We start from the raw sequence: 72089 nt of genomic DNA, 5'->3' as shown, positions 1-72089 counted from the left end.
GCAGGTGAGCTGATTATAGAGTTAGCATGAGGATGGCACATGGCATGGATTGAACGGCTGGCATCTGAAGAAAGAAGTAAAGATGTTTTAAATATAAAGTTTTGGTGTTATGGTATCAAGGAAAAGATTTAATGTTTTGTAACAAATGATTGACGTTTTATATTCCGCGAAAAGTTTTAATAAACTCTGATTTGAAGAACTGTGTTTATGAGTAAATCCGACACGACAGTAGGGTTACCGGTAACGGGGCCTTACAAGTTGGTATCAGAGCAAAGTTCAAGAGATTTAAGCATCCTACATGCTTAGACTTGAACAGAGAATGGGATTTAAGTAAGAAAAGAAAGAAGATGCCAGTTCAAGAATGCCATGTGTCGCTCAAGCAAGATCAGTAAAGGTGAAAGGTATGATTAAATGATATATGTTAATGAGAAAGAAAAGATATGAGAATGGTACGGATAGGAATAATTGATTGTTTGAATTGACTAACTACTTAAGTAGAACCAGCACAAATAGACTCATAAAAGGAAGTGTATAGGACACGGAAAGTAACGTGATCAGCTAATCACAACTGGCCACTGTTATTACCTGTTAGCCTTACCATCCTTGTACTAAACGGTTCCTTGAGTGATGATGTTTGTGTTTTCCCCTTTAGAATACTAATGGCTGGAGCTGGAGAATTTGTTGAAACTGGGGGTCGCACTGGGCGTCGTGGCAGGCCTCGTCTTGTCCGGCAACCCTCGGTGGAAGAAGCTTCCCACACCGAAGATGAAGGAAGCGCAGCTGGAGGAGACCAGAACAACAACGAGGAAGTTCAACTTAGCCCTGCAGTTCAAGCAGCCATCGTTCAGGCTGTAGTTGCTGCTGTGAAGAACCTGAATCCCGAAGGATCTGCTGGAAGCCGTGAGCGAACTGCTGAAGGGGCGGGTGGTGATGGTAGAAAGGATGGGGAAGGTGAAAGAGGGGCCTCGAGTGGGGATAAGTCTGTGAAAGTCGATGATAGGAGAGGAGGACAAGGTGGGTGCAGCTATAAGTCCTTCAAAGGTTGTGACCCGCCTAAGCTGACTGGTTTAGGAGACGCAATCGCTACTCTCCAGTGGATAACCGCTATGGACAAGGTTATCCGCATTAGCGACTGCCGTCCCGACCAAGCTGTAGGTTATGCTACTCAGTCATTCGTAGATGAGGCTATGTATTGGTGGGAAAGTGTGGAGCAGAGAAAGACTAAGGATGAGATTAGAGCGATGAAGTGGGAAGATTTGAAAGAGTTGGTAATGAAGAAGTTTTGTGCAGATGCCGAGGTTGAAAGAACGGAGATGAAGTTCCAGAATTTAAAAGCCGGTATGATGACGCATCGTGAGTATACCACGGAGTTCAACCGACTATCTAGGTTGGTGCCTGACATGGTTGACACTGAGGTCAAGAGAATCAAATGTTATGTGAGGGGGTTGCCACAAAAGGTCCGCATGTTAGTCAGGGCGATTCAACCTGCTACTTTTGATTCGGCTGTTGGACTCGCGGAAATGGTCTATGCTGACGTGGCCGCGGATGATAGGGTGGAAAGGGACGAAGAGAAAGAGAAGAAAGGGGTCACTCCTGCTAAACGACCCGGTACTCAGTTATGGAACTCCAAGGATAAGAAACAGAAAGTGTGGGAGAAGAGATCGTGTAAGACCTGCGGAAAGAGGCATGGTGGTGAGTGCAAGTGGGGTAAAAGTTCTAATGTTTGTCTCAAATGTGGAAAGGCTCATGGTGGAGAATGCAGAATGGGGTCGAATGCCTGTTATAAGTGCGGGAAGGTAGGGCATTATGCCAATGAGTGCAGTGCGAAGCCAGCATGCTACAAATGTGGCAAGACAGGCCATATGTCAAGGGAGTGCACTGAAGGTGTAGCTGGAGGTAGTGGAAAGAAGGATGCCGATCAAGCTAGGCCCAGAACTAGAGCCTACATGCTGACCCAGGAACAAGCCAGGCAGATTCCGGATGTCGTCACAGGTACGTTTCTAGTGAACGATGTTTCCGCTTCTGTATTATTTGATTCTGGTGCGAATAGAAGTTTTTTAGCTACGACGTTTAGTAAACTAGCTAAAATGAAAGGCTGCCGAGTGTCTGAAACTTTTGTAGTAGAAACCGCAAGTGACACTTCGGTGAATATAACAAAAATGGTTAAGAATTGTAAGATAGAGTTAGAGGGACATGAGTTCCCTGTTACTTTGTATGTTATGGCCTTAGGAGGGTTCGATGTAGTCTTGGGTATGGATTGGTTGTCTGAGTTTGAGGCTCAGATAGTATGTAAAAGTAAGATGATAAGGTTAAAGTCATTGGATGGTAGTGCGGTGATGGTTTATGGTGATAAGGAAAGTTATGGGCTTAATGTCATTTCGATGATAAAAGCCGAGGGTTTGTTAAGGCGAGGGCGCGGTGCCTACCTGGCGTATGTTGTCAACGCTACGGCCGAGACGAAAGAAATGAAGAATGTTCCTATTGTGCGCGACTACCCAGAAGTATTCCCTGAGGATCTTCCGGGGTTGCCACCTGAGCGAGAGATAGAATTTCAGATAGATCTAGTACCAGGAGCCCAGCCCGTCGCGAAGGCGCCTTACCGTCTAGCACCGTCCGAGATGAAGGAATTGATGTCCCAACTGCAAGAACTCCTCGACAAGGGTTTTATCAGACCGAGTGTATCTCCGTGGGGCGCACCGGTTTTGTTTGTGAAGAAAAAGGATGGAAGTATGAGAATGTGCATAGACTATCGTGAGTTGAATAAGCTTACGGTAAAGAATAGATACCCCTTGCCTAGGATTGACGATCTGTTTGACCAACTGCAAGGTTCGAGTTGGTTCTCACGAATAGATCTCAGATCAGGCTACCATCAACTGAAGGTAAAGGAGGCAGACGTCCCTAAGACAGCGTTCCGAACGCGATATGGACACTACGAGTTCCTCGTAATGTCATTCGGTCTAACAAATGCTCCTGCAGCATTTATGGACATGATGAACAGGGTGTGTCGACCAATGTTGGATAAGTCAGTTATCGTTTTCATTGACGACATATTAATATATTCAAGGAGCGAGTCTGACCATGCGGAGCATTTGAGAGAAGTATTGGAAGTTCTGAAGAAAGAGAAGTTGTATGCCAAGTTTTCGAAGTGCGCGTTCTGGTTAAGAGAAGTGCAATTTTTAGGTCATGTGGTTAATCCGGAGGGGATTACCGTGGACCCAGCTAAGATTGAAGCGATAACGAATTGGAAGACTCCGCAGAATCCGACTGATATACGAAGCTTCCTAGGGTTAGCTGGCTACTATAGGAGATTCATCGAAGGTTTCTCCAAGATAGCCGCACCGCTGACCGGTATGACCCGAAAGTCGATAGTATTCAGTTGGGGGAAGTTTCAGGAGGAAGCCTTTGAAGAATTGAAGAAGAGACTCACGCAAGCTCCAATCCTTACTTTACCCGATGGTGATGAGGATTTTGTTGTTTGTGCTGATGCCTCGCATCAAGGGTTAGGTTGCGTGTTGATGCAACGAGGGAAGGTGATAGCCTACGCGTCTAGACAGTTGAAAGTCCATGAGAGTACTTATCCGACGCATGATTTGGAGTTAGCAGCTGTAGTGCATGCTCTTAAGATATGGAGGCATTACCTGTACGGTACTAAGTGCACTATCTATACAGATCATAAGAGTTTAAAGTACTTATTCGAGCAGAAAGAATTGAACATGAGGCAGAGAAGATGGTTAGAATTGATAAAGGATTACGACTGTGAGATTAAGTATTACCACGGTAAAGCTAACGTGGTCGCTGATGCGCTAAGTCGTAAGAATGAGGAAGTCCTTGCAACCGTGAAGTCATATAAGTTGATCATGAACTCAAGTCTTTTTGAAGAAATCATCAAAGTGCAGTCCGAGGTGTTAGTAAACGAAGGGTTAGTAAAGAAAGAAAGGATTTATGGCCAGCAAGATGAGTTGATGGAAAACACTCATGGAGTTAAAACTAGATTTGACCGTATGTGGATTCCAAGCCATGGTGATCTTAGAAGTCGAATCTTAGATGAAGCTCATAAGTCAAGGTACTCAATCCATCCTGGAGCTACAAAGATGTACCAAGACTTGAAAAGAGATTACTGGTGGCCAGGAATGAAGAATGATGTAGTGGATTATGTTGGTAAGTGCTTAACTTGCTTACAAGTCAAGGCCGAGCACCAAAAGCCTTATGGGAAGATGCAACCGCTAGAGATACCTGAGTGGAAATGGGAACACATCACCATGGATTTCATAACTAAGCTACCTCGTACAGCTAAGCAACATGATACCATCTGGGTGATTGTGGACCGTCTGACCAAGAGTGCTCACTTTCTGCCCATACGAGAGGCCATCTAGTCAGAAACGTTAGCAAGCTTGTTCATCAAGGAAGTGGTAACCAAGCATGGAGTACCGTTATCGATCGTGTCTGATAGGGATACACGGTTTACTTCGAGGTTTTGGAAGAAATTTCATGAAGCTATGGGGACGAGGTTGAACATCAGTACGGCGTATCATCCTCAAACCGATGGACAGTCTGAAAGGACGATCCAAACCCTTGAGGATATGCTACGTGCTTGCGTTTTAGATTTTGGTGGAAGTTGGGATGATCATCTGCATCTGGCAGAGTTCTCCTATAACAACAGTTACCATTCGAGTATTGGTATGCCACCGTTTGAGATGCTGTACGGTAGGCGATGTAGAACCCCGGTGTGTTGGGGTGAGATTGGTCAGAAGGAAATGGGAAGTATAGAAGTGGTTCTAGAAACGTCTTCAAAGTTCGATCAGATCAAAGCAAGAATGAAAGCCGCTCAAGACAGGCAAAAGTCTTATGCGGATAAGCGGCGACGACCAATTGAGTTTAACATTGGCGACTATGTGATGCTTAAGGTCTCGCCTTGGAAAGGAATTATCCGTTTTAGAAAGAGAGGGAAGCTAAGTCCGAGGTACATTGGACCATTTAAAATTTTGTATCGTGTGGGGGAAGTAGCTTATAAGCTGGATTTACCCGATGAGTTAGAAGGAATTCATTCAACCTTCCATGTTTCTCATCTGAGGAAGTGTCTAGCTGATGACACGTCTCACGTGCCATTAATGGACATCGAGGTTGATGAACAATTGAACTACATCGAGCAACCGATAAAGATCGTTGATCGCAAGGAGAAGCAGCTTCGTCACAAGATTATACCCTTGGTAAAAGTGATATGGAAACACCGCAAGGGATCAGATGCTACTTGGGAAGTCGAGGATGAGATGCGCAAGTTTTACCCTAGTTTGTTTATGTAATAGTTAGGTTTCGGGGACGAAACCTCTTTAAGGGGGGAAGACCTGTAACATCCTAAAATTTTTTTTATAATGTTAAATAAAAGAAAGTTATGTTTAGTGATTTCACATTTTAGTTATGTAATGTCGAGTAAGGAACGGGTCATGGGCTTAGATTACGTAAGATGGGTTAAATGAGAATGGGCCTTGGGTCCGTGGGCTTGAGAGATATAAATACCCATCCCAAGCCCAAGATATCATTTTATTTCCATCTTTCTCTTTTACACACTCAAAAACACACACATAACCGACCGAGATCCGAAGTCGAGACCCGAGATTTTGCTGGTAGATCTGAGTTGGAAAGGTAAGAACTAATCCCGCAAAGCTAATATTACTGAAAATGGTTAGGATTTGACGGGTTAATCGGACCCGAAACACAACTGCCCAAATCGGACCCCTAAAACGTCGATTTTAGGCCGATTTGATGGTTGGGATTTGTAGGCGCCGATCATACGATTCCGTGGGTACCAAAATCGAGTTATTTGGCTAAGAAACGAAGGAGTTATGGGCAAACAGATCTGCAGCGCGACAACTTCGCCTTCATCTGGGCAACTTCGCCTTCAAGCGATGAACTTCGCCTGCAAGCTAAGTTCGCCTGATGAACTTCGCCTGCAAGCCAAGTTCGCCTGATGATAAGTTCGCCTGAAGCCAAGTTCGCCTGATGGCAACTTCGCTGAAATGGTAACTTCGCCTAAGGTTTAACTTCGCCTAAAAGCCAAGTTCGCCTGAGGTTTAACTTCGCCTAAAAGCCAAGTTCGCCTGAGGTTTAACTTCGCCTAAAAGCCAAGTTCGCCTGAGGTTTAACTTCGCCTAAAAGCCAAGTTCGCCTAAGGTTTAACTTCGCCTGAAGCCAAGTTCGCCTAAGGTTTAACTTCGCCTGAAGCCAAGTTCGCCTAAGGTTTAACTTCGCCTAAAGTGAAGTTCGCTTAGAAAATAAATTAAAAACCTAATGGAAAATGTGTTAAGGCAGTCATCGAAAATAAAATTTTTCCAAGCTGACCTGGCAGCTTAACCCCAGCCAGGGGCTCTGCCCCTTGGACCCCGCTAGGGGCTGCCGCCTCTAGAACCCCGCTGCCAGGGGCGCTGCCCCCGGACCCCCGTTCGTTGTGGGTCATATATAGATAGAAATACAAAACGAGTAGTAGTAGTTAACTGATATGTGTAAATATTATACAGTTAGCCGAGCCCAGTTAAAGAAAGGAATTACGATCAACGGCGAACGTAACAGGATCCAGGTGAGTTTCTAGCCCCATTTATGTGTTATGTTTTCGGGGCTGTGTGCATACTCGATATGTTTGTTAATACGCTTATCCTAAGAGATAAGTGTATGCCTTATGTGAATGATATGATATATAGGAATGATTGCTTGATGGTACGTGAACGATCTTCGGATATTGCACGTACTGTCAGGTTGTAACACTATGTGTAAGGTAAGTATGACATGTATGTTTATGTGTATGAACATGATAGAGATAATAGAAGAAAGAAATGATAATGTATGGTTACGAAAAGGGTACCGAGCCCTACTAATACTCGAGGTATGATGTATGGTTGTATGGTGACGAAGAGGGAATCGAACCCTTCTAATATTCGAAAACAATGGACCAGACCCTTATAATATCTGTGATGTTAGGGACCAGACCCTTATAATATCTGTGATGTTAGGGACCAGACCCTTATAATATCTGTGATGTTAGGGACCAGACCCTTATAATATCTGTGACGTTAGGGACCAGACCCTTCTAATATCTGTGATGTTAGGGACCAGACCCTTATAATATCTGTGATGTTAGGGACCAGACCCTTATAATATCTGTGATGTTAGGGACCAGACCCTTATAATATCTGTGATGTTAGGGACCAGACCCTTATAATATCTGTGAGGTTATAGGGCGAAAGGCTCTTTAAAACGTATGAATATATGAATGTATAGAAGTATGAAAGAATAAAAGCATGAATACATGAATGTATAGAAGTATGAATGAATAAAAGTATGAATATATGAATGTATAAAAGTATGAAGGTAAGAAAGTATGAAATGCAAGAATGTATTGTATGATTATGTGATTAACTAGAACTCACTCAGCGTAGCTGACTTTTAGTATGCACGCAGGTGAGCTGATTATAGAGTTAGCATGAGGATGGCACATGGCATGGATTGAACGGCTGGCATCTGAAGAAAGAAGTAAAGATGTTTTAAATATAAAGTTTTGGTGTTATGGTATCAAGGAAAAGATTTAATGTTTTGTAACAAATGATTGACGTTTTATATTCCGCGAAAAGTTTTAATAAACTCTGATTTGAAGAACTGTGTTTATGAGTAAATCCGACACGACAGTAGGGTTACCGGTAACGGGGCCTTACAGTAAATCATCAACAGTCGGTACCCAGATTCTGTTTCCAAGTCTGAGTATGTCATCGTCTCCTTTGATTAAAGATTCAATCGTACCATTACGCTTTTCTGCGGAGATTTGGTTCTCTTCAATTGCTTTCTTCTGAGCTTTCTTGATCTGTTCGATTAAATCTATTTGTAGTTCCATTCTTAAAGCTCTAACCCTCTTGGGTTATTCATGTTCTTTCCGACTAAATGCATCGGCTACTACATTTGCTTTTCCTTCATGATAGATGATTTCACAATCATAATCATTTAGGGTTTCCATCCATCTTCTCTGATGCATGTTAAGTTCCTTTTGATCAAAGATGTGTTTTAAACTCTTATGATCAATGTACACGATAAACTTAACTCCATATAAATAGTGTCTCCATAATTTCAAAGCAAAAATTATGGCACCCAAATCTAAATCAAGAGTTGTATAATTCTTTTCGTGTACTTTCAATTGACGAGAAGCATAAGCTATCACCTTATTTCTTTGCATTAGTACACAACCCATACCTGAATGAGAAGCGTCACTAAATACAACAAAATCTTCCGTACCTTCTGGCAAGGCCAGTATAGGTGCATTTGTAAGCTTTTGTTTGAGTAAGTCAAATGCTTCTTGTTGTTTGGTTCCCCTTCATACTTAACATTCTTTCGAGTTAAAGAAGTTAAGGGAACTGCTATACGGGAGAAATTCTCGATGAATCTTCTATAGTATCCAGCCAAACCTAGGAAACTTCGAACTTCGGTTGGCGATCTAGGAATTTCCCATTTAGCTATTGCTTCAATCTTGGCGGGATCTACTTGAATTCCGTTTGCGTTTATAACATGACCAAGAAATTGTACTTCATGCAGCCAGAATTCACACTTGGAAAACTTTGCATATAATTTCTCGTTTCGAAGTAATTCAAGTAAGATTCTAAGATGAACGTTATGTTCTTCTTCCGATTTAGAATAAATAAGTATATCGTCGATGAATATGATTACAAATTTATCTAAATAAGGCATACAAATTCTGTTCATTATATCCATGAATGCTGCGGGAGAATTTGTAAGTCCAAACGGCATAACCGTAAATTCAAAATGTTTGTATCTTGTTCTAAATGCAGTCTTTTGAATATCTTCTTTCTTGGACTTTTTTTTTATGATAACCTGAACATAAATCGATCTTCGAAAAACAACTTGATCCTTGTAGTTGATCAAATAAATCGTCGATTCTTGGGAGCGGGTATTTGTTCTTGAGTGTGACTTTATTCAACTCGCGATAATCGATGCATATTCTCATTGAACCGTCTTTCTTTTTCACAAATAAGATCGGAGCTCCCCAAGGTGAAGAACTTGGTCTACTAAATCCTTTCTCTAACAGTTCGTTTAACTATTTCTTTAATTCTTTCATCTCCGTTGGAGCTAGTCTATACGGGGACTTGGCTATTGGAGGGTTTCATGTACTAAATCTATTATAAATTCAACATCATGATCCGGTGGTATTCCTGGTAACTCTTCTGGGAAAACGTCAGGAAATTCTGAGACAATTGGTACGTCTTCTAATTTCTTTTCTTTGGGTTCTTCTGTCACATACACCATAAATGCTAAACAACCTTTACGGAGACATTTATTAGCTTTAATCATTGAGATTAAGCTAACATGACCTCCATCTTTGTCTCTGGCTATTTGGATAGTCTTCCCGTTTGCATGAATTTCGATTGCTTTCTTATCGTATAAGATACGGGCTTGATTATCGGATAACCAGTCCATACCTAAGATAATATCAAAGCCTGCCAATGTCATGGGTAACAACTGGACAGGTATGATATGTCCTGCTAATAGAATTTTGCCCTTATTCAAGACTTCGGTTATTCTAACCTGATTATCGTCGGCCGTTTCAACTACAAGGGATTTGTCTAACTTAACTAAGGGTTCATTTAATATGTTACAAAATTTCTTATCTATAAAACTTTGGTTTGCACCTGAGTCGAACAAAACTCTAGCATAGACATTATCAATGAGAAACGTACCGGTTATGACGCCCGGCATCTCAGCTGCCTTTTCAGTGTTGAGCACAAAAACACGTGCATTTCCCTTTCTACCTTCATTCTTGGTGCCACTACGACTTGCACCTTCTCCTCCAGTTTTCTTCTTCGGACATTCATTTTGAAAATGTCCCATCTCTCCACAGCCATAACAAGCAATCTTATTCTTCCAGCAATCAGTTGTTGCATGACCCACTTGTTTACAATTAGTACATGTAACTGACTGATTGAACCTGCACCTTCCAAAGTGTCTTCGGTTGCATATCTTACACAAGGGAATTGGTGATTGAAAATTCTTCTTCTCCGCATAATACTGTTTCTTGTTTTCCTTTTCATTTTTCTTAAACACAACCTCTTTCTTGAATATATTCTCCTTATTTTCTTCTTCACGTGTTCTGATCAGCCCATTCATCATATACCCAGCCAATTCCATGACTGAATCGATGGTTTGAGGCAGAGATGATCTGACCATATCCCTAATCTCTTTTGGCAAACCCCAGATATAACGAGTGACCTTGTTATTTTCCGGCGTTACCAAGTGTGGTACTATCCTACAATACTCCAAGAATTTAGTATTGTAGTCCTTGATATTTGTCCCAACTACTTTATGATTTAAAAACTTGATATGAATTTCATCTTTCTCGTTCATCGGACAAAACTTCTTAATTACAAGATCTTTGAATTCTTCCCAACTTTGTACATGTTTAATCTACCCTTGGCTTGTATGAGGGTATTCCACCATTGCAGAGCTTCGCCTTTGAATGATTGGGATGAGTACTGAATTGCTTCCTCCTCAGAACACTTACTAATGACATTAATGGCTTCTATTTCTTCAAGCCATCCCAGCGCAGCAATAATACCAGCACTTCCATGGAAATCTTTAGGCTTAAACACCTGGTATGTCTTATAGCTACAACTTTTCTTAGTTTTCTGTTTCTTTGGTTTCTTTTCATCATAATCACTATCAGCATTAGAGCTGACATGTTCTTCTTCTTCTTCTTCTTCTTCTTCTTCTTCTTCTTCTTCTTCTTCTTCTTCTTCTTCTCTCTTGGATTTTTTAGATTTCTCATTGCTTGATGTTTCTTTCTTCCTCATAGTTTTGAGCATAGCTAGAAGAACCTTAGCAATCCCTTTTGCGATTAGTTCTTGCATATCCTCCTTTCACACAAATTGATCACTGGCAGGAGGGGTAGTATTCACTTCTTGATTTTCAACATTTTTCTTCAATCTTCCCCTTGTATTCCTTGAGGGTCCACTATTAACTTCAACATTCAAGTTTCCTCTTTTCGACATGCTATAAACGAGAAAATAGGAGGTAACTATTAGTTACTATCTCTACGAATTTACCAGGGCATATATCTTATACGTACTTTCATGCATTTAAATTGGTTAAAGCCTAAGTACTCTTATCAAATACTTAATTTGCTAAAACAGATGGCTCTGATACCAAACTGTCACACCCCACCTTCGGGGCTAGGCGTGTGACTCACAGTTGGTACCACTTTTGTCAATTTATCAAAGTTTGCAGCGGAAAATATTAATTTAAAATATTTACTTTCATAACACACGGAATTAAATACCCTTGTTTGTTTTACAAAATTACTTGTTTAAAACAAGTTTAATATATATGCCTCATTACAAAATTAGCTGAGCCACTAGCTGTATTCTATGCCTAGTGATCTTCTATCTCCACTGGCATATCCATCTCTACATCTTACTCTTGATTACCTGAAAACAGTTTGAAAATACGTCAGCTATATGCTGGCGAACACGCAGACTCGATAAAATGTTTTCACAATTCGTTAAGACTGAACACCAATAGTATTCAACGACTCAGTGGGTCTCAATCCCATCTCATCGGAACTAAACATACGCACAAACCACATAATTGGACTTCACTCGCCCTAGAGACAGTCACTTGCCTCATGGTCAGTATGTCTGTAGTGTGCCTACTACAGTACATATATGTAAGGATCCAGACACATGTATATTTTAGCTGAGTGTTTAGTACTACCTTGTATCAAAACGATTTAGAGGATTTGAACCAACCCTCATGCAAATACTTTCATAACTCTTTTACATATGGATACCAGTCTATAGTTTACAAGAGTAAATATCTTTCAAATATCACATAGACGTATTCACGTCAAAATCATATTCATACTAAAAAGGTTGTGTGTATTCACCTTTTGTTGAATTCAATATTTCTCACTGAAAAATGTCTGATCTTTACCTCGGACCTATAGTACGAGAATAACATTCTATAAATAACTAGATCCATGATCTAGATTTAGAACTTTCGTCTATTTGCATAATCCTTACCTTGATATTTCATTTCATTTTACAAAATATATGTTTCATTTATAAGCTACGTTTCTTCTTTGTGAAGAAACGTGTATATCAAGTTTCTTCTTTCATAAGTAATATAAAAACAACATTTCATCTATAATGTTACCTCATGAAAGCTTATATTTTACTTATCTGATCAAGGTATAGACTATACCCTCGACTAGGGTCAAAGCCATATAAAATAATGATAAAATAATAGCTCAAGCAGAACCCCTACCTTAAGTGGTATTATTTGCCTAAGCTTTGCACGGCAGCACTCCTACCTTCTTATCACTTATAGAAACTTAAACCGTCAGGACCTCGCTTCCATCGTGCTTAACACATCTATGGATTATTAAAACTCCAGTTCTTGCACGAATTACGAGAAATCAGGGCCTCGGAACCTCACAATGGTCAGGCACGCCTCCCAAGGTTGTGTGTGTGTAAAGAAAGGTGTTTTTGGGATGAGAATGCTTCAAACCCGTAGCCTCCTTTTATAGGCATAGTTTTGGCCACCATCGCCTAGCGCGATGGGGCTTTCTCCTCGGCCTTCGCGTAGCGCGACGCCACAATAGCTGAGGTCCTACCACGTGTTGACACGTGGTTGGACTCGTGTATCCGGTTACTTAACCGGGTCATCGCGTAGCGCGATACCCCCTTCCTTCTGGACCATTGCGTATCGCGACACACCTTTTTCTAAATTCCTGGGAAACATCATCGTGTAGCGCGATGATCAACATGTCCTACCCTTCGCGTAGCGCGATGGGTCTAGAAAACCAAAATGTTTATTTTCAGCCCCTGGACTTTGTTAACTTGTCACTTCTTGGTCTATCTTCCATAGTTCAAAAATACTAAAGCGGCCGTTATGCGGCGATGCGAGCGTGCGAAGTGGAAAGTGCGCCATCAAAACGCCATATTACGCCCATCGCCCGAGTTCGTGTCCAAGTCCGTGTCCGTGCACGTGTGCGTCGGGTGCTTCGTACCCTCCGCTAGAACTAGTGATAGTGGTTAGTCACCTAAGAACATTACCATGGAAAAATTCCCTCCTTATAAAGTGCTCTTATTTCTTTTCCACTTTTCATGTGGGATGGAGTTTTCCATATTTTCTTAACTTAATATATTCTTGTTTCCTTTTGTCTTCTTTGTTTTCATTACTTATTATAAGAAATTTTTTTTTCCTTTATCTTTATAAATTTATCAATTTTGGACCAAAACTTTGTGGGTGTTACACGTATTGTTTTAGGGTCTCAACCTGTATACAGGAAGATATAACGTCTTGTTACCTGTTGAGCAATATGGCTTAGAAGCTCAACCTTGTACATGAGTAGAACTACGTTGGACCTCATGGAGCCTAGTTTGGAAGGGCTCACCCTTAGATAGGATAATAAAAAAGTTTGTTACTCAGAATATAATATCATTCATTGATATTCCACTTAGACTAGGACCTAGACTAGGAACTTCTTGAGGTGCTTGTCACTCTAATGACAGGGCCCCTTCTTTCCTTTTAGGTCGTTGAGATTGTAAGATTCGCCCTTGTGGGCTTCTCTATAATGTAGGACCTTCCCACTTGGGTCCCAGATTCCACGTGTCGGACTGTTTGTTGGCCTCGTTGTTCCTGATGACCAAGTATTCGAGTTTGAATACCTCCGTTCTTACTCTCGTGTTGTAGAAGGCTTCCAGCTTCTTGTATCCGGCTTCTTCGATAGCAGCCTGATCGCGAGCTTCTTCCAGGAGATTGAGGTTGAGCAAAACCTTAGAGTCATTGGCTTCTTGATCAATGCTTCTTACCCTTCTTTTATTTACCCCTATTTCAGCAGGGATAACAGCTTCTGAACCAAAGACTATGCTATAGGGTGTTTTGCCGTGACTTGTTTTCTCCATTGTTCGGATAGCCGAAGAACACTTGGAAGTTCTTCTACCTAATTCCTATCGTGCCTTCCTAATCTTGCCTTGATGCCTTCTATAATTCTACGGTTCATTCGTTCCACTTGGCCGATATATTGGGGGTATGCAACCGAGCTAAAAACTTGCTTGATTTGTAGCTCCTTGCACCAATGGCTGAATGGTTTCTCAGAAAATTGCTTCTCATTATCGATCACTATTTCACTCGGCAGCCCATGTATACAAATTATGCTCTCCTATACGAAGTTTATCGCCTGCTTCCCTGTGATGGAAGCTAGGGGCTTAACTTCTGGCCACTTGGTGAAATAATCCACAGCTACCAGTAAGAACTTCACCTTCTTGGCTGCCTCGGGGAAGGGACCAATAACGTCCATTCCCTATTTGTAGAAGGGTCAAGCGGAATGATGGGCACCGTGTTATGTTTCGGATTAGTTTTAACGGGAGCATGGAGCTGACAAGCTTCACACTTGTGTATCATCTCAGCAAAGTACTTGTGCATCGTCGACTAGTAGTATACTAGGTTCATTAGTCTAGTTACTACTGAGATTATACCGGAGTGTGTTCCACAAATGCCTTCATATACTTCTCTTACAAGGTAATTGCTTTGATCCGGTCCTACACATCATAGGGCTCAAGTACTCTTTCTTGTACAGGGCACCTTCTTCCACAACATAATGCTTAGCTTTGAGCCTTAGTTTTATGGCTTCTCCTTCTTCGGTGGGAAGCTTGCCATCTTTAGAAACTCTAGAATAGGGGTCATTCACGTGATTCCCTTCTCTTCAATAATATCTTGTATTTCTAGTTCCTCAATTGAAGGGCTTTTCAATACCTCAGCTAGTACCTACTTTGTCAAGTGAGCGAAGATCATGGAAACTAGCTTGCTAAGGGCATCATCAGCTTGCTTTTTATGAGTTCTAGAAACTTGGGTTAAGGTGCAGCTTTTGAATTCCTTCATAAACTCCTTAACCTTTTGCTTATACTTCAGCATCGAAGGCTCCCTTGCTATAAACTCGTTGTTTACTAGGTTTGCCACCAATATTGAATCAACAAAGACACTTAGTTACCGGATCTTCGTCATTTTTGCTAAGCAAAACCCTGCAATCAAAGCCTCATATTCAACCTTATAGTTAGTACATGGAAACTCTAATCGAAGTGCTTAAGTATATTCGGTTCCTTGAGGGTCTGTAATTATTAAACTAGCTCCAGAACCTTCTATACTTGAAGCTCTGTCAGTGTAGAGCGTCCACTTTCCCAAAGGGATAGCCGGTTCACCTTCTTCCAGTTTGTTCACCTCCATAGGTTACTCTTGTGTTTCGACTAAAAAGTCTGCCAAGATATGACCCTTGATTGCCTTTCTAGGTTCATACACTATTGTTTTCACCTAAATTGATAGCCCATTTGGCTAGCCTTCTTACGATTTCCAGGCTTTCCAAAATGGATCTAATGGGTTTGTTGGTGACCACCTTCATTTGATGAGTTTAGAAGTATCTTCTTAGCCTTTTGGCTGTGTGAAAAAATGCTAGAATTAGCTTCTCCATGGGTGTGTAATTGAGCTCAGCTTCTCGTAGTGCCCTGCTAATGAAGTATACTAGAACTTAGACTTTGTCACAGTCGACGATAAGCGCTGAGCTAATAGCTTCCCTTCCTGTAGAGAGATAAACTGTTATTGCTTCTGCTAGGCAGACAAGGAAGCTAGATGCCCCTTTAGAGCTAGGAAGGCAGCTTCTGCCTCACTTGTCAATTGGAAGTGTTTCTTGTCATTGTAATTTTTCAAAGTTTTTAAGAAGGGTAAAATATTTTCTGTATATTTTGAAAGAATTCGTTTAAAGGAAGCAATTTTACCACTGAGACTTTGAACCTCCTTCTTTGTTTTTGGAGATTGCAAATTAAGAACAACATGTACCTTACTTGGGTTAGCTTTTATGCTTTGTTTGTCAATTAAGTGACCCAAGAATTTACCTTCTTTGAAACTAAATGAGCATTTAACTGGATTAAGCTTCATGTTGATGCTTCTAAGATTACGGAACGTTTCTTCAATATCATTGATCATTCCTTCCTCATTTTACTCTTTTTGACCAAGTCATCAACATAAGCTTCAATGTTATTTCCAATCTGCTTGGGGAAGGTATTTTTGATCAAACGTTGATACGTGGCTCTGGAATTCCTCAAACCAAAGGGCATCTTCTTGTAATAGAAGATTCCCATGTCGGCGTGGAATGTTGTCTACAACCTTCATTAAGATCTGGTGGTAGCCCTTGTAGGCATCCAAGAAGCACTTGTATTGGAAACCTGTAAGGGAATCCACCTTCCAATCTATCTCAGGCATGTGATAACTATCCTTGGGACAAGCTTTGTTAACACCCTTGAAATCCACACACATTCACCAAGATCCACTATACTTTTTGACCATAACCGGGTTCGCAATCCACGAATGGTACCTTACTTCTCGAAGTATATCCGCTTTAACAAGCTTATCCACCTCGTTACAGGTAGCTAAGCTTCTTTCAACAGCCATGCTGTTTTTCTTTTGAGCGAATGGTTTATGTGTGGGCGAAATGTTCAAGGAATGTTCAGCATATTCCCGAGGAACCCCTGTCATATCATTTGGACACCATACAAAAACAACTTTACTTTTTTATAATAAAGTTATGAGCTTACTCATAGTCTGAGAAGAAATCTTACTATTGACTTTGATAGTTTGTTCAGGGTAAGCTGAGTTGATGCTTATCTCCTGTACATGACTATCATCCATGTCTTCATTAAGCTCCTATGACTCTTTCGTAGAAGCTATGAGTAAAGCTTCTTGCTTTGGTACTGTCATAGCTATTCCTCCCGTGGTTGGGAACTTCATCATGCCATGAGCTGTAGAGACTACTGCATCGAAAGTAGCAATTCAAGTTCTTCCGATGAGTATATTATAGTCAGAAGGGTAGCTGACCACTGTGAAGGTATGCTTCTCAACTGAGAGAGATCTTCATCTCTAAACCGAACATCCAAAGTGAGCTTCCAAGTGGAATTACCTTCTCTCCAGTGCAGCTTTTAAGAGAGTTGTTGGTTTGTTGGAGTTGTTTCTTGATTTCTTGAGGGAGTTCGAGGAAACATCTTACATACATCACCTCCGTTGCTGCCCTGTAGTCCATGTAGGCTCCATCTACGAGGAAGCCATTAAGTTCAGCTTATACAGTGAGTAGAGTTGTAACTTTGTTGTGAGGATCAGTTGGAGGGAAGCATATGCTTTGTTGGTTCCAGGAGAGTGTTCGTTGCCTCTTGTTACAAATATGAACCATGTTTACTCCAAACACCTTTTTTCCACCTCTTTTACCTTCTTTAGGTCTTTGAGTAGGTGAGCTAGCTCACCACTTTGAATGGTATCTTTGATATGTTTCTTCAGCTAGAAGCAATCATTAGTATGATGGCCAATGCCATTGTGAAAGGCACAAAACTTTCCTGCATCACGCTTGCTTGCTGACTTAGATAATGGACTAGGAGGACGGAAGCCGTGCTTAACCTTTACTTTGAACGGCATCATCTATACGTTTCTTCAACTGTATGCAATCATTGGTATGATGGCCAATACTATTGTGAAAGGCACAAAACTTGCTTGCATCACTCTTGCTTGCTGGCTTAGATAATAGACGAGCAGGACGGAAGTTGCGCTTAACCTCTTCGGCTACCAGTATCTCTTTCGGAGTTTGGGTTAACACAGAGAAGATCAGCTTATCCTTCTCTTGAGGTTTTTGTTGTTGAGAAGGGTGACTTCTGTCGTCTGACCTTCTATGTTCGTAGTGCTTCTGTGGGTGCTTCTCAACAAAGGATTGGAATCGAGGCTTCTTTCCTTCTGAGGAGTGATTTCTCCAATTTCCATGGTCGTGTTTCCTTGTTTCTTGGTTATCCAAAGCTTCTTCCCCTCGAAGGTAAGCATATGTTCTTTCAAAAGATTCCTTCATGGTTTGGGGATGTTTTCATGGGACCATCTCACAAGCTTCTTTACTTTGATGGCATTTATATAACCGGAAACACACATCTTTTTCGAAGCACCAGTATAGTTTAAGCAATATTTCTTGTATCTTTTTGTGAAGATTCAATGATCTTCATGCTCCTTTTTCTAGATTTGGTGTAGGACCACAGCGTCCTTGGTGCACTTTCTTTGCTGTGTGAAGTTGGTTAAGAAGCTCTGGTAGAGATCATCAAAGGAAGCTATGCTTCTTGATGGAAGAGTGTTGAACCAAAGTCTGGCAGGTCCTATCAAGGTTTGCATGAACATATGGTAACACTCGACATTATTCCATCTCTCTACAGTAGTTGCTCCCGTGAAGATCTAAAGGTGATCTTCGGGATCTTCTGTTCCATAATAAGTCTTTATATTAGTTGGCATCTTAACCTTTATTTGGAACTCAAAGTTTGCTATCTATTCAGAGAAGCATGAAAGGTCAAAGGCTTGTAAGGTTGATAAGATTCCAAGTGTGTTAAGTCACCTGTGCTGGTGGTAATGATACTTGGAGCCTAAGTTACCATAGGTTAACTCTCAGCGACGAAGCCTTGACAAGCTTGCCACTGTAGGCTTCCCGGCCATGGCTGGCCATAATGAGACATCATGAGTCTAGCCATATGAGGATACGTCATGCCTAGCATGACACCTGGTTGTAGGTAAGCTTGAGGCATGGAGCATGTAGCTCCTACCAATGATGGTGAGACCATGATTCTTGCCAAAGGCAGTGACATCAAAGCTTCTGCCAAGGAAGTGCTTGTCGGGGGAGGTATTACAACAGGTGAACTTTGGAATAGTTGTTCCATGATGTACTCTCCTACTCCACTAGGAGTTATGGGTGAAGCTGTTAGGCTTACATTTTCCAGAGGAGAGTTTACGTTCTCATATTCCCCCATCAGCGAGCCACCTGGTTCTTGAGCGTTTCTTCCCGACGGAGAAGGTGTGCTCATACTTGGTGGACTAGGCATGGGGGAGAGTGTGACTTCGATTTTGTTAGTGTAATCCAACCTTCTACTAACCATTTAAGCTTGTTTTTCCTAAGCATAATTGATGTGCCCAAATTTATTCATATTTGTTGCACATCTTTTACCTTATTTTACACACTTTGGTGGGAATTTAATGGAAAAATATACTTATATATCGAATTGTGAATTTCCAGGGTTTGTTGAGGGGTTGTTGTTGAATTATGGAATTTATGGAGGGGCTACTAAAAGAATTGAACATTCATGAGAAGACATGATCATGTCTTTCAAATGACATGATCATGTTATTACGTTCTTAGCAAACCAGCCACTGCCCTTTCTCCAAAAGAAGTCGTGGTTCTCATATTCAGCATTAAGCCAGCTGCATACACTATTGACTACTCTTTTAACCATTAGGCACATGTGTACACTCCTTGAAGATGTGATATTGCAGTATCGAGAAGACAAAATAACCAATTGGAGGCTTAGATCGAGATTTTGCTTGAGCATGACCATATCTCTCTACAAACATGATCATGTCTCCGTTTTTACAAAATAAAGAGAGGCCGTTCACGTAGGAGAAAGAGGGGGAGTTCCAGAGTGTTTTAGCCCACTTTTTCTAACTCTCAAAAACAATTGGTGACTTCAACTCATTAACAAGCATCTTAGAAACCTTTCATCATCCTTAGATCATCCATAATTTCAATCTTTGTTCATCTAGTCTACAATTATTTGTTCTTAAACATGATTTGTAAGCTTGTTGTTATTTTGATTGTTGTTGTATTAACCCTTATGGGCTAAATACCTTAACTATCTAGACAATGTTGAAGCTTTTACTAATGTGATTTATTATCTATGCATGATTATGGTAAATTGGTTTTCTTTCAAGAATATGTTGAAGTTATGAGTTGATATTGATGGTGTTCATGCTTGTTAGAATTGCATATCTTGTTAGTTTTACAAATGTTTAGGCATTCATGTTGGAAAACTATGTTCTAGATGTTTGTTTGTAAACTTTGAATGCTCATTTTCTTTGTTTACATTACTAAGTTAGGAATGACTAGTAAAGATTAGCTTGGTTATAATATTTGATGAGCATGAAACCCTACACTTGATGTTGGAAAATTGATGAGTGTTGTTATGATTCTTAACTTGGTGATGACTTGCTAGTTAAAGTTTCATAAGTTGATGTTTAATTCATGAGTTTAGCTAGTTTTGTATAATCTTAGGTGGTTAGAATGTTGTTCATGCTAGCTTTCCTTGATTATGAGACTTTGTTGTTTTGACAAACAAGTTAGTCTATGTTTATTTCTTGATTGAAAACCCATCATTATGATTATTTGTTAGTATTAGGTTGCTTATTGTAATCTAGTATTTATGTTTAGATTCATGATGTTTTACCGTATCATTGCTATTTTATCATATTGGTGGAGTGGATTCATGTCTAGGTAGTTTTATTGTATTGATTATTCTTGTCTTTTTATTTGTCTTGTTTGATTGTATGTTAGTTTATCTGGCTTAAAAATTCACTTTGATCTATTTGTTTGATTTTTCAATTACAAAGATTTAGTATCAAAAATTAGCCGTGTCCATGGATTGACACTCGGTTCTTGCCGGCGCTTTATTACAAGCGATAGGTACACTTGCCTTTCGTGTGTGGTTTGGTTGTAGATGAAAACCTATTTTTAAAACCCGATTTGTGTGGAGCTTTTATCCAAATTTATATATATTATTCAAACACGTCAAGTTTTTGGCGTCGTTGCCGAGGACACGGTGTTTTACTTTTGAAAACAATACGAGTAATTGATTTGCCTTGTTGATATTTTTGCTCTGTGTTATTTTAGTCTAATTCGTTTTTATTCATATTGTTTTATTTTATTTTAGTTATATTTTTAGACAGTTTTCCGTGTCTTGTTTGTTTCCATTCCGCGTTACTTTCGGGTGATGCATGTCCACCACACTCGGTCCTGATCTTGTTTCCCCCCTTTCCGAACCCGAGCGACATCTTCGAGAAGGTTTGAGGAGGAGAGCACGCAAGATTGCCGAGGTCTTTGAAAACGAAGTTGTGGAGGACGACGCGAATCCCGAGGTTAAAGAAATGGCGGACCTGAATAATCAAGGTCGCATGGATGACTTCGCCACACCATCCCTTGATGGCTATGGCAGCGGGGTCACGGAGCCCGAGATTACTGTGAGTTTCAAGATCAAGTCGAGTATTATTCATATGGTCGAAAATTCCGTTTCTTTCCATGGCCTCTTGAACGAGGACCCTCATTCTCATGTTACGCATTTCCTTCGATTATGTGCGACATTCAAAATTCAAGGGTGTACGGATGATGCCGTGAGACTCCGACTTTTTCCGTTCTCACTTCGCGGGGCTGCCTTGGAGTGGTTAGAGGCACTCCCTTTCGGTTCCATCACCACTTGGAACCAATTGGTTGAGCAGTTTCTTCTTCAGTACTTCCCACCTGATAAAACTGCAAGATACCGGGCAAAAATCACTGGTTTTCGTGTTGATGATGACGAGTCACTTCATGCTGCATGGGAGAGGTTCAAGGGCTTGTTGAGAAAATGCCCTCATCATGGTTTGAGTCGTGGTCTTCAATGTCGTACGTTCTTTGATGCTTTATCCGGAGCATAGAAGCAGGCCTTGATCAGGCTGCGGGAGGAGATTTCGGTAGATGTACTCCTAATGAGGCGTTGGATGTCTTGGAGCGAGCTGCTAAGAAGAGTTTTGCATATAATCCGCCTCGTAGTATTCCTTCCACTAAGGGCGTTCTTCATGTCGATTCTAATATCCTTGTTTCCGCTCAGTTAGAAGCCTTGACCAAAAGATTTGACCAGATGCAATCCGATCTGGCTAAGTCTAGCTCTCATTGTGGGGTGTGTGACGGGAAACACCAGACCAGTCAGTGCCAGCAGACCATGGTGGTGGAGGATGTTGACTTTGTGGGCCACCAAAACAATGCCTACAACAACTCCTATAACCCGGGATGGAGAAACCACCCAAATTTCAACTAGAAAGATAATGGTGGCTCTCAAAAACAGAGTCAAAATCAAAAGCCACCGGGGTTTGACCGAAATCCAAATTACCATAATCAACCCCAGAACCAGTCTTACCAGCAAAAGCCTCAGTTTCAGGGTCTCAGCAGTAGCGGTCAGTCTAGTGGTGGGTCTAGTGTTGAAAATCTTTTGACTCAGCTTTTGGCTAAAATCGAGACCTCAAACAAACTGGCTGAACAGAGGAACCTGAAGATTGATGAGACTCTCCAAAGACACAATCTCGAGTTGAGGAATCAGAAAGCGTTCATTCAGACCATTGAGAATCAGGTTGGACAGATTGCTCAGCTCCTCTCTGCGAGACCACAGGGTAGCCTTCCGAGTAACACTGAGATTAATCCGAATGCCGAGGCTAAGGTGATTACCCTGAGGAGTGGTAGATCCACCATTCCTGTTGATGCATCGGTTTCCACACCAAAACCGATTGCCGATGAGATCGAGACTGAGACTCCTGGTGAGGTGCAACCGAGGTTAATCCCAAAAAGTACCGCACAAACCAGTGAGCCAGTCAGGACTTATGTTCCTTCCATTCCATACCCAGGCCGTTTGAAGAAGCAGAAGATGGAAGAGCAGTACTGGAAATTCTTAGAACTTTTTAAGCAGCTTCACATTAATCTTTCGTTTCTCGATGCATTGAAAGAAATGCCTAAGTATGCTAAGTTTCTAAAAGAGGTCCTCTCGAATAAGAAGAAATTAGAGGAGATTTCTTGTGTGACTTTGAATGAGGAGTGTTCAGCAGTCCTTCAGAATAAACTGCCCAAAAAAATGACCGATCCGGGCAGTTTTACCATTCCATGTTTAATCGGTAGTTTGTCGGTTAGTAACACTTTAGCCGACCTAGGTGCTAGCATTAACTTGATGCCTTATTCTGTTTTTGCAAAGCTAGACCTGGGTGAGCCTAAGCCTACTCGCATGAGCATTCAGCTTGCCGACCGCTCGGTGAAATACCCGAGAGGTATAGTTGAGAATATGCTTGTGAAAATCGACAAATTTGTGTTTCCTGTTGACTTTGTGATCTTAGACATGGATGAGGATGAAAATGTACCACTCATCCTAGGTCGACCTTTCCTAGCCATTGCTTGAGCTCTCATTGATGTCTGCACCGGCAGACTCACTCTTAGGGTTGGAGATGAGGAGGTGACCTTTGATATTGGGAGATCCATGCGCCACCCACATGATCCAAAGCGATGCTGGATTGATTTATCCGATCTCTGATTCCCCATGGGTGAGCCCGGTGCAGGTCGTCCCGAAAAAGGGCGGTATGACGGTTGTTGTGAATGAGAAGAACGAGTTGATTCCTACGCGTACCGTCATGGGATGGAGAGTTTGCATTGACTACTGCAAACTCAACGATGCCACGAGGAAAGACCATTTTCCACTCCCCTTCATTGACCAGATGTTGGAGCGACTGTCGGGAAAGATGTACTATTGCTTTCTTGACGGTTTCTCGGGATACTTTCAGATCCCCATCTCTCCTGAGGATCAGGAGAAGACGACATTCACATGTCCCTATGGCACATTTGCCTACCGGCGGATGCCCTTTGGACTGTGTAATGCCCCAGCCACGTTTTAGAGATGCATGATGGCGATTTTTCATGATATGATCGAGGACTCCATGGAGGTTTTCCTGGATGATTTTTCTGTTTTCGGGAGTTCTTTTGATCATTGCTTGAGAAATTTGGAGAGAATGTTGGCCCGATGTGAGGAGGCCAACCTTGTTCTTAATTGGGAGAAATGCCACTTCATGGTTAAGGAGGGCATTGTGTTAGGGCATAAGATTTCACAGGCGGGGCTTGAGGTTGATCGAGCCAAAATTGATACCATTTCGAAGCTTCCGCCACCAAACTCACTGAAGTCTATTAGAAGTTTTCTCGGTCACACGGGATTTTATCGGTGATTCATAAAGGACTTTTCCCAAATCGCCCGCCCGATGACGAAACTCCATGAGAAAGATGCCCCGTTTGTTTTCTCCTCCGAATGTCTTCTGGCGTTCGAGTTGTTGAAGGAGAAATTGGTGAATGCCCCTATCATGGTTGCCCCCGACTGGTCTTTACCTTTTGAGTTGATGTGTGATGCTAGTGATTTTCCAGTCGGGGCGATTTTAGGTCAAAGGCGAGATAAGCACTTTCACTCGATTTATTATGCGAGTAGGACACTGAACGATGCCCAGGAGCATTATACAACCACTGAAAAATAGCTCCTTGCTGTTGTCTTCGCATTCGATAAATTTTGGTCTTATCTTGTCCTTTATAAGACCATTGTGTTCACGGATCATGCAGCCCTTCGTTATCTTTTCAGTAAACAAGATGCGAAGCCAAGACTTATTCGTTGGATTTTGTTCTGCAGGAATTTGACATTGAGATTCGTGATAAAAAGGGTGCTGAAAATGTCGCGGCCAATCACCTCTCTCATCTTGAGTGCTCAGCTTCATCGGAACAAGTGGGTGTCCACATAAATGAAAATTTCCCCCATGAGTTCCTCATGCATATCGAGACGCGTGATGAGGATCATCCTTGGTTCGAGGACATCGCGAATTTTCTTGCGAGTGGGATCGTTTTGAAGGGCCTTACTCACCAGCAAAAGAAGAAATTCTTTTCTGATGTTAAGCATTATTTTTGGGAGGATCCCTATTTGTTTCGTGTCAGGGCCGGTCAGCTCGTGCGTAGGTGCGTGTATGGTGATGAAGTACGCAAAATCTTGAAACACTGCCACGAGGGCCCGACTGGAGGACACCATGGAGCCACATCCACGGCGAAGAAGGTCTTTGACACCGGTTTCTTTTGACCAACGATCTTCCGTGACGCTCATGACATGGTGCAGTCTTGTGATGCTTGCCAGAGGGCGAGCAACATCTCATCACGAGATGAGATGCCCTAGCGACTGATTCAGGTTTGTGAGGTTTTTGATGTTTGGGGCATCGATTTTATGGGACCTTTCCCGACTTCTTTCAGCCACCGTTACATCCTAGTAGCCGTTGACTATGTTTCAAAGTGGGTCGAGGCACAAGCCTTGCCCACAAATGATGCTAGGTCGGTGGTGAAATTTTTGAAGAAGTTGTTTTCTCACTTTGGTGCCCCCAAAGCATTGATTAGTGACCGTGGGACACATTTTTGTAATGCCCAATTGGAGAAGGCATTGTCCCGATATGGTGTCCATCATCACTTCTCTACACCATATCACCCGCAGACGAGCGGGCAGGTCGAGGTCACAAATCGGGGCATCAAGAGAATCCTTGAGAAGACGGTTAATCAGAACCGTAAGGATTGGTCCGAGAAACTAGATGACGCATTGTGGGCTTTCCGTACCGCCTACAAAACACCGATTGGTACGACACCATTCAAATTGGTGTACGGGAAAGCGTGTTATCTCCCTGTTGAACTCGAGCATAAGGCATATTGGGCATTGAAAAGTTCAAATCTTGATATTGCGAGCGCGGGTAGAAACAGGTTTGGCCAGTTGCATGAGCTTGAGGAGTTGAGAGGCTAAGCTTATGAAAATTCGAGAATTTACAATGAGAGAACCAAAAGGCTCCACGATGCCTGTTTGAAGGATCACAAACAATTCCAAGTGGGTGATCGTGTGTTGTTGTACAATTCTCGCCTTCATTTATTCCCTGGGAAGTTTAAGTCCCGATGGTCCGGCCCCTATAGTGTTAGGTAAGTGTTCAATTATGGTACTGTTGAGCTTGGCCATGAGGATGAACGCATCTTCAAGGTAAACAGTCACCGTTTGAAACACTATTTGGGAGAGCCGGTTGCGGTCGCATTGGAGATTCTTTCTTTCTACCCCAAGGACAACTAAATGCGGGGTCGAGTCAAGCTAAGGACTCGTTAATAAACAAGCACTTCCAGGAGGCAACTCGAGGGATTGAAATTTTGATGTTTTAGTTTATGTTTAATTGTTTCGTTTCGTATATATTTGTTGTTTTAGGGAGTTGGTCCTAGATTGAGTGTGGTGAATCAAGGGAATTTATCAAGCGAAGACGAGGTTAGTTCCATATTCTCAGTTATGCAAGACACGGGAAGAACGGTGGTGTTTAGTTTTTTTTTTTTGTTAATATATATATAAAAAAACCCTTTTCACAATTATCAAATTCAAAACCAAACAAACCACCGATCCTACTGTTGTCTCCGGCGAGACTCCGACCCGATTTTCATCCGTTCCAGGTATATATTCAATTTCCCATGCATCTTCATTCTCTTTTAGCACCAATTTCAGTTTTATTTTATTTTGTTTCATGAGGTTTTACTTTCTAGATAGAACTCTAAGGTTTGGTTCTTGTTCGAGTCTTCCTGCCGAGAGAATGTGTTTGAGTTTGTCGATTCTATTGTGGTACAGATCATAGTTGTGTTTTGGACTCTCAATTTGCTGAAATTTTGATTTTAACCAAACAGAAGTTTGATGTGCTAAAATAGGGTTAATAAATATTTTTGGTCATTGAACTAAACCTGTTGAAAGATGAATTTGAGTCCTTGCATCCATTCGTGTTATTTTGCTTAATGGAATTAAATTTTTGCTTATGAAGTATTGATGCCTAGATGAATGCAACTTTGGTTTTAACAATCTGGTTACTGGCTATGCTCTGGCTAAAGTAGATTCATTTATTTTATTTTATTTTATTTTCTTATTATTTATTAAAAAAGATATTTTTACAAACTTTTTTATTATTATGCCCTCTTCGGCAGTGCCAATGGCATATTCTTGTTTCTTGTTTCTTTACTAGTGAGCTTTATTTTCATGTGTAGTTTTTCAATTTTTTTTATTTGTTTATTTTACTTCATAATTGACACATGAGTTGGAATTTTCGCACAACCAGTCATGATATGACTCGTATGGTACTCAATCTCCATTCTATACGAGTAATATTAAAGTTTCGCATATAATTCATTGGTTCGTTGTGGAAGATTCTTGTTGAGATGTTAATCTGATTGAGATCAGGGGGGCAATATGTTGAAGTTAAATATGAACATGGTCATGCTTCTGTTTTGGCATAATCATGTCCTGACTTCCATGTGCACAGTCCCACAAGAGGCATGATCATGCCTAGTTTATGGCATGACCATGCTTAACCCATTTTGAAAAGTATGATTTTATTTGAGTTTGTTTCTCTACAAATTATGGCTAGCGAAGCTCCAGGAGATCTCGGCCACCCATTCCTTCAGTTCGATGGAACCGAGACAGTGTATCAGAAACGTTTAGATGTGCTTTGGCCTCGCCATCATCAGATTTTAGCCGGGCGGCGCCTTGATTTCGTCGTTTTGAATAGTCTTGATCATAGAAAGAGATGGGATGAAATTGTTTGTGGCCCATGGCTCAAATTGCTCCGTATCCATCAGGTTCAGTATGTTGAATTGGTAATGGAATTTTTCTCGACCTACGAGTTCGCATACCCGTCCGAAGATTTAAACGATGATCATGCCATCCGATTTAGATTGGGAGGTCGTTGGAGGAAGATATCAGTTGCCAGGCTTGGCGAGATTCTAGGATTATATACGCCGGATGAGATTGACTCTGAGTTATTCATTTCTGGGATCACTGAATTTCCATCTGAGGAGGTAAAAAAGCTGTTCTGGTCTGACCATGGTGTTGGTACATATAATCCAAGCGCAACAAGAGCTTCTAAATTGAGGGACCCATTGTTGAGGATCTTGCGTCGATGTTTGGTTTAATCAATTTCTGGCTGGGGTAATAGTGAGCAGGTGGTGAATCTCCGGGATCTGTTTTACCTTTATTGTTTAGTGCAGCCACATACTTGCAACTTGGCACTCGTGATTGCAGATTTCTTAACTAATAGCACAAGAACAACGGCTGCTAGTGCTATCTTTGGTGGTCATTTTGTGACCAAGATCGCAAAGGCTTACAAGTTCCTTACTGTTAAGGCAATTGCGGGTCTTACACCGATTGCAGAAACTGAACTTATGACCTTGAGGACTCTACAGAGTATGCATATGATAAGAGATACCCCCGTTGGGAAGAGGTTGGTTGACCAATGGAATCGGATTTGGAATCCAATTAGGCCAGGGCCAGACCTGGATAGAGCTCAAACAGCAAACCACGAGCGCCCAGTTCAGGTAACAGTTACGCGTGTGGGGGTCGATCCAGTCCCACCCCCACCACCACCACCACAGCCACCGGAGGTCGTTATTCCCCTCTCCGAGCGCCGAATGTGGGCTTGGATGTACGAGACCCATCGTGCCTGGGCTGCTGTAGCTGCAGTTGCTGGCATTCATGTGCAAATTCCAGTGCCATTCTTCATGCAGCCACCAATTGATCATGTGCAGCAAACGCCGGATGGTGACCTTGGTGGCATGGATTTGGATGATCCTTAGTGATGTCGTGAAGCAGAAGATGATCCCGGTTGTGGGATATTTTTGGTAGAGTTATACTAGACTTTTGTACAAACTCGATTATTGCGTTTAGACGCTTTCTTTTGTACTATTGCTTGGATGGTTGTCACCACGTTATGGATGTCATGTTTAGCATGCATGGGCTACGTTTTGGTTAAGATCGCTGATAGGGAAGTTTCAGTTCTCTTTCACACTTCATTGCTTTGATTTTCCGTCGTATTGCATGTTTTTGTTGTACAACGAGGGCGTTGTACAATCAAGTGTGGGGAGGGGATTTAGACTTTGTTTGTCTAAAATTAAAAGTTTTAGCAAAACTCCTAAATAATTTTTGTAGCAATCAACAATAACCATTAAGCAATTTTTAATTCAAACTTTAATTGCGTTGTCCTGAAGCACAAATCTTTAAGACACTCAAGCCGAAAATCTTTAAAAAGACATACCTTTAAGCATGATAAACAAAAAGATTCACATTCTTGCCTTGCAAAAGTTACCCATTCCGCCCGTTTCCGTGAGTTGGCCTCGTCAGCTGTTTTTGCTCATGTTTTTGCTGGCAATTGAGTGAGCCGGGTGATTATTGCAAGTTAGAACTTGTTTTCGGGAATGCATTTCAAGACCAAATACGTATGCATGGTATAAACCATTGAGGAATTTAGGATAAACCCACATGTCTAGCCATTTTTCACTTATATTTCCCTTACCCACATTATTCCCATAGTAGCCCATGTTTAGCCTTTTCCCGTGTTTTTCTTTTTCGCCCTATTTTTATCGCCCACTTAGCCATAAAGCCTTTTATTTTTCACCCATTTTTGGTTAGAAATCCGGTTTGGCTAAGTTAGTTCATTTATTTTCCATTTTTTTTTTGTATGTATTCTAGCACTTGGGAATTTTAGAAGCACAATGCTATCTCTCAAAGTGAAATTTTAGTGTACCTATTTGTATACTATCTATGCAAAAAAAAAAAAAACAAAACAAAAAAAAGCAGCTTTGGAAGAAAAGAAGAGAAGTTATGAAGATAGTTCATCATATATTAGGTGAAACTTGATTTCAAAGAGAAATTTTTGGTTCGTTAGCTCTCGGCCCGTTTAAACCATTTGGTTTAGTTAGTTAGATTTCGTTTTGTAGCTAACTTAGTTCCAGATTTTCTAGCCGTTTAGTCACTTTTTCCAAAAAAAATTCCTCACCCTAACCCTAAGCCAAGTTACAACCCTCGAGTACTCGTGTTTTATGCCATGTATGTGTCGGTTTGATTTGACCCTTAAACAAGCCTATGCCTTGCTTAGTCATCGTCTTGGCATCGAGTGTTCTCAACATGCACTATTACACGCATGATCACTAAATATAGCCGAGTGTATGAGTGAACATTGTGAGGTTTGCAAGGTGGGAATGTGATGACAAATTGTAATGTTCTCTAGATTATGTCTTAATTCTTATTAGGCTTGTTTGGAAATACATAAAGTGCTTGCTTGTAAATCCTTTAAACTTTGAATGATTATTGCTTACGGGTTATTCTTGCTATTATGGAGTTTGTTTCATTTGCTTGAGGACAAGCAAAGTTTAAGTGTGGGGATGTTTGATGTGCCCAAATTTATTCATATTTATTGCACATCTTTTACCTTATTTTACACACTTTGGTGGGAATTTAATGGAAAAATATACTTATATATCGAATTTTGAATTTCCAGGGTTTGTTGAGGGGTTATTGTTGAATTATGGAATTTATGGAGGGGCTACTGAAGGAATTGAACATTCATGAGAAGACATGATCATGTCTTTCAAATGACATGATCATGTTATTACTTTCTTAGCAAACCAGCCACTGCCCCTTTCTCCGAAAGAAGTCGTGGTTCCCATATTCAGCATTAAGCCAGCTGCATACACTATTGATTACTCTTTTAACCATTAGGCACATGTGTACACTCCTTGAAGATGTGATATTGCAGTATCGAGAAGACAAAAGAACCAATTGGAGGCTTAGATCGAGATTTTGCTTGAGCATGACCATGTCTCTCTACAAACATGATCATGTCTCCCTTTTTACAATATAAAGAGAGGCCATTCACGTAGGAGAAAGAGGGGGGAGTTCCAGAGAGTTTTAACCCACTTTTTCTAACTCTCAAAAACAATTGGTGACTTCAACTCATTAACAAGCATCTTAGAAGCCTTTCATCATCCTTGGATCATCCATAATTTCAATCTTTGTTCATCTAGTCTACAATTATTTGTTCTTAAACATGATTTGTAAGCTTGTTGTTATTTTGATTGTTGTTGTATTAACCCTTATGGGCTAAATACCTTAACTATCTAGACAATGTTGAAGCTTTTACTAATGTGATTTATTATCTATGCATGATTATGGTAAATTGGTTTTCTTTCAAGAATATGTTGAAGTTATGAGTTGATATTGATGGTGTTCATGCTTGTTAGAATTGCATATCTTGTTAGTCTTACAAATGTTTAGGCATTCATGTTGGAAAACTATGTTCTAGATGTTAGTTTGTAAACTTTGAATGCTCATTTTCTTTGTTTACATTACTAAGTTAGGAATGACTAGTAAAGATTAGCTTGGTTATAATATTTGATGAGCATGAAACCCTATACTTGATGTTGGAAAATTGATGAGTGTTGTTATGATTCTTGACTTGGTGATGACTTGCTAGTTAAAGTTTCATAAGTTGATGTTTAATTCATGAGTTTAGCTAGTTTGGTATAATCTTAGGTGGTTAGAATGTTGTTCATGCTAGCTTTCCTTGATTATGAGACTTTGTTGTTTTGACAAACAAGTTAGTCTATGTTTATTTCTTGATTGAAAACCCATCATGATGATTATTTGTTAGTATTAGGTTGCTTAATTGTAATATAGTATTTATGTTTAGATTCATGATGTTTTACCATATTATTGCTATTTTATCATATTGGTGGAGTGGATTCATGTCTAGGTAGTTTTGTTGGATTGATTGTTCTTGTCTTTTTATTTGTCTTGTTTGATTGTATGTTAGTTTAATTAGCTTAAAAATTCACTTTGATCTATTTGTTCGGTTTTTCAATTACAAAGATTTAGTATCAAAAATTAGCCGTGTCCATGGATTGACACTCGGTTCTTGCCAACGCTTTATTACAAACGATAGGTACACTTGCCTTTCGTGTGTGGTTTAGTTATAGGTGAAAACCTATTTTTAAAACCCGATTTGTGTGGAGCTTTTATCCAAATTTATATATATATTCACACACGTCAATAATTGTTCATCATCTCCCTGAGCTGGATGAAGTTCCGTTTAACACCCTCCGGCGTCATATTTATCCTCTCTACGGGTAGTAAAAAATCATCCCTTGGAGAGAAGATTCCACTTCTAGACGAGGGTGGTGTTTGGGACTAAAATGATTATGATGAAGTGACCAATGGTCTGCTCGTTTCTGGCAAACTACAGCCAATGTTTTCCTCCGGTGAGGGGTTATCATGTGGCTGATCATCGTTCGGAGGGACACTCTTGTTAGGATTACTCTTTTTAGCCATCAAATAACAATACTTGAGAATAATGAAATTGAAACTACCGGAATCTTTGTTCTACGTAGCGCCAGCCCCACTGTGGGTGCTAGTTGTTGCTACAACGAGTATAGCTAACAATAAAGGTATGACGTTTCAAGAGTATGTCACTAATAGATCTTCCTAACCTGCCAAGATCAAAGAAAACACGACTGGTTAGTCTCACCGTAGGGGGGGTCTCCTACGATCAACCTCCGGCGTGAGAATCAGTGATATGATACGAGGATTGATCAGAGAGTATGAAGAATAAGAGAGTATAGAGAAATATGGTGAATGAGAATGAGAATACCTTTGGCTGAAATGTTCCTTTTATAGGCAGTCGAAAGCTTCTCCGGGGAAGCTTAAGCTTTTTAAGGGGAAAGGAAGGGTCAGCTCCTCTTTCAGCTTATGCAGACTGGTAATGCCATTTCCATGCAACCTATGTTCTGTCTTTCTCTGCCATGTCGTCACTATTGCTTTATGGCAGGTACCAGCTTTATGTCAGTCATGACTTTCTGCGGTTATACTGTAGCAAGAGCTCCCTTGGTCAACTTAGAAATCTCGTTGGGGAAGCTTCGAGCTTCCCCATTTGGTAGCTTGTGTTTGCTGCTTTTATATTCCTAAGCTTCCCCAGCTTACGAGTGGGTAGGGGTACCCACGTCATCACTTTTAGTGGAGGTGAAGTAAATATGTATCTGATTGTTGATTTATATGTTAATAGGGGAAGTGCAAAGAAGGTTGTGATTAATAAGTTTATCAAACCAACTTGAATATTTTATTCACAGTGTGTGGTTACATATACTAGAGAAAAGACTAAGATCAAGGCTTAACAATAGGCCAAGATCAAGCAAAATAAAGACAATCAATTAACATAAAAGTTACAAATCAATAAGTTACATATTTCAATTTATATTCTAGTCTAATATGCCCCCCGCAAGATGGACGATCGTGAGAGAAGACATATCTTCTTAAAAAAGCCTTCGGCAGCGTCGCGTGTGGGTCTTTGGAAGGACTTTAGTGGTGGAGGGAATAGTTGAGCGACGGAACAGTGCATCGCTGGAATATATTTTAGTTGTGGAGAGAACAGTGGGTTGACGGAATAGCGCATCGCCAGGATATATTTTAGTTGTGGAGACAACAGTGGATTGACGGAACAGTGTGTCGCCGAAAAATATTTTATTGGTGGAGGGGAACAGTGGGTTGCCGGAACAGTGCGTCGGTCGGAATATTTTAGAGGTGGTAGGGAACAGTGGTTCGACGAAACAGTGTGTCGCCGGAAAATATTTTAGTGGTAGAGGGGAATAGTGGCGGAATAGTGCGTCGCCGGAAATTGACGGAATAGTGCATCGCCGAAAAATATTTTATTGGTGGAGGGGAATAGTGGGTCGACGGAATAGTGCGTCGCCGAAAAATATTTTAGTGGTGGAAGGGAACAATGGTCCGACGAAACAGTGCGTCGCCGGAAAATATTGTAGTGGTGGAAGGGAACAGTGGGCCGACGAAACAGTGCGTCGCCAGAAAATATTTTAGTGATGGAAGTAAGTTAGTGGAGAAATTTGAGGCGGTAACAAGCTGTTAATTAATTTCAGGAGGTGGTGAAAACCATTGCCGGAAGTTGGGATCGGAAAGAGCTAGACGGAGCACTTTAGGCTCTGATACCATAATAAGTTTATCAAACCAACTTAAATATTTTATTCACAGTGTGTGGTTACATATACTAGAGAAAAGACTTAGATCAAGACTTAACAATAGGCCAAGATCAAACAAAATAAAGACAAGCAATTAACATAAAAGTTACAAATCAATAAGTTACATATTTCAATTTATATTCTAGTCTAATAGTGATCTCAGCTCCCAGTGCAAATGCTCCCATGTTTGTGATGGGTGTAAATGAAAAGGGATACAAATATGATATCACCATTGTTTCCAATGCTAGCTGCACAACTAACTGTCTTGCTCCGCTCGCAAAAGTTGATTCACTACTTGTTATTAGGGATATAAACAAACCAAATGTTCAAAAACCGTTTGATTAGAGGTTCATTTATTTTTCGCTTATTTATTTAGCATGAACAAAATTTTATGTTCGTTCAGTTAACTGAACGGACAAAACAAACGTCTAGTTCTTGAACGGCATATATGAAAAAAGATTATTATATAAATTTAACCTAAAAGGTAATTTCATGGTCAATTATGTTCATTTTTCTTAAATGAAAGAACATGAACAAGAAATTATGTCGGTTTAAGTGTTTGTTCGGTTCATTTATCGTCATACTTGCTAACGTGCATGTCAAGTGTGATGTTAAGTGTTTTGAGTTTAACAATCTTGGTTTTTATATGCACAGGTTATTCATGACAAATTTGGAATTGTGGAAGGTCTTATGACTACAGTCCACTCAATCACCGGTCAGGATATCGTCTCTGCCTTTTAGTGCAAGTTATACCAAAACAAATTGTTTTTGTTTTATTAAGTGTTATGCAGCAACTCAAAAAACTGTTGATGGTCCCTCAATGAAGGATTGGAGAGGTGGAAGAGCTGCTTCTTTTAATATTATTCCCAGCAGCACAGGACCGCTAAGGTATGGTGCATAGCTTTTTGTTAAGTTTTAATTGCACATGTATTATAAATGTATCTTCTTTTCCTGAATTCATTGTTGATTTTTTAAGGCTGTTGGAAAAGTCCTTCCTGCTCTTAATGGGAAACTTACTGGGATGCCATTCGGTGTTCCTACTGTTGATGTATCGGTCATTGGCCTTACTGCTAGACTTAAGAACCCCGCGTCATATGATGACATCAAGGCTGCTATCAAGTAAGAATTTGATGATAATATGAATAATAGGTGTGATAAAATTTGTAAGGCTCGGTTTCGATGACTTGACATTAGTATTCACTCCACGAGAAAAATTCACTTTGTTATAAGCACATGAAAACGTTAAATCTTGAATTTTGTAAAACATCATATTTTAAAGTTTATAAGAGAAAAAGAGCTATAAACAAGCAAAACCTTGAAATAGTTTTGACAGCTTCGATGCTCATGGCTTGATGACTTGAGCATTATCACAAAAAATAAGTGTTGAATGAAACTAATATTTGAAACATATCGAAACATAGACAACAAATAATCACGTCGCAAGACTTTCAGAATATGATTTAAAAAACATCATATTTTAAAGCTTACAAGAAAACATAAAACAAAAATTTAAGGGTGCCACGTATCAAATTTGGTTGGGACAAAAACAAACAAAGGAAAAAAGTACAAGTGTAAACGGGAACTTGAGAAAGCCATATTGTAACTTTGATTCTATATTCAATTCACATTAAAAAAAATCACCCTAAAAGCACTTGTACTAAGTTATATAATGTTGTGAGTATTTGATTTGTTGGGATTGTTGTTTTGTGTAGGGCCGAGAAGTTTAAAGGGAATCCTATGTTACACCGAGGATGATGTTGTCAACCGACTTTGTGGGCGACTGCAGATCTAGCATATTTGATGTAAAGGCCGGTATTGCCCTCAACAACAGCAATTTTGTGAAAAATGTCTCTTGGTAAGACGATGAATGGGGATACAGGTACCATTCTTGTTTTTGAATTTGTTTTACAGTGAATATATATTTTCAGGTTGGTACATTTTGCAGTAACAGCGTTGTTGACATATGGCCAAAGCTTGAAGACTGCTAGTTATAAATGCAATGTGCGCAGATTAGTTATGCTTCCATGTTGTCAAGTTGTTGAGCTAAACACTAGTTAGTAGTTACTTTGGTTTTTGTTTTTCGGCTCCCTCTTGTTCGCAATTTTTGAGTAAATGGAATAGTTTGATTCGGCTTAAATGGTGTTTGCTATTCTTAAATTAGCATGAGAATGGCCCCTCAAACAACCTACTTTCTATACATTACCCCATTGGTTTTAAAAAGCGATCTGTTGCCTTTTTATTTAAAATAGGGACGGCAATGGGTCGTGTTTAAGTATTTCAAAACCCGTACCCCGTTAATAAAGTCCGTCCCAAACACTTCGGGTATCGGATAACCCGCGGGTTTCGGGTATATTATTAGGTTTTGACATGATACAACACTAAGTTTCATGATACACCTAATTCTAAAAAAAAACTAAAAAACAAAAAAAACAACTTTGTGATGTAAATTAAGATATACATAGTTACAGTGTCATTAGTAAACAACCAAATTATTTAATTATAATTTCATTAAGACCTGCTTGTTTATCTTGCAAAACATGCGACAGCGCAACACAACCTAACACCCATGATATTTTAAAACATAATTCCAATATCCATATGTATAAGTTCCAAAAAAATGTTAGAAAATGTTAGGTGTACATCAGGTTACCCGGGTATATAATCGAATATATGAGGCTATGTTATCGGATACAAATCTCAAACCCGTAAAAAATTTCAAAGTAATCCCAAACCCATCCCATAGCCTAATGAGCGGTCCAAAATGTTTCGGGTGTCCGGTTTTCCCATTGGATTCCGGTTTCATTGCCATCCATAATCCAAAAAACGAAAAGTCCAATGTGTGATGCACAAAACATAAGCGAGTTATTTCTTATTAAAAACATACTAGAAAATTTTAGTTCAATATTATATATTTTCATCATCATTGGTCAGATTTGTTCAATAAACAACTTACTCAAACTCATTCTTAATCCAGCGTAATTTTAGTTCAATAAGATCTGAAAATTTTAGTTCAATTAGATCTGAAAAATTCAAGACCCATTGCAATCCATAATCCAATTTGTTCAAATTCTGGTAAACATCATAAGCATCGCATCACAAATAACAAACCGCATCATCAAATCGCATCATGTGATGCATTTTAAAACCAAGATTACTCCTAATTGTATTCCTAAAGGAATCACAAACCTGAGTGCTTTTGAGTAAGAATAGTTCAACATAGAAATCCTAGAGGGAATTTGCATTTTAAACGTGAATGAAACACAAAATAGTTCATCATACACCAATCACTTGGTATATTAAAAATACTAAATCAGAAATGAAGTTTTGGCAAGTCAGAAAAGTTGTTCAGTTATTGCCAAAAGATAAGCAGCATGTGTCTTGATATTTCCAACTTCAAAATTAACCAAAAGTATAGAGTGCAACTGACTTTAAAGATTCAAGCTAACCAGTCCTGTGGGCATAAAAACACAGCAACAAATGAAATAATAAGATATACAAACGTGGTTAATTGACAGATATAAATGATGAAAATAAAGTCACTAAGAAGCACAATCAAAGTAAGTTGACGCAGCATTTGAATCAAATAGTCGAAAGTGGCTTCATATCAAGCAATAACACAACCTTGATGTTCAAATTTGTGCAGAATTAAAACCAGTAATACGTTAAAAACCGCATAATACACTTGTGCTAGGTGCATAAAATACAACTTAAAATATCAGAGAAAGAAACAAAGGCAGATACATAACAGTGTTTATGCAATCACATTCAGAGCAATATGTGCAAATGCATTATGCGGTTTTCAACATATTATTCTTATAGATGTAAGCAACAGATTCCTATGGTTCAACTATTTACTCATTTGGCACTAGAACAAGTGAATAACTGATCTGATTCACAATAAAATTTTCCAAAACAATCATAGCAAACTGCAAACTATGAAATAATTATGAATCACAAACACCTAATAATGGAAACACAAACGCAAATATCCAAATACATTGCGCAAAAGTAAACCAAAAAGACGTTAATAAGATGTTCCACTTTGTGCTGGACTAGAACCGAATATTGCACATGTACATAGCACATGAAAGATAACTAAAAGCATAAGACACATAGAAAAAGGCTGGTTACATAACTGCGCTGTGTATCAAATTCAATAAGTACAAACGCATTATGCAATTCTCAATTATTATTGGTTCTAAAATAAATATCTTATAGCTGTATTTGTTTCTTACAACTATCAAGAAACCTAGATGCAGCACATTCAAATGAAAGCATGATGGTTCTAGTCATTTTAGCATTCAAACAGGTGAATATGTGATCTTTCTTAAAATACAGCAATAAATGAATCACAAACAACTAATCCTGCAAACATAAACACAATATATTATGAAAACGTACCAGCCTAGCGAGCAGGATTGAGCCCAAGAAGCATCTGGCTACCACTCCCTGGAAGATAAGTAACATTATTACTCCTAGCCAAAGTGGAACTAATCTCCCGGGAAGCCTCAATCCTCCGAAGCTCAATCAGCCCCATCCCCGCAGCCGCAGTGGCATCCGAAATCAACTTGGCGGACTCACTCTCCCCTTCGGCCCTAATAATGGCAGCCCGCCGCTCCTGCTCGGCCTTGGCGACGACAAACTTGGACCTCTCGGCCTCCTGCTGCGCCACCTGCTTCTGCTCGACAGCCTTGGAGAACTCGGCTCCATAGGACAAGTGCGTGATCGCCACGTCCTCAAGCACGATGTTAAAATCCCTGGCCCGTTTAATCAAACTCTCGCGAACCAGAGCGGAGACCTGCGGACGCTCGGTCAAGAGCTGGTCAGCGTTGAACTGAGCGACGACGGCTTTGAGAACCTCGTTGCCGATGGAGGGTAAGACCTTCTGGTCGTACTCGAGGCCTAGGGTTGTGAAAATGGAGGGGAGGTTGGTGACGTCAGGACGGGACATGACACGCAGGGTGAGGTTGACCATCTGGAGGTCCTTAGTGCCGGACGTGGAGGAGAAGGCGGAAGCTTTGTTACGGATGTCGAAGATGTAGGGCGTCTGGAGCCATGGGACGCGGAAGTGAGTGCCTTCGCCCACGGTATCCTCGATCACTCCACGGAAGCGGTCGAAGATCACGGCGCGCTGGCCGCCGTCCACGGTGTAGAGGGTGGAGTTGGCCACGGTGGCGGCGGCGCCCAGACCTAAGGCGGCTTTTGCCAGGGTGTTCAGGAACGAAACGGCGGCTTGATTGTTTGCCATTGCAATGCAAAGTTTCTTGACTGAATTTGAATTCGCAGAGGAAGGAAGGATGGGTTTAGGGACAGGGTTTTACAGCTGTGTTTTTGGCTTCTTCTCCAAGTTGTTCAAACGGGCCGGATAAAGATAGGCCCAACTAATTCTTAGCAGGCCTAGTTAAACTTATAAGTAAGGCCCAAGCCTGATGCTCAGATCCACTGTTGCTCACCTTTCGTCGTTTTGTGTGGACTCTAGGTTTAAAGATTATAATGAGTATCCGCACCCATAAACCAATTCAAACATCCACCTCATTGTCACGTAATATTCTAAATTTTTCATCAAAAACCCCACTTTTCTCCCACCCATAAACCAATCTAAACACCATTAAAATATAATAAATATATATATATGTAGGGTTTGAATTAAATACAAATGAAATTAACGTGTTAAACGTGAGAATCAAGTAGAGTAATTATATATACAAATAGAGTAATTATGTAATTACATCATAGAGTAATTATGGCGTAATTACATAATTACTCTACTTGTATAAATAATTACTCTACTTAATTTTCATGTTTAGCACATTAATTTCATTTGTACGTTAACCCTCCCCTATATATGTGTGTGTGTGTGTGTGTGTGTGTGATTTGTGTGTAGTGGTTGTGGTGGGGCCACTACAAACCCACCTCCCAAACGTTTGAGAATGCAAACCAAACGTAACACAAACGTTTGTCTCCACCCATAAACCAATTCAAACGCCATGCCATGTAAACAAAAACCAATGTGTGGAGATGCTCTAAAGGTAAATAAATGGGTCGGTTGTGAGTTACTCGAGATCAGCTCATGGTTCGTTAAAATCATGAAGAGAACTTGAGTTTATAAGGAGCTTTAAATAAGAAAGTCCAACCCGACTTTCACATATTGAGATTGACTAGGCTAAGCTTAAATGAACTTATTATTAATATAACTTTTATTTAGTATATTAACTATATCTACACATAATAAGTAAATGGAATCATGGGTTATGCCTTTCTGAAGAAATCTCTAAGGGTATTAAACCGGGGTCGCAAGCCGAACTACGACCACCTGGTCGTACTAAAATAGTTTCCGTTCTAAAAATAATAAAAGTATTATTGTATGAATATATGTGTAATGAAAAGCTTTAAAAATTCTATATTTTCTTCTCTTAGGTGCTAAGACCATGTGTTTATGGTACGGAGTGAAATGGGTTGAATCGGCCACTGGTTAGAAAGATGAATGTCTTTTCTTTTTCTTTTTTTCTTTCTAGTTTATGAGAATGTTACTAATAATTAGGAAGGTTTAATCAAAGGAAAATTTTAAATTTTTGGCTAGGTCAGTCAAAAAAGTACCTTTAATTAATGGGTTTGTCAGAGACGTCTAATCTTTTAGGGAGACATCCAACATATCCACAGCGAATAGGTCTGTCTGTCGTGGATGTATGATGCGTCTTCTCAAAAGTCGTTTTTTTTCTTTTTCTTGTTTTTCTTTATTTCTTTTATTTTATTTTTGTTTTTTGTTTTTTTGCTGTCTTTTGTTTTATTTTAATTTTTATTTTGTTTTTGTATTTGTATTTTATTATAAAAAATATCTTTTTTTTTAATATTTTATGGTTTTCAAAAACAATGTTTACAAAACAGGAACGGCAACAGGTTCACCGGTCTAACTGGTTAAACCGATTGGACCGGTCGAACAACTTTTATATCAAAAACGACGACTAAGGTTGAAAAAAAGAATTTTTTTAAAAAAATTCATAATAAACCGGTCTGGTTTCCCGGTCGGACCAGTGTACCGATTCGAACCGGCCGGTTTTCTGGAGCCGAATGATCTATGTAAAACCGGACCGGTCGATGGACCGAATCCCGGTTGGACCAGTCTGATCCTGTCTCAACAAAATTGTTCAACAATCAGTTATACCTAATTTGCTTGATTTTAAATTTGCAACAAAATAACATAAATAAATCGATATTTATATACATATTAAATACATTACAACGTGTTCGTACAAAAAAAAAACAAAATGTAAAAACTAATCTAAACTGCAGCACCACTCGTGTCGTCATCGATTTGTCTACATGTGGTCGGCCTATCCTCAGCATCATCGTCGTCTCGTGCGTGTCTGACGTGCTCACCTCGTGGTCGAAACGTGGCGCCAGTGGTATGTACTCCTCACCACGCTACTGGGCGGACGTAAACTCTACCACCCATGCCATCTGAAGTTGGAGCTGTAGCATCCCCTACTAGATGTGTAACATCCCCCCCCCCCGCTCTAAGCTCTGTAATCGAGCGTCAATGGCCACATCCAAATGCATGCCGTGATATGTACGTGAAACGTGCTACGGGTCCTCATAATGTTGTGGCCGGTACAACACAATAAATTAATGTTAACAATATGAAGAAACAAAGGAATTTAAACGTGTACCTGATCGTCGTCTTCATCGTCAACAGCGACGTCCTGAATATACACCTCCGGTTCCTTGAATGGCGGAGGCTAGACAAGGGGAACCTCCGGCTCCTGAATATGCACCTCCGGCTCCTTGAATATACACCGCCCTTACCGTTCTCACTGTACACATGATCTTCTCCCATGAATTGGCCTCGTCATTCCATTGGTTGGTATACGTAAATATTCTTTTCCTTATAAATGAATAATACCCTCATAAAAGTATTGTAGAATTTCACGTAATGGTCTTTTATACATACAGGATACCACATCGTAGGCATCAATAACAGCCGCGTATGCTATTTGGTGTATTACAGATGTGCACTTCTGTATTGGCAAAAACCCTTTTCTCGATCTAGCATCATATAGTTGATGAAAATTCTCGTAGGTTATCTCCATGTCAGCAACAATTCGTAAAATGGTTCCCTTAATTCTCTTGAAAACTTCAGCGTTAATTTTTGGATCTTCAACAAAGTAATCTCTTATTATACATTCATGTGCAGATTCACGATCTCTTTTTACCGCAACTCTTGGCTTTGGGGTATTATGACACTCCTAGCTTAACGCCTCTTGTGCGACTACTCCAAGAAATTGCAAGGTATCTAGTTTTGCACCATCGGACAACAAACTCTCTGAAATAGATGATGAAGACGAGTTAGAAGATGGAATTTTAAAGAGATCCATCCAAGTGATGTATTAGAAAATGGTATGAAAATTTTAGGGGCGAATGGTATAAATTGGTGCTTAAATTTTATAAAGTGGGCTTGATTAATTTATAACGTAGAAATTAATTACGTTTCTTTTGGAGAAAAAAATATGACGGTTATAAAGGTAATATTACTCATAAGATCTCTGGGATGATCGGCATCAACAATCAGCTCGGGGTAGTTTTGCTCGGTATCGAAACGGGCGAGGTGGTGTTCCGATGGTATGGGCTCCACATAGAGCCCACTTGTGGAGCCCACTCTGTCCACCCTAATAAGTAATAAATCTACGTAGAGTTTTATAAATATGAGATGAGAGTCCCTCATTAATTAATTCATTCTCCATAATCTCCATATATCCATAGTACGCTAAAATAGTAAAATCTAAATTAATCACTTCATAAATATCCTTTTCTTCAATTATGAAGTGTTCATTGTTTTTCCTATGCAAAAGATTCCCTAAAATGACATAGGATGGTGAAAAAACACTAAGTTAACCCATGACAGGATTAACCTAATATCTCGATCAAGAGTGTACAAATATCAATCTAATCCCAGATAGGTGAAGTGGTTTAAAGTATATATTATTATATAAGTATCTCTACACTTTGAATAGTTTTTAGGTTTGTTTTTATTAAATATTACTCCCAGCTAGTTCATATTTGAATTTTAGAGCTTTAGATAATGAGCTAACATGGAGTATACTTTTACTAAACACTTGATATGCACTAAAATCATAGAAACAATAATAATTAATCAATTAACCCTAAGTGTGATGCTAATCTAAATAGCTGTAAGGTGATAGATTATGTGATAAGTCTTGGTTGTTTAAATTGCTAGATTTAGCTCTTCGTAAGGAGTCCGTCTAGGTTTGATTTATCAGCTTTGTTTATCTAGTCAAGTGAATTCTTTAGACTACCTTTGATTTCCGCGCTGTAGGGTAGGATTTGTTATAGAGGTACTTGTCATAAAACAAATTAGCGACCGTAAGCGAGTCTAATTTAACTGGTGTTTATAAGAACTTAATTGAAATCCATAAGTGTCTTCTTGAGAAGGGTCAAGGGTCTTGTTCGGGTTTTCTTAAAGTGGATATTTTATAATCCCGGTTCCATAACATGCATTTTCCAACTATTTGATAATCGATGCATTAGAGATTCTAGCCTAGGTGGTTACTTGTCATTATCTGAGTTAAATCGGAATCCTAAGTTAAGGCGTGTATAGTTTTATTAATTACTTTAAAATTAATATTTTAGCAACCCCCCCTCCAAATAATATAAATAAAAAGTCGGGTCATCAGTTGAGTCTAATTTAGCTAGTTACATAATTAAAAAAGTCTCGTGTGTTCGATATCCGGACTTACTTAGCTTTATAGTCGATCGTTTCAGTTGCTGGTTAGTAATTTAGTCGAGTTTAGAGAGTCTAGAGTATTACTTCGTGTCTAGATTAGGTTAATTTAGTTAATAATTATTAGATTACTTTTAGAACATCAATAGGCTTAGCTTAATACGTTCCGATGAGAGTAACTAACAACTGTTATGAATTCCGACGACCATGACCTACAAAACTGAACACCGTGAGCTCGTTACGAGAAGGGGAATAGGGGGGTCTTCTCATAACCACCCTCCGGCGTGAAAGTCAATATGGTAAGTGATGAGTAATTCTTAGTGAGAATGAGAGAATGTGGATCCTTTTAACGTTGGTATTCTCCTTGTATTTATAGCTGAAGGGAGGGAGAAGGATTAGGCTAGCTGTACCACTCAATGGAACTTTCTATTTTCATGGTTGAACATGATAATGGTTCCTGATTGGTTAGCCAGCTAGCACTTTAAGATTTATGTCGTGGGCAGGTACAACGTTGGCCTTCTATGATTGGCCCATCGTGCAATCATGAGCATCCTAGGTCTCGCCCTGTGATTGATCTTTCATTTCCATTATCACGTGCTGCCCTTCCATTTGTCACGACATTTCTTCTACTGAACTCCTTGAGTTGCTTTGGTGTTATGTTTCTTCCGCGAGGAACATATATCTTCCAGCGCGAAAGGCATTCTTTATGCGGATGGTTGATAGTATCCCTGTAACATTCGTCAATTTTTAGACTCAAAAACCCGACCCGTTAAAATATTTCTTTAATCTCTTTATTTATTTATTAATCAAACGCTCGTTACTTATTTAATAAAGCTGATGAATTAATATTATTATTATCACTAATTTTATTTTATTCGGTCATTATATGTTTAGTTTGTTACTAGAGTAATTATTGTTTTAAACGATTTTATAAACTATCAAAGAAGTGCATTTTGCACCCTTGTATTTAAGTTTTTCACATCTTTGATCAAGCACTCAAACTCCGGGGACTAGATTGCAAAGTTTTCAAATAATATTTTATTTCTTTATTCCTTTACTTTCCCCCTACCTCCCATCTGCCCTTCCTTCTTCTTTCTTTGATTCTTCAATCCGCAAATTAAGCCGTGAAACGCGAAGGTAAACTGTTATACTTGTTTGTCGGTCAATCACACTCTCAATCAAAGTTACTTGGGTTAAATTGGCAGGTAATCGACACTAACTCAACGCTAACAAGCCCGCAAACTAATTGGACTTCAAATCACTATAAATACACGAACTTAACTCAATTAAATCGTGGTACACCATCTCTGCATCATCTCTAATCAAAACCCTAAACCAATTTTGTCTCAGAAGCTTTCTTGGATCAAGTTTTGGGTCGTGTTCATAGCCGAAACCCTAAACGGTCGTTCTAATTCAATCTGTCACCAAATCTGGTAATGGCTATATGTTTTATGCTCGAATTTTATGGAGGAACAAAAGCCCTTTGTCAATTTCAATTGACAGAGGGTGATCGATGGTCAATTGGGATTGATTATAATCTAGGGTTTATGTAGATTTGGGGATAATTATATCAGTGTGTTTTTGAATAATTAGAATCAACTCATATCAAATTTGTCAGGCTAGATCAGTTGGTTGTGCTCATATATTAAAGACCAAACTGACCTGGGGTGCAGGTTCGAGTCCCCCCCATGCCCGGTTTCTAGTATCTTTTTTATTTATTATTTTATTTTATGTAAGATTAGTTTAAACTTTATATATCAAAACAAATATTGTTTTTAATCGTGTAAACAATCGAGCCCGTTAAACTTTCAAAATAATTCCTCGTATAATGTTTCCATACTATATATATATATATATATATATATATATATATATATATATATATAGAGAGAGAGAGAGAGAGAGAGAGAGAGAAAGGTTAGAATAAAAAGTTAATATTCTTTAAGAAGTGTAGGAAGTGATTAAGACTATTGGATTAACTTAACAGATAGGGGTAGGATGGTCCATAGAATTTTTATTATTTTTGAATGTATTTATGTAATTTTTGGAATCAATTTAAAGTTATTATAAATTATTATCTCGTTTTCTTAATCTTAACCAAACCACCGTTCACCTCTATAGACCCACCACCATTCATCCATCTGACCACCATGCTCACCTGCCAATCACTACCACTACGCCACAATATTGTGTTTCTCCAACCATCGTCGTAACACCGTTCACTCCTTAGACATGGGGAGGCATGAATGGTGTTTGTGGTGGCATCAGTGAACTCGCCGGTGACAGATCGAGGGTGGACGGCGCTATGATTGATGGTTGTGGCTATTATAGTGTTCTATGAAGATCTGTTATTGATGGAGTTTTGATTTTGGTGGAAAAAATTGAATATTAGGGAAACATACAGGGGGCGAGTGAATGAATTTTTAGTTTTTCTGATTCATGAGGTTGATCTTGAAATGTATGGGGATCCATCATGTTCAACCACCGTTATGGCGGAACACGGCGGTTTACCGACGGCGGAGGTGGATGGTGGTGACGGTGGAGTGGGAGTGTACATTGACGGAGGCGGTGGTGGTGACGGCAGAGGTGAATGGTGGTGACGCTGGAGTGGGGGTGTACGGCGGTGGTGGCAGCGGCGGAGGCGGTGGTGGTGACGACGGAGGTGAATTAAACGTCACCGGCTTAATATGCTATGCTTTAATATATATTTTTTGTAGTTAAAATTAATATTAATTATGTTTTAATTACTGGTGTGTTTTTTTGTTAAGTGTGTTTTTGTTCTTGGTGTTCTTAGTTTTCCTGGTGTTCTTGATGTTGTGTTATAAATATGGATTAATATTTGGTGTTGTGTTTTAATACACATTGTAATACAAATTACGATGTGTTTTTAGTGCTGCAATTTAATTTTGTTTCCATATAAAACACAACACACTAGACAATTATGTAACATCTCGGATTTTTCGTATTTTTTAAACCGATTCTAGAATGTAATTCGGATCTTTTGAACTAATTAAAACTTTTATTTAACTTAGTTTGACTTATTTTATAATTCCGTAACTTTCAACCATGCCAAATAAACCTTAGAAACTTTTAAAATCGCTTAAAACGGCTAAAAATCGCATTTTCAGGAACTACATGGACTAATTTTGACAATTCCATCCTATTTTTTTTAATAAATTAACGAAGCCTAAACTCCAAAAAATGTTATAGCTGTCCCAATTTCGTTTTCTTGGTGTCTAAGCCAAATTTTGTTAGTTATTGTACCAGATTTTCTCATTAAATAGCTTATTTTGTTTCCTAATTTGTTTTTAGCTCCCAAATCGCTTATTTTAGGCATAAATCAAGTGTTTTAAGCCCCACGAGATCCCCCAAAGCTTAGATACATGTCCATATTCATTAAACCTTGTCCAAGAACGAATTTTACTGATTTTAATGTTGATTTGATCATTAAAACTCGATTCGGTTTCTTAAACGAGTAAATAACCATAAATAGTTTGTTTTAATGTTTATTATATAAACAACTCTTATTTTTCTCTGCCAAAAACTTTAACTAAACCCTATGAAGAATTCTCAGCCGTCACCCCTCTCTATGCCTCATAAAATCCTTCGATTTTTGCATTATTGTTGAAGATACACGCTTATTCGGTTGACTTTGCTTATGCACCGACCTTTGACTCATCTTCTTGATTGATCCTTTAATTTCCTGGGTAAGTTGTAAACATAGAAATCATTCATATATATTCCCTAGTCAATAAAATTCAATCAATTTCGGTGGTTGAAGAGTGTTGACTGGTCAATTCGTTTAAAACTCGTTAAAGGGCAAAATAGTCAACTAGTTTGACATTACGTTTTCTCATACTTCTGGTCGGATTCAATGTTCGGTCCAGAAGACTTTTATTCTTGTAACGAAATTTTAAGACTACTTACCAAAACCTGACTTCCGACTCGCGGTTCAGATTCTGTTCAATACCAGCTCGCTTAAAACTTAAATATAACATAACTTGAGTTATAAATGTCCGTTTAGATTGATTCCAGCGGAAACAAGTTTTTTTTACTTATATTATCATATATCAAAGTTCTAGATTCTGATTTGTTTATATCATTTGACGTGTAGTGGACGACTCGCTTATTCGTTAACTCGCTTATTCGTATTTATATTCGCTTGTCATTAATGTAAGGTGAGTTTGATCATTCCCCTTTTTATCAACTATTTTCAAACATTTTGGGGATATATGCGTACTTACTCATATTTTCTATCATATATTATACACACAAACTCGCAAACATAATCATTGTGTGAATATAAATTAAATGTTATTTGCTAATTGCTACTTGAATATTTGTTTACTTTATCGTATTCGGAGAGGTCCAACGTATTCCCTTGTGTAGGGTGCTCTTTAGTATGATCATACGACCGTCTTAGTAGCCGGAGCCCGATTCGCTTGGCGAAGGTAAACCGACAATTTTAGTCATCATAATCAATGCCCGATTCGTTTGGCAACGATTCATTGGCACACTAGCATGTCTTGGTTGTGTATATGGTTTGTTAAGGTTTGATTTATTATTACCACATATGTTTGTTTGCGTATTTAACATTTATCTTTTGTTATTTATCTATCATATATATTGTTGTTGTGTCAAAATCTGGTGATCATCTTACTCAACATGTGTTGTTGACAAACTCTTTTATTTTCTACGCATATGCAGGTTGCTTTGTATTAAAGATTGAAGTTTGGACACATAGACAAGACCTTAGTATTTAACAAAGAAAATCATTGCTTAAGTTTGTTTGGAAATCATATTATCTATTTAGAATATTTTGTTATATTTGAATATTGTGTGTATTCTTTGAATAAAATAGTTAATTAGATATTGTTATTTATATTCATGATAGTATCTTTGAGTTGTAAGCAATCGGATCACGCCTCGATATTTCCGCCTTAGGTTGGGGTGTGACAGATTGGTATCAAAGCCGAAGGTTATAAGATAAGTCGTTAGAAATTGTCCTAGTCATATGCTAGGACCCTATACGTGCTTATCTAAACTGCCTTATGTCCTATTTAATTGTTTACAACTTAATTTGATTAATTATTTTATTGTATTGTACCTTATTATTTATTGTGCACACACACACGAATTCTGAGGTTACGCCCCACTTTCAATATATTATTAAATCCTCTTATTTTTGGTAGATTGCCTTTTATTGTGGGAAATTCCTTAAGAATTCCCGTATTTTGTTTTGCTCCTTCACCTTGAAGTATGGGGGTATGACAAATGTCATACAAGCGTAACTTTAAAGTGGTACACGTAACCGGCTAAACGGTTGTGTGGTAAACATAACTGCCTAAACGGTTACACTCCAAAATTTTATTTTTAATTAAAGTTGAGACCGTTGTCTGCTTCTTACACTGCCAGGAAACAAGTCGGGGTCCTAAGAATTGACAGCCCGCTGTTGTAGACTTGAATTTGATCTTGCATCCTTCGTAGTCCGGGTCAGTATAAGCCGTCAGATCAAACTTATCGTCCTTGGGGTACCACAACCCGATGTCCGGATTTCCTTAACTACTACCAGATGAGTCACTCGGGGACTCGATTGGTACCTGGCACATAAACAAACAGCAAACATAATATCAGGACATGATGCAGTCAAATACATAAGAGAACCAATCATGGCTCGATACAAGGTCGGATCAACAGTATCCTCCAATTCATCTAGTGACAAATTGTGACCCACGGGAAGAGGTGTCGACGGGATTTTTCTGGCAGTTATCTTGAATCGGCTCAAGACATTATTCATATATTTTGTCTGATGGATAAAGATCCCGGAATCAGACTGGTGAACTTGCAATCCCAAAAGGAAGCTCATCTCCCCCATCGAACTCATCTCGAACTTTGTCTGCATCGTCGTCTCGAACTCTTTGCACAAGCTGTCGTTCGTCAAACCAAAAATAATGTTATCCACATAAATCTGAACGAGGAGCAGAACCGTCACCAACATTCTTGTAAAAAAAGGTACAATCCAAAGCTCCCCTCTTGAAACCACTATCAATCAAATGGTCAGCCAACGTGTTGTACCAAGCTCTCGGGGCCTGGTGTAAACCATATAGAGCCTTGTTTAAACGATAACACGCTCGGGATAGTCCGGATCTTCAAAGCCGGGAGGCTGCTTCACATACACTTCTTCATGAATTTCTCCATTCAAGAATGCCGATTTATCAACCATCTGATAAACTTTGAAGTTCTTATAGGCTGCGTAGGCAAGAAATATGCGTATTGCTTCCATTCGTGCTACTGGAGCGTACACTTCCGTGTAGTCAATGCCTTCTTGTTGATTATTTCCCAGTACGACCAATCGTGCCTTGTTTCTCACGATAACCCCACGGTCGTCCTTCTTGCACTTATAACCCCACTTAGTTGGTATTGCCCTTTTTACTCGGTCGGGTTTGTCAATAAGATCCCATACACCCAGTCTTATGAACTACTGCAGCTCCTCCTGCATAGCTTCAACCCAAGACGGTTCCTTGAGTGTCATTGTGAAACTTGTAGGTTCTATCTGAGACAAGAAGCAAGTGTATCGTGCAATGTTTTGAATCCCCGTTGAGTGCAAATCCGCATAAGCACCCAAAATCGGATCATCTGTAGGAGATACGTTACAATCAACCACATCAACACATACATTAACCAACTGGTTTATCGTTCGAACACCCTCATTCAGATCCCCAATTATCTGTTCCTGCGGATGATTAGTATGAATCCTTAAAGAAGGATTTGCAGGTACAGATACACTATCACCAAGATTGGTTATATTTTTCTCAGCTGTGTCTAAAGAGACAGTCGATGATACGTCTTTAACTAGAATTGGCTCGTTTGTTTCTTGAGCTTCATCCAATAGAACTGAAGACGAGTCGACAAAGTCAGCGTCATCAGAAGATTCAGAACCATCATTAGATGTCTCCAATACATTAGAAGTGACCTTCACATCAACAGAGGAAGAACTTGGAATAGGAAGACATTGTTCTTCCAAATACGATCGTACCAAGTCTTCAGATATCTCTTCAACTATTGGAGTAAATGAACTAAATAAACCATCATAGTCGAACATCCAATCGGGACCTGTGCCAGCTGGAGGTGTAGTGTAGATTTGACAATCTACGTGATACCATTCTTCTACACATCTCGAAGAAAGATTAAATATTCGCTTTTTAGGAGAATTGTAACCCAAAAAGTAACCTTCAAATGCCTTTTCGTCAAATTTCCCGGCATCTCTCTTCAACACCGTACATGGACACCCGAATGGTTCCAAATACTTTAGAATAGGCTTACGGTTATTCAGAACTTCATAACTCATTTTCTTGAACCTCTTTACCGTTAGGACGCAATTCAAGGTATAACAAGCAGTATTCACAGCTTCATTCCAGAATTGAACGGGAAGCTTAGAATTAGCAAGCATTGTTCTAGCAGTCTCTATCAATGTCCAATTCTTCCACTCAGACATGCCTTTTTGTTGAGGAACATACGGCGCACTGAATTCCCGATGTATTCCTTTTTTAATATAGAAGAAATCCAATACATTGTTTTTAAACTCAGTTCCATTATCAGTCCGAATTCGTCTCACTTTCAGTTTATAAAGTGATTCGATCTTTGTGATAAGAATCTGAATTAAAACAGGTTTCTGATCTTTAGAACCCATAAATAAAACCCATGAGTACCTCGAGAAGTCATCAGTTACTACCAAACAATACAAATCACCCGCAATACTGGCACGATTCACAGGACCAAATAAATCCATGTGAAGACATTCCAGTCGCATGACAACCATCTCTTCAGAAATCGTGTGTCCCAATTGAAGGATAACACATTCCATGATCGTGAAAATAGTAATGTATTTCTTGTCACATATCTGTGAGACACTCAACAGATTGTGATTAACTTTTCATAATTATTAACTTTCTCAAATGTAATCATCCCGTTTGAGACCTCTCCTTCTTTTGTAATCATTCCACCATTATTACCAGCAAATGCCACATAACCTCCCTGAATATCTTTGACATTATTAAGAAGATCAAGGTTGCCGGTAATATGCCGAGAGCATCCACTATCTAATATCCATTTATGGCCTGATACAGATCTGGATGAACTCTGCACAAAAAGTAAAATGATTAGTTCAAAAAGGCAGCCCAAGCCTCAGTCTTGGGCTCTCCTTCTGAGATTTTCGGAGATAAGTTTAAGTTAATACTTTTGTTTGGTACTTGGGAATATGTGACAGGTTTCTTTGTTTTCTTTTTGAGATAACCATCATGGATTACTACCGAGTATGTGCTTTTACAAATAGGTTGAGCACGGTCAACAAATTTGTTTATTACATTAGGAACTTCAACCCGAACCACTTTCCTCGGGTTGACGTTAGAATACATTATAAATAAATCATCAACTTGAGATTCTTCGATTTATGATTCACTTTAACCCTTGGAATAGGTTGTTTAGATGATGACTTGATATTGTCAACCTTGGCTTTGCATTTCTTAGCCACATGACTGGTTTCACCACACTTAAAACACAAACGAGTGTCTAATTTTTTCTATGGTGGAACACTTGTCTTGTTTCCGTATGAAGGTTGAGGAATATCAAGTTTTGCTTTTTCAACAGTTACTGAATTTGAAACCTCATGAGTTTGGTGGTATTCAAACAATTTTCCAATCCTGATGATTTCACAAACTTTATAGGTTGAAAAACATTTGCAACTGGTTTCACTTGAACATTTGTTGATTTAGATTTGAAAAATTTTTGTTCAAGTTCAGCAACTTTTGAAGAATCATCTTAAAAAACGCTTTCAATCATTTCGGGATTCAGAAGATTCAAAGGAACTTCTTTATCCGAAAACACTTTTGATAAGCCTTTTAACTTAAAAACCTTTCCTTTGGTTGATTCATGTTGTGGATTGATGAATTTCATCAAGTCCTCATCAGACACAGTAGGCTTTTCTGATTTCTTTAACTTAAAAGATACTTTTGGCTTTTTCAAGGAATCTCCCGAGGTTTTCGAACCATACATAGCTTGTTCAAATTCCTCAGGTTCACACAGAATATGATTGTCAAAAGGTATGTTATCATTTTTGACAATCACTTTCGGTTCGATTAATTCCTCAATTGAACCGTCTAATTCATTTTCAGTAAAGACTGAACTACTTTTAATATGAACTGGTTCTTGAACTTTTGGTTTGGTTGTTTCAACATTTTCAGGTTTGAATGGATCAACAACGGGTATTTTTGAGTTTGTAGATTGCTCTATAATAGGAATACTCGTGTAGTCTCCTTAGAATGGAGGAGGAATCTCAACATACCCCAAACCCGCTTTACCATTTTTCTTATGCACATTATTGACTTTAATGATTTCGTTCAAGAGAAATGAAGAGTCTCTAAATTTCTAAGTTTGTTTTTCAACTCCATAATTTCATTCTCTAGTTTGGTAATGTTAGTTCGAAGTTTGAGAATCTACTGAAATTGTTGTTCAACTATCACAAGTTTACAGCTAACTTCCGCTTTTAGATCATAATTTCTTTCAGACAAATTCTTAATTTTAAGCGTATATTGCTCCAACAATTTGGATTTTTGTCTGAAACATTCATTAACCATGGAAAGTTCATTCATGAGGGTAGTGTTATGTTGTAAAGTAGACTCAAGTTTAACTTTGATTTCAACACAACTCGTACACTCAGTAACAACTTGGGTAGTTACTATTTCTTGTGATTCAATCAAGGATACGTTAAGTGAAGATTTAGTACATACCTCTTCAATCTTTGCCATGCAGGCGAAATATTCTGTTTGCTCAGGTGATGAGTGATCAGAATCAGTCTCTGAATCAGAAGTGTCACTCTCATCTGATAAGTTGTCACCGCTCGCATCTCCAAACTGCTCTACCGGTTCTACCATAACAAGGTTTGCTTGGTTCACTAGTAATCGTTGAGACCAGTCCAATCCATCATTAGCAACGAGAGCCTGTGAGTTAGCCATCTTATTCTGATCCCCTTCTGATGATTTCTTCTTGTCAGTACCAGATGAACTTTTTCCAGAAGATCTCTCAACATTACGAGGACCCGTGTATTCCTTCTTCGGCTTATCACACTCTTTGGAAAAGTATCCAAAATCTCCACAGTTGTAGCATTTGACTTTCAATTTATCAAACCCAATCCTCTTGTTTAGAGTCGGTAGGTCCTTTCCGGTTCGTTACATAAACCGTTTTACCTTACGGACTATCAAAGCCATATTCGATTTCAGGTCCATTAACTCTAGATCATCAGGATCGATCTGGTCATAATCTTCATCGGTGAGTTCACTAGTTGCAATCTTACTACCAACAAGTAGTTCGTAAGAAGGCATAAACGCACTTAAAAATGTGAACTGATGCTCCGCTTCTTTCAGATTTACATTAGGCGGAGAACTTGAGGAACTTGCACTTGAACCTAAGTTGGCACCTGATGCTATAAAACATACATTAGGCGGGCTATTACCATTAGGAGACTATTCTTGTGATGTCTGTGTGAAGAAAGCAGTGATCGGGACTGAACTTGAAGCATTGCTTGCAGGCAATGACCCACCATAAAGAGTAGGATTTTGATTATCCTTTAACGAGTTTTGACATTTCAAGTCATACTCTCTTTCTTCTAACTTGTTGATAAACTGTTCAGAAGTGAGTTGATCATTACGAAAATAACCACTCTCTTTCAGCACAAGTAAGAATGTGGAATAAGAAGGTGGTAATGCATTCTTCAAAGTATCAATCTTGTCCACCTCAGTTGGTTCCAAATTAACAGCGGACATTTCTGCCACAAGATGACAGAATCTACTGATCATTTCTTCCATAGTTTCATTCTTTAACAAAGTAAAATTTCTAAATTGTAATTTCAGAAGAGTCTTCTTACTCTCAAGAGTGTTCCCTAGGCTTCGGGTTTTCAAGGAGGCAAATAAAGAAGCACAAGTCTTGATATTGCTGTATTGATGAAAGATGTGCTCTGGCAACGCCATAGTGAAAGTTGAATAAGCTTTGGTCTCACTCTCAGCATCCTTGGTCTATTGAGCTTCATACATATGATGAGCCTTTTCAGTCCATCCTAAAGAATCACTTCCCACAAGTGGTGTCTTATAAACAACATCTAAATATCTCACACTACTCGGATGCACGGATCCAAGATGAGCACGAAACCTTGGCTCCCAGTGTGAGAATTCAGACAATTTCAGTAGTTTAGGAACTTTATTGTGTGACCCAATCTCATTGTCCATGGATAACATTTGCTGCATCAAGGCATGCTACGATGCTAAAGCATAGTACAAGGCTTGATTTTGAGAGGCCATGATTTCACAAGATTTAATAGTCAAGGGACTAAACTTTTCAAACGATAAAAATTATGCTCACTGTTAACGAATGGGTACTATTCTAGCGAATGAGAATACACGAATGTATAGCGAATGTGAATGAGGAACTTTAACGAATGAGTAACAAATGTGAAAATGTAAGGTTAACAAATGAGGGTAGCGAATGTGATTGGATAACGAATGAGAAGAGCGAATGTTTAGTTAACGAATAAGGAACAAGCGAATGGTGAATCACTGTTTTGACGAATGAAAATTAACGAATGGTCCATTTTAACGAATGATCAGTTAATTTTTATAACAAATCAGGTTAGCAAATCAATCTTAAAGTCTAACGAATCAGCCTTCAACTGATAACGAATCAGCCTTCAAACCTTCAAACCATTTTGAATCTCAAATCTAAGTCCAGATTAGTTTGAAATAACCAAAAACTATACCAAACTACTCGAAATTCAATTCCAAATGTTACTAAACTATTCCAAAATCATAAACGTCCAAATATAAACTCAAACAAACTATCTCAGTTTACCGCCATTAAAACTTATTCAATTCACATCCAAATCTCATCCAATCAACAACCAATCCTAACTCAATCTGCCATAGAACCTATCAATTACCTTAATATTGAGTCTAATTCCTTTTATATCAATTCAATTTCAATCAACTCAAAACCTCTGTTTCATCGGAATTCGATTAACAGATGAATTGAATCAATTCATATTCCAATTGATCAAAACAACGATGAACTCATACGATTATCGAACGAACAATCACGAAGATCTGATCTCGGGGCTCTGATACCACTTGATAAACCTCGTGTGGATCTAGATCGCTGATGACATCGTGACGTTCATGGTGTAATTGATACGATTAATACAAAGCTAATACAGTTAGAGTATGTTTGTGTGTGTTATGAGGGAATTTAGGCAAAGTAACGAGGCTAAGGATGAATAATAAAAGCTTCTGTTACATTACTGATAATTTTACATCTATATATAGGAGATGACACATTCGTTAGCTTTTAACTTAACGAATGTGTCATTCCTTACATTAAAACTAATGAATGAACATACTCATTCGTGCTACATTAGCCATAAAGAATAGCCCTTCATTCGTTGTCACATTCATTAAACAAGGTTAACGAATGTGGCTTACATTATAACGAAGGTGACTCATTCGTTACGGGGTAACGAATGGCCTTACAATAGAGCGAATGGGGTTATTACCAAAATACCCCTTACATTATCAAGTAATATAATAAAGACCGAGACGCCCAAGTCGTGTATCAACAATGTTGGTTAATTTAAATATGAGTTTTTACATTTAATGCCATGTGCATGATTTCAATCTGCACGCCCCGGCGTTTCCGCCTTCTGCCGGGGGTGTGACAGACTGGTATTAGAGACTTGCTCGTAGAGAGTTAGTAACCGACCAACGTCTGAGAACGTCCCTTAGGTTGAAATTATGTGCAATGAAATGTTTTAACTTGTCATTCGTAGCCTGTCTTTGAATTCCGTCAGCTCTTCTGAAAACTCCCATATCTCCTTGCCACTGTTGGACGAATACTACATTGCTCTAGAAGACTTAGATGTACCCTTGAACCCTCGGAGATGCCATACACCTAGCCAGTACCTTAACCGATGAACTAGTCAAAACCTGAATTTTGGGGAAGGATTCGGGGAAGCAAAGAAAGAGAGAGAGAGTTAAAGACAACTAGCTACTAACCTAACAAGAAACCAAAAACCACTAACTATGGTGCAGTCACCCCTACTGTGCCCGTCCAAGCTGTGGCTCTTGTTAACCAAGCCCCGGCTGGGGCGGGGTACTCTGGACGTCACCCCCTTATGGCTCCACCTGCAACTATCATAACCCACCAAGTTCCCAATGGCGATAGTGTACCAATTGTGGTCTATTTGGTCATCTAGCCCCTCGACGCCGAACTACCCATGTTGCTGTTAATCAAGCCATGGAGACCAACCCCGCTCCACCAAACAATAACAATGCTCGTGCTTGCTTTCAATGCGGTGGCTTGGACCATTTCAAGAACAACTATCCCCAATTGGCTCCAAACAACAACCAAGCCACTCGTGGTAGAGCTTTCACTATTGGTGCTTCAGATGCACGTCAAGATCCCAATGTCATAACCGGTACGTTTCTCTTAAATAACCACTTTGCATCCATACTATTTGATACGGGCATGGAAAGAAGCTTTAGATCACTTGATTTTAAAGCCCTTGTTAAATGGAAACCGGTAAAACTAGACTCCCCTTACACTGTCGAGCTAGCCAATGGTAACACTGTCAAAGCCAATACTATTATGCGCGATTGTACCTTGACCTTTGATGGCCATTCTCATAATATCGATCTAATTCCCTTTAAGCTTGGTATCTTTTCCCTAGTTGTGGAAATGGATTGGTTATCTCGTAATCAAGCCGAAGTTTCCTATGCCGAGAAGCTCAATTGTATCCCATTACAATCCGGTGAAACACTAATCATTCAAGGAGAAAAATCCGATCGTAATCTTAAATTCATCTCTTATATAAAGGCTCGTAAACTTTTGGGGAAACAATGCTATGCCTTTTTTGTCCATGTAGTTAACAAGAAATCCGAACGGAAAAAGATTCAAGACATTCTCGTTATCAAAGACTATCCTGAAGTTTTTCCCGATGACTTTCCAGGACTTCCTCTGACTCGACAAGTCAAATTTCGAATCGACCTTATACCCGGTGCAACTCCAAAAGCCAAAACTCCATACCGTTTAGCCCTATCCGAAATGCAAGAACTCTCAAGCCAACTTCAAGAACATCTCGACAAAGGATTCATCCGGCCTAGTTTCTCACATTGGGGAGCTCCTGTCCTTTTCGTCAAAAAGAAGGACAGATCTATCCGCATGTGCATCGACCATCAAGAGTTAAATAAACTCACCATCAAGAATCTGTACCCACTACTGAGGATTGATGATCTCTTCGATCTGCTTCAAGGAGCCACTTATCTTTCAAAAATTGATCTCCGCTCGAGTTATCACCAACTGCGAATTCTCGATGAAGACATACCCAAACCGCCTTTCGAACCCACTATGGACACTACGAGTTCATGGTTATGCCCTTTAGCTTGACTAATGCACCTGCAATGTTCATGGACCTAGTTTGCAAACCATATCTCGACAAATTCATCATCGTTTTTATTGATGACATTTTAATATATTCTAGAACCAAGACTGATCATGAGCAACACCTTCGCCTTACCTTGGAACTGTTGAAGAAAGAACAGCTTTACACTAAATTTTTGAAATGTGAATTCTGGCTTCGTGAAGTTCAATTTTCGGGTCATGTTATCAAAGATAAAGGTATACACGTGGACCCCGCAATAATCAAACCTATCAAGAATTGGGAAGCCCCAAAAACCCTAATAGAAATTCGTTCATTCCTTGGTCTAGCTGGTTATTATCATCATTTCATCTCGAATTTCTCAAAAATAGCCTTACCTCTCACAACCTTAACTCAAAAAGGCAAGCCGTTCATTTGGGAACAAAAGCAGGAAGACGCATTCCAAACACTAAAACAAAAACTTTGTAATGTACCCATATTAACCCTTCCCGATGGAAACGATGATTTCATTGTCTATTGTGATGCTTCAAATCAAGGTCTCAGTTGTGTACTCATGCAGCATGGCAAAGTCATAGCTTATGCCTATCGTCAACTTAAGATCCACGAAAAGAACTACACCACTTACGATCTTGAGTTAGGTGTGGTGATTTTCGCTCTAAAAATTTGGAGACACTACCTTTATGGAACTAAATGTGTCATCTATACTGATCATAAAAGCTTGCAACACATCCTCAACCAAAAAGAACTTAACATGAGGCAACGACATTGAGTCGAGTTACTCAATGATTACGATTGCGAAATTCACTACCACTCAGGGAAAGCGAATGTCGTAGCCGACGCCCTAAGCCAAAAGGAAAGAGTTAAACCCTCTTGTATTCGGGCCATGGAAATGATTGTTCACACTAGCCTTAAGGCCCGTATTCGACCCAAACTCTCAATCATCGGTCGTGTGGCCGTTGTCTTCGTGAAATTTGCAATATTTCGACTTATCCAAGTTCTTTCTTTTTAAGATCTGCTTTGGCGTCCGGAAGTCGATATTTCTGTTGCAAGGATTTGTGACGGAGTTTTTAATAGTGGGGTCCATTCTCTCTGCCTGTTCCCGCGGATATGGTTGTTCTGTTTTTCTCCCACCAGTGGCCTTGCTGCTGTAGGTACAAAAGTTTCTGTTGGCGGCAGGATTCTGGACCATCTCGACTGTAACAACTCGGGTTTTCCACGTACAACTTATATCCATAACCCGACCTGTTTTATATTCGGGAAAAATAATGAAAAGTATCGCGGTTATCGAGAAATTTTTTTTTAGAATTTATACTTATTTGTTATATTGATTTAATATATATTTAACTTTGAAAGATATACGTTTTTAACCCGAAACTAAACTTTAACCTTCTAATGTTTCCACCTTCAATCTATAGGGACAAAAATGCAATTTTTAGCATTCTTTTTATGACCCATTTACCCAAACCCGTAACCCATGACCCGTATACCCAATCCGTGACCCGTTTAGATTTCTTGAGCCACAAATAACAATCTAAGTTAGGAATTGAATCATGGTTGAGATTGCTATTATCATTTACGGCTTAACCATCAACATTAATTAGGAAACAAGATCATTAAAATACGAATTGATTTATAATCTAAACCGCCTTAAATCTAAAATTGATTATATAACTTAGGCTTCATCATTATTCAATTCATCATGTCTGCACCTCCTTTATAACCCGACGAACTAAAGCCCTCTAATTAATTGGATTATAAGCGGCTATTTGTACCTGTTCGTCATCACTCTGTGGCCGGCACTGTTGACCCAATTAGTCCGTTTTTAAAACAACGAAGCAGGTAATTAATTATATGTGCAGGTTTGTCTTGAATTGCTACATAAAAGCCCTAACATTAATTGAATTAACATTGAACGGATTGATCGATTTCATAATTAGGGTTCTCATTCAAGATCTGGGTTAATTAGTTTTTGTATATAATAAAAAGTTTACAAACAATAACCAACTGACACCCTAGCACAGATGGCTAGGGTGTGGGTGTTGAATTCGTGAACCGGCTATCTACGCGGGTTCCAGTCCCATCCATGTCGTTTTTTGGTTATTTTTGTTTTGAGTTGTTTTAACTTGTTTTTAATGATATATAATATATTATAATTAATATTAAATATTAAATTAACAGTATTTTGTTAAACCGACATCATAAAGTAAATGTTTCTGTCAATTAGTTTCATTCCAAGTTTTTCACGTGCGCGCATGTGTGTGTGTGTATATATATATATATATTAATAATAAATCATATTATTTTATTAAAAACCGACACCAATATTGAAGTTCTCAAGCGTTTTTATCAAGTCGCTCATAAATTATTATATATATATATATGTATTGTTCATTTTAATCAAAATTATAATAAGCGTATGAAACATGTTAATATATTTTTTAACATCAAAATTCGTTAAGATTTCCAAAATATAAATTTTACGATACTTATATAATTAAGCGTTTATCGTTATAGAACATCGCAACTCATATTTCTTCAAGCTAATTAGTTGTAAGTTTGATTTTACGTTAAAATAAGGAATTTTTATAATTAAATGATAACAATAATTCGTAGAGATCAATCATTCAATCCATTGCATACCAATCAAAATTATAACTCAATCCACATCGAAATCCTAAATTCGTTACAAATATTACATCATTTAAGATTCGTTCATAATATTATATTATTCGAAGAGTATGCTTATCGTTTTCTTGACATATTCATTCCCGTTTGGCTTATTCGATCAGGTGAGTTTTATCATTCCCCTATTTTACTCAGTTTTCTAAAACGTTTTGGGGACATATGCGTATATCATACTATACATATACATATATATATATACACATATATATCAAAAATAGCAAACGTGTAATTGTGTGTGACTAATCAAATCTACTTGTTATGTGCTTATTTGTCTTTGTATGCAATCGTTTGACATATCCCCTTGGAGAGGGTTCTCATTATCGACCACTGCCCGATTCGCTTGGCAACGGTCTGATTATTATTACTTGCTCATGTTTGATTACCAACGCCAGATTCGCTTGGCAATGGTTTAATCAACAACTTATTTGCTCATGGTTTGATTTCATTACCGCATTTATTACTTTTTGCTTACTTATTATATTAACATTATTTTTGGTGTCAAAAATTGGTGATAAACTCACTCAACATGTTTGTTGACAAAACTTCATTTTCTATGCATATGCAGGTTGCTTGAGTTGAAGGATGGACACTTAGAAAGACCTTAGGGTTATAAAGAAGACAAACATGGATTTAAACTTGTTATATTTATTTATTTGAATTGTTTTGTTGTATTTGAATATTGTGTGCACATTTGAAATAAAATAATTAAATAGATATTGTCACATTTATATTATGATAGTATCTTCGAGCTGTAAGGAATCAGATCACATCCCGGCATTTCCGCCTTAGGTTGGGGTGTGACATCGACCCTATATCTTTTTTGTTTCCTTTGTATCCTTTAGGCCCGCTTCTAGCATCAATTTAGTGTTCCCATCTTCCCAAATATTTTTTTGTGTTAGCCTAGACCTTCGTTGCTAGCATGATGGCATCCCATGACTGGGGCATGTTGTCTCAGCCTAACAGGCATTGGATGAGGTCATCACTTTATACCCCTTGGCGGAAACCAACTCGCATTATGTCTTTGCTTACTCCTCCAATCATTGACCTTCTTTGTTATATCTTGTGATGAAATTTTTGATAGACTCGTTATCTCTGCTGACTACCATTAGTATATCCGCGGGATCGCGTTTATGTTTGAAGCCTGCAATTTGGCCTTCTGGGAGTCTTTTGAACCACTCTCTGGCCGTGTGTGGAGGGTTAGAGCGAACATGTGGCACCACTCTGGGAGTGTCCATCCTACGACTCCTCCTGCTGTTATGAAGCTTTGCAGGTGGTATCTCGGGTTTGTCATCTCATCGTACTTTCCTACCGAATAGGGTAACTTTGAATCTGTAGGCAGCGGGACTTCTGTGATCCTCTGAACGAAGTTTGACTTTTCTGTGAAAGCTTTTGGCCAGTATGGCTTAGTGAACTCTACATCTGTGTTTGGATAATAGCTCAAATGTTTCTTTCCCCACCTCTAATGTTTTGCGTCAGGACTTTTCCCATCACTTCCGCTTTGATCACGAGAATTTTGATCTTTTGTGGGGGTGCTTTTCGATTGGCTATTCAACTTTGACCATGAGACAACTCCTAGCTTCTAGCAAGGCTCCTACCAGTGTCTCTTGATTGGTCTCTATAACTTCCCAGCCTTTTGCTACCGCGACGTAGGGGATGACAGCCGCTGTCTAAGGCATCATCTAGGTCGTCCCGTGGGAAAACAAGTGTTCGCGGCGTTTCCTGTTGACTTGCCTTATCATTTATTTTTCCAACCTCCTCTGGTACTCCGCACTAATCATTTCATGTTCTTGTTTCAACCACGTACCTGGGTCTTCTTCAGGGTCTGTCACTCTCGCGGGACCCTTTTGACGAGCCGATCTTGCTTTCGCTAAACGGAATTACAAGTCTTGTTATAGGCGCTCGACCTCGAAGTAGTCTTCGATGTTTCGTCCAAACAACTCGTTCCGCCTATCATTTCCTCATCGGGAGCCATTTGTGTTTTATCCTGCATGGTTGGACGACGGCGGTGTGTCTGGTGAAGGTCGGTCGAAGCTCATAATGACTTGAACGAAGTTTAAAAAGTTCTAGCTGGTACGGATGGCGCTAATGAAGAAACACTAAGTTAAGCATTGATAGGATTAACCTAATATCTCAACCGAGAGTGTACGAATATCAATCTAATCCCAGATAGGCTTAGCTTAATACGTTCCAATGAGAGTAACTAACAACGGTTATGAATTCTGGCGACCATGACCTGCAAAACTGAACACCATGAGCTCGCTACGAGAAGGGGAATAGAGGGTCTTCTGTAACCACCCTTCGACGTGAGAATCAGAATGGTAAGTGATGAGTAATTCTTAGTGAGAATGAGAGAATGTGGATCCTTTTACCGTTAGTATTCTTCTTGTATTTATAGCCGAATGGAGGGAGAAGGATTGGGCCAACTGTCCCACTCAATGGAACTTTCTATTTTCATGGTTGAGCACGATGACGGTTCCTGATTGGTCAGCCAGCTGGCACATGAAGATTTTTGTCGTGGGTAGATACAGCGCTGGCCTTCTATGATTGGCCTATCGTGCAATCATGATCATCCAAGGGATCTCGGCCTGTGATTGGTCTTTCCTTTCCCTTATCACGCGCTGCCCTTCCATTTGTCACGGCATTTCTTCCGCTGAACTCCTTGAGTTGCTTTGGTGTTATGTTTCTTCCGCGAGGAACATATATCCTCCAGCGCGGAAGGCATTTTTTATGCGGATGGTTGATAGTATCCCTTCCGTTGGGAATATATGTTTCTTCGTTGAAGGTTTTATGTGGCCGCGGAGGATTCATCCTTGTGTTGTGTGCAGGGGCGGATCTATAGTGTATGAGGGTGGTTCCAAGTTTCAAAATAATAATGTATCGATCTATATATATATATATATAATATTTGATGAACCACCTTATAAATTAGGAAGGAACCACTCTATTTACACTACACTGGCTAGACTAGCTGGTAAGTTGCTGGTTTTGTAAACAGAAGGTCACAAGTTCGATTCTGTGCAGCAAGGTTTTTTTTTTTTAAGTTGTTGTCTCACTTTCTTCCTCATACTCACCCTTGCTACTCTTCCTAGACTCCTCCCACTGTAAAGGTAAGTTTTGATTCATTTGTTAAATATTTAATTGTTCTTGATGTTGTTAATTGCTAAGTTATTTGTTAAATTTTAGTTTTAATTTGTTAGTTTGTTAGTTTTTAATTTGTTAGTTTGTAATGAACTTTGCCCGAACCATCGAACCAACCCGAATTTTTTATACCCAATTCTATAAATTAAAACATATAAAGTAGTGCACCACCTGAAAAAAAATCCTGAATCCATCCTTGGTTGTGTGTTATTTGATACTATCTCGATAGGTGGTTGTGGTGCATTTGCTCTCCTCTTTTAATTCCCTTCATGTTTCATTAAAAAGTGGGAACGCTTTAAAAGCCCCGACTCCAATGTCTTTAAAACATGGAGGGTTGCATTGGTACGACACTCCTTCACTAGAATAACCAACTCTTTTGTTTGCAATCATGTTTGAACCCCTAGTAACTACATTAGTCCAATGATACCCTATTTGTATGAAGCTGGTTGAGTGTCATTGTACAACATTCTTTTCTCTTTCCTTTATGTTTCATCACTTTCCAGCTCATGATCTTCAAAATCACAACCTCATCAAAAGTACTATTACACAAGAGGAATTATATGCAGTTATGGGTGAATTAAATATAAGTAATACATACACAAGTACACAACCTCGAAGTTTCATAACTATTGGAATACGACATAACATTTATTAACTTCGTAAACTAATATAAAATATATTTTTTCCCAACCCATTGAATCTAAAATCTTGTTTCGTACGAATTGAATTTTCACCACACTCTGCGAGTGAATATTACTGGTTATAGTTATGTATAATAGTGACAACTTCAATTCATCTTACCATAACAATCAATTTGTCAATTTCTTTTAAATCTATTTAAATATATGTTTATCAATAAAGTAATTAAATGACACACAAATGGATATTTAGATGAGGCTTCCTAGTTAGAATAGGGAGATAGAGAGCAACATGACATGCCCTTCTTTTTGAATTTAAGACCATGTGAAAAGGTAGCTTTACAAGTACTATTTCATAGTGGAGGAAAAAGAGTTTTGATAATTTTGAAGAAACTAATTGGGAGTGACATTATGACATGAATTATTGTTGCCAAAAGCAGGATATATATGAAAGCTACATCTTCCAAATCATCCACCCATCACCATAATCTTAAATTATAATATTTATCTTATCTAAACTTTTTAAAAACCATTTTTTCAAATACAATTTGTGTTTACATTACATGAAACATATATAAAAGGTTTCTGTTATAAACGTCTAGATAATAAACTTGAATTGATTTGATCTGATCTTCTAATCAGTATGATTAGATAAAACATAATTTAAGTTAAATGTTTATATTTTTAGCAAAATGGTACTCAAATTCCTTTTTATTGCATATTTTTTTAATACATAATTAATTAATTTAGCTTGTGGATGTGATCCTCATGCACCACCTCCATGATGACCGGGCATTAGAGGTGCACAAATTGGGTTTTTTAAATACATGGTTTCGGATATGAAACCGGGTTCGGGTATGACTTGGTATTAAAAAATCAGGTATTGGCAATACCGGGTTGAGTTCGGGTCCGGGTATTGTCTCTAAAAACCATACCCTATGCATCGGTTTAGATCGGGTATTAAACCGGATATTCTAAAACTGGGTCGGGTTTTTTCGGCCTTTTCTTCGGGTATTTTTCAGATATAGATTGGATTTTTTAAGGGGTTACACTTTATAAGGGTATTTTTCAGGTAATTTCGGGTATTGATCGGGTATTTGAAAAACCCGGTTTCGGGTATGGAACCGGTTACGGTTTTCGATAATTACCGGGTACAAATCGGGTTTGATTTAGGTATTAAAAACCCAGGTATAAAAAAAACCCGGTTCTGGGTTTTTTTTTCGGGTCCAGTTCTGGGTTCGGGTTTTTGTGCACCTCTACTGGCCATACATATGCGGCTCATATAGACCTGTACGGTCGTATAGACTACGCATAACTGACAAGTGTATAGATGGGACAAAAAAAACAGTTTTTTGCAGCCTATATGACCGTATAGACCTACACGAGCCGTATAGGTATTTAATTGCTCGTATAACACCTGGTACACCATAAAACCTATACGGGTCGTTAAGTGCAGCTTGAAAACGACTTTATAAGCGTATACGAGCCGTATAGAGCTATACGACCCGCATAGACAGATTTTCAGGTCTCTAAGCTTAAAGCATGAAAGATTATTATGATGGTTAATAAGACTAAGCTGAGGTACACTTTTATTTTTATATATGTTTGAACTAGATTCTTATCGGTATGTTTTGGCCATATGTTATGTTATTTGCTTAATCATTGATCGATTATTGTGTATGGACTATTGTAAAGCGTAACATAATATAATCTTAAATGAAGGTTCTTAGGGTACAGCTACAAAATACTTGGCCAAGTATGTTATGTAAATTTTAAATAGACAATTTATCATATTATATTATTTAACATTTCAGTACTTTACTCATCCTAAAAAATAAATAAGTAAATAGAAATATTTTATCTACAAAACCCGTATAGACCTATACGCAATACTTTACTCGTCCTAAAATAATCGTCTATGTGGCCCGTATAGGGCTATATGAGGCACTAAAAACAATGACCAACAATGTCCGACCCAAGCTGACACAAGTCAAGTGCTATACGGCCTGTATAGGCAACAAATAGCGTGTGAGGATCATATTGGCGTATGAAAATTCCAAGTTTTTTTTTTTTGTAATGAAAGAAATTCTATAGAAAAACTAAAGGAATTTTAAATGGGAAAATTCCCAAAATAGGTATTTTTAAAAGCAATTTTAAAGTTTTAGATATCATTTGTAAAGAATTCTAAAAATATGTATTTTAAACTAGTCGTGACGACTAGATTCTTGGTGTCAACGAGTAGTTTACAAACTAGTCGCAACGACTAGTTCAGGCTAAGAAATTTCAGGGACGAGTATTTTGACGCCCTAAACATGTTAGGACGACTAGTTTAGGTAAAAAATAGTCTGGATGAGTTTTTATGAATTTTTTTGTACTTTCCTTAGTATTATATTATTATATTTAATTTTACTCGTAATTAGTTTTTCTTTTATAACTTTTAAAATATAAAGTTTAACTAAAATCCAAATACATCATTGAGACGTTCTTTTCTTTATCTACGCGCGGACAGAGGATTTATTCAAAACCGAGCGGGTCAAGTTTATAAAATCCAAATACACCGTTCAAACGTGCTTTTTTTTATTTTTTTAACATCTCGGATTTTTCGTATTTGTTTAAACCGATTCGAGAATGTAATTCGAATCTTTCAAACTATTTAAAACTTGTATTTATTGGTTTTTAACTTGGTTTAACTTATTAATAATTTCATAACTTTTAATCATGTCAAATAGTCCTTAACAACCTTTAAAATCGCTTAAAACGGCTAAAAATCGCATTTTCGGGAACTACAGAGACTAGTTTTGCCAATTCTTTTCTATTTTCGATTAAATTAATGAAACTTAAGCTCTAAGACATGTCAACTAACGTTATAAACATTCCAATTTTGTTTTATTGTTGTCCAAACCGAAATCTTTAAGTTATTATACCCGATTTTGTTATTAATTAATTATTCGGTTTCCTAAAATAGTTATTTCCTAATGAACAAGCCTTAACCATTAATATTTAAGCAAGGCATATCATAAAAACCTAGACTATGACTTCAATACTAGCCACCATATCTAAAATCCATGAAATTTCCCTTTCCCCATTGTTGGTTTCTTCAATTTCTTCAAGTTCTTTAAGCCTTCGTTGACTTTCAAGCTTCAAGACCCTTTGACCTCGATTATCTCTTGTTTCATTCATTGTTCGGGTAAGTTGTATTCTTCAATATTGTATATTTTTATCTGTAGAACAAAAGCCCTCAATCAATTTTGCTGATTGAGGGAGTCTCGGTGGTCAATTGGACTCAAACCCTCTTAAGGGCATAATAGTCAACAAGTTTGACTTAACGTTTTCTCATACTTCTGGTCGGATTCAACATTCGGTCCAGAATACTTTCATTCTCGTAAAGTAATTTTAAGGATACTTCCCAAAACCTGACTTCCGACTCACTGTTCGGATTCTGGTCAGTACCAGCTCGCTTAAATCTTAAAACAAACATAACTTGAGTTCTAAATGTCCGTTTGGATTGATTCCAGTGGCCACGAGTTCTTTTTTATTTATATTATCGTATCCTAAAATCTCAGATTCTGAATTATATATATCATTTGACATGTAGCGGACGACTCGCTTATCGTTAGCTCGTTTAATCGCATTTAGTAATCGCTTAAGGTGAGTTTATTATTCCCCTATTTTACCAACTTTTCTAAACGTTTTGGGGACATATGCGTACCTATCAGTATTTCATACTATATATATATATATTCAAACAAATGCATACGTGTAATTGTGAATGACTTAATCAAAAATACGTGCTACTTGCTTACTTGTGTTACTATTCAATCATTCATATATTGGGATTACTATTCATTCATTCATAGAGCGGGTGCTCCTGCTGGTGACCAACGCCCGATTCGCTTGGCAACGGTCTACACACTTGTTTATGGTTTGATTATATTTACTGCACTTATCACGTTATGCTTATTTATATTGTTTTGTTAAAAACTGGTGATATTCTCACTCAACTTTATGTTGACAAAAATCCATTTTATACGCATATGCAGGTTGCTTGTATTGAAGATTGAAGCTTGGACATGTAGACAAGACCTTAGGATATAATCAAGTTAATCTTTATTTGAGCTTATATTTATATATTTAAATTGTTTGTTGTATCTGGATAGTGTGTGTATAATTGAAATAAAATAATTAATTAGATATTGTCACTTTTATATTATGATAGTATCTTCGAGCTGTGAGCAATCGGATCACGCCCCGACATTTCTGCCTTATGTTGGGGTGTGACAATTTACGTGCTGACATAAGATTTATTCAAAACCGAGCGAGTCAAATTTATATCAAGGCTTTTTTACCTGCTCGGTTTTAAATAAATCTTATGTCGGTACGTAGATAAAAAAGAGCACGTCTGAACGGTGTATTTAGATTTTAGTAAAACTTTATATTTTAAAAGTTATATAAGAAAAACTAATTATGAGTAAAATTAAATATAATAATATAATATTAAGAAAAGTAAAATAAAAATTATAAAAACTCATCTAGACTATATTTTACCTAAACTAATCGTCCCGACAAGTTTAGGGCGTCAAAATACTTGTCCTTGAATTTTTCTTAGCCTAAAATAGTCGTCGCGACTAGTTTTGTAAACTACTCGTTGACACCAAGAATTTAGTCGTCACGACTAGTTTAAAATACCTAATTTTGAAATTCTTTACTGACAAATACTTAAAACTTAGAAATTTGTTTTTAAATATAATTATTTTGAGAATTTTCTTATTTTAAATTTAAGAGATGTGAAACGTGTGTTTGTGGACATGGTACAAGTAGATTAAAAGAAAGGCTATGGTTATCCACACACCTTTTAACGTGGGGTTTCTTACGATCGTATAACCTCTATACGATCATATGTAGGGTGTGTGAATAACCAAAGGGTGTACGCATATCATATCCCAAAAAAAAAATTAGTGGTACCAAAAATAAAGCTGGAAATCACATGGTGATCCTTAGGATAGGAGTCAGGTCCTTGTTTGTGGGCGTGGTCCATCTAGGCTTCACTTGTCTACCAAAAATAGTGGCCTCTCAAACACGCAACTACACATATATCTACGTACATAAGATGTAGGTATGATTTTATTTTATAAATGTATCGTATTGCCTTTTCTTTTAAGTTCATGTATAAGGAGCTTGTTTAATACAAAATAATTTAGATAACTACGAGAATTATATAATACACGCGCTTTCTTGTTTGATAAGATTATAAGAAAGTGAAATAGTGTACTGTAATTGACTTTGTCGTTAGTTAATAAGATTAAAAAAAAAACAAAAAAAATATTCATCAGTTTATGCGATTGTAATGGCAGTCTATATAAAATTAAATTAATCATGCAATATTTTAATTTCACACATATTTGATTATCTTTTTACTTTTCTAGAAAAACCTACTATTACTTAATATTTTTTTTGAAAGGGTGCATCTAACTATTTAATCTAATCTATCTAATATAATCTAACTATCTAATTATACTAATAAAAAAAATAATAAGGATGATTTGACAATCTTACATTTATTATTGATCTAATCTCTCTTTTTATTCATTCTACATATCCATAGGTTATGAGACAAAATCAACTTGACAAATCATTTATAATTTTCTTTTTAATCTTTCATCACATTCATCCTATCTATCCTAGGTCATGGGTCAAAATAATTTTGGCAAATAAGTTATAATTTCCTTTATAATTCTCTAATTCCTCATATTATTTATCCTACATACATATGGATACAATTTTCACAAATGAGTTATAATTTCCTTTTTAATTCTCTAATCTATCATTTCATTCATCATAGCTATCCATGTATATGTTGGAAATTTATGTTAAATGAATTGATATTTTATTTAGTGAAATATTAATGAAACTCTTAATATGGTGAATTAAAAATAAACTCTTGGGTAGAGTTTGTTTATGTCACTTGATGATATTAATTAGAGTTTATGTCTCAAATTAAGTGAGACCTTTCACTCATCCATGTTTATTGCATAAATTTGCCTAAAGAAAGAGAAGAGAAGAGAAGTGTTAGAACAAAAAGGATGATCATAAAAAACAAACCTTATATATTTCATTTTCCGTGGAATATTGTAGAGGAGAACTCTCTAAATTAATCTTCATATTATCAAGTTCTAACACACTAAAATATCCGGTGTAGCCTCGGGCGCGTAGCCTTCCCCGGCAGTACATACTACTTCGGTTGTTGTACCCTAGAAGACGAACGTGTTATCTAAGTAGAGGCACGAAATCTGTTTTAAAGGACCCGTGTTGAACACAAATCCTCAGCCACAAACGCCAATTTTTGTTTGTTTTTTTATGATAGTCAAGGTGCCTAGTCAAAGACCAAATATGATGAAAACACAAGATGAAGCTATTACATGAAGTATCGGATTAAGACACCATATCCAATCAATTTTGAATATACAAAATTGTATATTATATTTATTTTATTCGATTTTGTAACCGATATTGTACTCGTATATTTCCCATTACTAACGAGAGTATCGCTAGTGTTTATTATTTTATTTTTTAAATAAAAAAGTGACTCATTTTCCTACAATCTTAAAACAGATTTCGTGAGATTGTTGCTACAATTTTAAAACCTTAATTATAAGGATTTTGGGTTTACGAAAGAATTGATTTAAAAGGTTTTTGAATTTTTTTTCCATGAAACTTTTGGAAATAATTTTGGGAAATATTATGTGTAGTACAACATCGATTTTGGATATCTTAAAAGATTGGAGTACAATCTTACATAAAAAAAATCGTGTTACATAACAAAATGTTTGATTAGACCGTTTGGTTTAGAAACGATTTTTGTAATCATGAGTATTCTAACAACAATGTTAGAAACAGTTTTTGGATAACCGTTGAGGTTTTATATCTAACAACCGTGTTAGAAATGGTTCTTAGTAAACCATTCATTTTAAAATGATTGTTGTAATTGGAGATTTTCTAAAATCATGTTAGAAATGGTGCATAAAGAACATACGTTTAAAACCAATTTTGTAATCAGTTGTTTTTCTAACTTGTGGGTTAGACCTGGTATATTGGTATACAACATATGACCATATGTTTAAATATCTAACATGCATGTTAGATGAGATTTATTATATATATATATATATATATATATATATATATATGTGTGTGTGTGTGTGTGTGTGTGTGTGTTTAAATGTTTTGTGTAAACGTTAATTTCTTAACGGGCGCGTTAGAAAATAGTGTTGTATACATGTGCATTCTAGTGAAATAATGCACAAAAGATTTCACGTGTGTCTGTTCATATTCCCCATATTAAGTTACTAATAATTACCGCATTAACTTGGTGTTAATGGAGTAACTTTTGGGTTATACACTAGAAAAACCAACATTTTAAAAGGTTTTGCCTCAAAGTTTAATGTATTTCGTCTAACATGCGCATTAGAATCGTTTAAGTTCTAATATGTTGATAGAAATTGTTTATTTTATAAACCATACTGACTGAACATTTAGTTATCTAGCGTGTGCGTTAGAAACAATTAAAAATGGTTTCTTTTGTAGACTCTATCCTTGGAAAACGTTATATGTAAATGTTCAAGTTTATAATGTGCGCATTATAATATATTTTTTTTACTTGCTTGCTAGAAATCGTTTTAGTACATGGGTATTAAATCTAAAGCGTATAAAACCATTTGATATTTCAGGTTTTGATTTTTTATATTATAAATCCTTATTGATATTATTAATATAATATATTGCAAAACTAAAAAAATGTTTTAGAATGATTTTTTAAACAACGTTTTGCATATTTAGATAATTCAAAATGGTTTGCTACTCATGCTAAAAGTGATACATGTTAAA

At 38.2% G+C, this 72089-nt stretch overlaps 2 protein-coding genes, 1 non-coding gene and 2 pseudogenes across 4 annotated transcripts; 3 read left to right on the top strand and 2 right to left on the bottom strand.

Moving 5' to 3' along the window:
- Nucleotides 1-20871: 20871 nt before the first annotated feature.
- Nucleotides 20872-23066, top strand: LOC143529156 (uncharacterized). The gene is made up of 3 exons (XM_077025002.1): nucleotides 20872-21508; nucleotides 21565-21872; nucleotides 21972-23066. The coding sequence occupies exons 1-3, from the start codon at nucleotides 20872-20874 to the stop codon at nucleotides 23064-23066; spliced, it is 2040 nt and encodes a 679-aa protein (XP_076881117.1).
- Nucleotides 21406-21512, bottom strand: LOC143529159 (small nucleolar RNA R71). The gene has a single exon (XR_013134604.1). It is a non-coding gene; the product is annotated as a small nucleolar RNA R71 (small nucleolar RNA).
- A 91-nt stretch (nucleotides 23067-23157) lies between the features above and the next one.
- LOC143529155 (uncharacterized) lies at nucleotides 23158-24767 on the top strand. The gene is made up of 2 exons (XM_077025001.1): nucleotides 23158-23307; nucleotides 24330-24767. The coding sequence occupies exons 1-2, from the start codon at nucleotides 23158-23160 to the stop codon at nucleotides 24765-24767; spliced, it is 588 nt and encodes a 195-aa protein (XP_076881116.1).
- Nucleotides 24768-33285: 8518 nt separating this feature from the next.
- Nucleotides 33286-35596, top strand: LOC143529153 (glyceraldehyde-3-phosphate dehydrogenase, cytosolic-like; annotated as a pseudogene).
- Nucleotides 35597-36754: 1158 nt separating this feature from the next.
- Nucleotides 36755-38786, bottom strand: LOC143529140 (prohibitin-3, mitochondrial pseudogene; annotated as a pseudogene). The gene is made up of 2 exons (XR_013134601.1): nucleotides 37940-38786; nucleotides 36755-36989 (listed from the first exon to the last, which is right to left on the bottom strand). The product of XR_013134601.1 is annotated as a prohibitin-3, mitochondrial pseudogene (transcript).
- Between the last annotated feature and the right edge of the window lie 33303 nt (nucleotides 38787-72089).

This window comes from Bidens hawaiensis, unplaced genomic scaffold (assembly GCF_021521415.1).
Source record: "Bidens hawaiensis isolate Kalapana, Puna unplaced genomic scaffold, B.hawaiensis_p1.1 tig00008505_1, whole genome shotgun sequence".
NCBI lineage: Eukaryota > Viridiplantae > Streptophyta > Magnoliopsida > Asterales > Asteraceae > Bidens > Bidens hawaiensis.
The sequence above is the reverse complement of the archived record's forward strand: the minus strand, read 5'-3'. Positions and strand labels throughout refer to the sequence as shown.

Excerpts from the sequence above, each read along its gene's own strand:
- LOC143529155 (XM_077025001.1), top strand. The coding sequence starts at position 23,158 with ATGATCCAAAGCGATGCTGGATTGATTTATCCGATCTCTGATTCCCCA. Across the intron at positions 23,308-24,329 it reads GTACCGTCATGGGATGGAGA|GAATTTGACATTGAGATTCG; the intron begins GTTTGCATTGAC and ends TTTGTTCTGCAG.
- LOC143529156 (XM_077025002.1), top strand. The coding sequence starts at position 20,872 with ATGTCCACCACACTCGGTCCTGATCTTGTTTCCCCCCTTTCCGAACCC. Across the intron at positions 21,509-21,564 it reads GAGAAAATGCCCTCATCATG|AAGCAGGCCTTGATCAGGCT; the intron begins GTTTGAGTCGTG and ends TCCGGAGCATAG. Across the intron at positions 21,873-21,971 it reads TGGTGGAGGATGTTGACTTT|AGTCAAAATCAAAAGCCACC; the intron begins GTGGGCCACCAA and ends TCTCAAAAACAG.